General features: G+C 39.3%; 1 protein-coding gene across 1 annotated transcript; it reads right to left on the bottom strand.

Annotated features, from left to right (window-relative positions):
• Window positions 1-28,589: 28,589 nt before the first annotated feature.
• LOC135470075 (meteorin-like protein) lies at window positions 28,590-50,799 on the bottom strand. The gene is made up of 4 exons (XM_064748814.1): window positions 50,444-50,799; window positions 44,465-44,844; window positions 35,555-35,611; window positions 28,590-31,719 (listed from the first exon to the last, which is right to left on the bottom strand). Exons 1-4 carry the CDS (start codon window positions 50,584-50,586, stop codon window positions 31,400-31,402), a joined length of 900 nt encoding a protein of 299 aa, XP_064604884.1. The 5' UTR covers window positions 50,587-50,799; the 3' UTR covers window positions 28,590-31,399.
• Between the last annotated feature and the right edge of the window lie 21,290 nt (window positions 50,800-72,089).

Raw genomic sequence — 72,089 nt, 5'->3', positions numbered from 1 at the left:
AATGTTAAAACTGCCGTCATGGAGTTTTTAGGTTCATACAGAGCTACTCGCTATACTACCACCGGCGAGTCTCCATCCATCATACTCAACGGCCGACACATGCGCAGAGCGCTTGACATACGAGACATTACTACAACGAAAAGTCCACACTGTCCACACTGTCCTACACACATGGTATTGTGCTAACAATGTAGTATGACGTCATTGTACACGGCACTGCATACGTCATTCTATGACGTACCACGTATAGCGGGAAAAATCCTTGTCTAGGGCTGGACGGTAAATGTAACGTTATAGTATATGTTTTGGAAACCAATATATCTTGCTGTGTTAAGTTACTCTTCTATTAGCTGCTATACTAAACTGCTTTCGTAAGCGAATGCTTTGATCATTTATCACTGAAAACAGCCCTGAATATTTTGCTGACATGCACCGGCGTCTTTCTCGTGTCATATAATACATTAAAGTAGAATGTATTTCAACGCTAAAAAGCATATATTTTTGAAGCAATCCTGTGTATTTTCACTTTAATTTAAAGAGAAGTGTCTGGCCCGACAAAAGTGGCGTCCGAACATCTGATAGTAACTAGAGATTTTACAGGCCGTTAATGGTCTCTTTGATTTCTTTGATGGATTAGAATATAACCGTTTTGTGGTCCAGCTTTAATAGCGCTCCACATTCAGATGACGACCTCGTTTAATTTAATGTCCACTAAATGAAGTAGGACTGTTCTCGGAGCACGGTAATATAGTGACCAATCCTTCATCCTGTAGACTGTCCCAGCAATAGATGGCTCCAGAATTAGAACATCCGACCATCTACTTTTATATCCTCGCAGATTTTCCTCGGGGATGTGAGGATGGCTTTCAACTACCCGCTGACTCATATATACTATCATAACGCACCAGATCATGCTTATGTTTAACATAGCCCTTTAATTATGCTTTTCCTGTAGGATAAATCTTATCGTTATGAGCAGGATTGAGTGGTGGCATTTTCTGACCATGATGGAACGTCCCCCAGAGCTAACATCCCCGCCCATCAGCGATATACATCGGCTGGTGTACGTAGAGCTCTACAGATGACTAAGACAACATAACAGACAGCATAAACACACCTCCAAATAGACCCAGGGCTATATATTTCCTTCCCTACAGGTAGTTATGTCCTCAGTTGACGTTTCCAACTGACGTGTTGTATTAACCTTTTGTTCGTCTATAAAATGGCAGACACGGGTTTCCTGAACAACGTCTAGATGCAGTGTTGCATCTGCTTAAACTAGACATATATTACCGAATTACTGTAACCAATTTGTGGTTACAAATTGCCACATCGTAACATTAACACATTAACAAGTGTGCAACTTTAGACGAATGTTTTAAACCGTATAAAATACAACATACATGTCCTGTTCGTATAGCATCATAGTAGGTCAGAGAGCAAAACCTGCGAAAAGACGTGAACAAGTTGAGGGCGTTGATAAGCAAAACGTCTGTCAGACTGTTGTTATTATATATCTGTATACATATATATATCCTCTGTATATGGCATGAGGGGTATGGACAATGTTTGCATCACAGCACAAACGCCAATCAGTCGCATGATTTACCGTCCTCGTTTCTGAAGTGAGAAACCGGCAAAGACATTGGGGATTTATCCACGATAATTGTATCCGGCGTGAAAAAAGATAACATGAACTTTACTACGTTGTGTTTTTCTAATCAAAGACCGACTAATTATTTTTCACAGACAACTGGGCGTTGAGAGGCAATAAGATTGGCACAGGTTACTATAACGCTCATGAGGTTACTCGCTTTACGAGGAGATGATGTCGACAGAGGAGAAGGCGGCGATCAGTAGAGTTATTAAAGCATTATCACGGTAAATTTATCGTCAGTAGTGTATCAAAGTTCATCGCCTTAACCCCTACCAGATGGCCCTCTGATCCCGTGGAATCGGGTTTGTCAAAGGGTGTAACGAGGTCAAGGTGTATATAGAACATCCTAACACATACGATAAATGAGGTGCCGTGTTAGCTATAGGTGCTCCATCATCATCGCTGCTCTCAGACAGCCTTCCATGGGAAGTGAGTCAGCGAGAACACAACAGAACAAAACTAATATATAGTCGGACGCTTATGCTTTCTGAAAATATAGAAATGTGTTTAAACGTAATTATACCCGTTTTTCTACACTCGGACTGATTTTTAATTCATGTCTAAATTGGCTATATTTTATATCTACTTTCCATTGTGTTTTCTAACAAAATTATGTCATCAAGATAAAAGTGCAGGCAGATGGAAAGACAGTTATGGAAGATTGTATACTCAAGCCGAAGACTTTGAGCTTAACCAGTGCGTGCCGGAATGACTTTTTGAACACACGTGGTGTGGCAACCCACAGAAATGTCCAACAACAAAAAATAATGACATATTTGCATATTGTCGAATATAAAGAAATATTAAATAAAAACATTTGAAAATTTGTGACAGGTGGGGTGTACTTGAAGATAAAGAAAATTCTATTTGCGAAAACGTTTGCTAACTTAAGTTTTTTTTATGATATACGGCATCTCATAGCGTTCAAACACGTTTGTATTGCTAAGATGTACAACGACACTTCTTAGATCTAACAGGCAAGAGATCCCGAGAGGCCTCATATGGAGCCATATGGAGATGGTTAACACTGAGAACTCGTCTGATACCAACATGTTTACAAGCGCTTCGCATCCGATTACATTTGTCAATGTGCACAGGGGCCTTTCCGATAACCTTTTACAACATAAAATACTGGCTTTGAGAAAAACATCCACATATAGCGTACGATGCTTGATGTAGTTAAGAAAATCAAGTTTCTTATAATTCTTATCGTGTTCTCTTTGTGAATATTAACATCACTGCGTGGAAAAATTTACCTCAATAATTAAATCTTTAAGAAACGCAGATGTATACAATATGATTACTGAGTCTAAAAGGAATTTTAAAGGAGGGTTTCTTTCGAAGGATTAAGGAAACCTACATCAACTAGTATGTCATAAGAGATAGTATCAAAAGATCTGTATTTATAAAATATAAATATTTATACATTATAACAGCCAGTATTGGAAAACTCACTCTTGAACTTAAACTTACTGTAAGTTATAACACCATTTAACGCAGGTGACCCTTGCGAAATGATGTAACAATTTATTGGAACACTACCGCTTTGTCATGTATTGGCGGTAGGCAGCACAAGTACATGTAGGTTGAAAACAAACTGCCATAAGGCAAATTGCTGAACAAAATTCGAAAGTTTATCTGGTGTTTTCATCCATATGGCTACAAATGTCTCGCTCTGCCAAACATACTAAACACTGCTCAGTTGTTATTCGGAATGGTTCTGGCCGTGAACTTCTTGAAATTCATCAAATGAGTGAGTTATAGAATTCTGTATGAAATATTCCACATGATGAATATGCGGTGGTCATATTGGTTTTGTCTGCGGACACGTCCGCTCCTCGACTGTCCCACGCCAGACAGGCGACATGACCATCTGGTCAGCAGCAGACGAGACAGATTCGGTCGTCTGCTTCCTTCAGTTTCTGTGCGTGAAACTCTCGCTGCCGCTCGTTGTCAGCATATGATATTAATATTGGAAGAAAACATTGAATTTCCCACAGTTTGGTTAAATTACAACCACCATATTTCAACAAACTCAGCGGACAGAAAGTCAAATAGTTTAGTTTTGTGGACATTTTCGGTATCTCCTGTTACTATAACACAAAATATCTCAAAGTTCTCGGAGACGCCTGAGATATTTTCTTGAAAACACTTAGTAGAAGTTAGCGTTACCCTGACATGAAGTGAGGGCCATCTACCTGTGAGGTCTAGTGCCTTCAGGGAAGTTTGATGCTAATGGCCAAGTTTCAAGAGGCGAGGAGTTGGTGGGAATTTTGATATCTCCATAAAATAATGCTGATCAAAACCATATACGTGTTTGTCTTTGGCAAGGCTACTGTGCCGTATTACATCTTTTCATGAGTACAATCTATAATGCAAGACAGCTCTCAGGAACAAGTTTGTTTGCCCCAGGTGCATTCATTTCTCTGGCACGTATCTTTCTATATACGGGGGACAATAACGCCTTAATACAATATTACCTTATCACAACGTCTATGAAATTATGACGGTATATAACATGAGAAAGTATGTATGTTATAACTGTTTCATGGTTGGATGGGATTTTTTCAAATTTTCACATACGCAGTATTTTAAAATCTCTGTAATTAATCATATACAGCACCTGTGTCATTTCTTAGTGCCTCTCTGAGATTTTCAAACGTATTACTGGTTAAAAGGAACGATGTTGACATGAGCAAGGACAGAGCAGTCGACACTTATCAGTGTTAAGTAACAGTGTGTCAAGACAGATGACATTCCGGTGAAGAGGGGACATACCGGAATAACTCCTTGCTCACATCTGTGACACATTCCAGCTATTTGGAGAAGTAATACCAAGGAAGACAACTTGAGGGCAAATTTTGGATGAATTTGATGACAAGTATTGTTCATAGAAATAACGCCAGAAACAACTGCGAATGATTTTATTGTTACAAAACAATATCTCCCTGGTATAATTCGTGAAGTCACCACTAAAATTTGTTCAAAGATTTAGTCCAACGACATTTTATCGTTCCATGACAGATGACTTTCAAGATTTTTATTCGCAGCATATCTAAGTCATTGAAGTTAAAAAAATTAGTTTGTGGTTTTTCACTGCCACAAGACAAAGTGTTCATACTTCGAGAAGTCAACAAATAAAATGCGCTCAAAGAGTTATTCTAACGGCCTATTATCTTCCATTAGCAAGATAACTTACAAGATCTTAATCACGACATAAAAAAAAATCCAAGAACAGTGTTTGGTCTTTTGGTTGCCTGGAATCGCTAAATCCGACAGAGCTTGGCCTCTGTATCACGAGAACAGTTAGCCGGCCACAGGATCACCTCTCTCTCTCAAGTATAGGGCAAACCGAAACCATGCCCAAACCTACACGTCTTCAAAACTTCTTGCATTCTTATTCTGACATTTTCACACCCTTTTTCAGCACTGGGGACATTCCAGGCAAGTTAATTGCAGACTGAGGCCAGCACAAAAAACAGCGTTAACTGAACACTTGTCGCGTGTAATGAGGTTGAAGTAACATGACGACATTGTCATGGTTGATAATGTGTGAGGTGAAAAGAAGTGATGGGTGAGACAAGTTTAGACCACATGCTGCCACTTCACGTGGTTACAGCCCTGTCCTAATAATACACAATAGGCCAGCTGGGGTACCCGAGTCAAAGTGAAAAAATAAGGAAACCCATTATACCTCAACCTTTGTCGGGCTAAGCTCAGCTAAACGCCTTCTCCAAACACCAGATGGTGACAGGAAACTCAAGAAGAAAGTTCCATGTTACATCTCAACAGAGCCTGTGTACAGCTAGATCTATGGTCATGTTCAAGACCAAAATATTCTTGTGTTTTCTTGTGGGCGAATATCTTCTCTGAAACTTAATTTATTCAGATTTTATTAGACGAGTGTTTTGGATTGGATCGTCACTGTCTGTACCTGATAACGTTACCTCTTAGCGGATGAGCAGTAGTTTAGAAAGTTGGATATGACACCTGGCTACATTTGCATATGTGTGTTAACGTCTAAATTTTTCTTGGGTGTTTTCTTGTCACAGAATTTGTCACCCTCAGGCATTGTGTTATAAATTCTCCTGAGCGCTAAATTCACACACCAAACATAGGGACCGAAGTTTGACATCAGACAAGATTCATTTTTACAACGAATACTTCATTGCAATACCAGAAAACCCCGCATGCACTAAGAACCCGCAACGGTCACGCAGTTTGCTGACAAAGGATCACCTTTCTACGTGAGAGCCGAAAACATGCAACACGATTGTTAATTTGGCGGTTAACGGCGATATGGCGGTATCAAAATCACCACGTGCACTCTTACGAACATGTGTGTTTAATCTTTGCGAATACTCATCACGGCCTACGGTCTCTTATTGCCCGTCGCTAGAACTGACCCGCGTCGCGCTGGCATCTTTTTCCTGAGCGAACCACAAGCGTGGTCTGTTCTCCTCCATCCGCGGTGTGCTGCGGTCGTGACATGGCAGTCACTATAACCATCTAGTCATTACAACTTTTTATTAGCTAATCCAGGGCTCGGGATGCGGGATCTAGCTGCATAGTTGCGCCGAGCTAAGGCTTAATTGCGACCACGTGCAAATGATAAGTATAATCGGCAGTAGGTATGTCAATTTAGCGCAGAATCTTTGGAAATTGCTTTCTGTCTAAATTGGCCGTGTACAATTTCACTTGGGCATTTTACGCAGAACATAGCCTATGAATTTGATAATTTATGGCATTAGGTAAATATACATACATAATAATGTGCAATTGTGCAAGACTAAACGATCTGTTGCACGAACATTCGGATATATATTGTATTCTCCAAAGCTTCCACATCATTCCAGGGAAACCCACCACGGCTGTTTGTCACAGTTAAGGTTAGCTATGTGTATATATCACATGTGAAATCAGTTCACTCTTATAACTATACCGGCACTTTCAATTACCCACGTCTGTCGAAAGTTTCATAGATTTGTTCACGCAGTCACCGCCAACCTACGGTTAAATTACTTACTTGGTACAATCAAAAGAGGTTTCATACTAAAACTACAGAAAAGCGTTTTTGGTCATGTCATATTGTATCATTCCAAATAGACATTATGCTCAAAATGCCATATTATCGAGTCATTTTATGAGGGTAAGATTTGAGTGAAGTGAGAGAGTCGTCATACAAGCTTGGTTTGATGGAGGTCTATGACAGGTGATGAAAGCCAGCACAAATGTCAGACAGTATTGTTGGTACAACTCCCCCGCCAACTGGAAAATCTCTGCAAGGAAAACTACTTAAATATTTTTTTTCACCTTACTCATTCCTGAAGAATGAACTGTATTTTAGGACGGAAACAGAACATTCCCCGCCATTACACACGACATCCCTGCATATGGAGAGATTGGAGCACTGGGAATCAAGTAGATATCCCTTACCACAGCACCAGAAATTCTTCGTTAACATGGCGATTTTAACTGTGTATTATAATGAGTCGCTCCAATATAATCCTGGTATATCTGCTTGACATGCGTATCCAATAATGACGTGTCCTCTAATTGATGTTTTTCTTCAGCTTCAACCCCACACATGCACAGATGAAAGAACTAAGCATTACCAACAATCTCACAAAGAACTACAGTTTTGACATGTATTATGTGTGTTGTTATGATCAAATAGAAATGTCACCATATGGCTGGCAGCTGTTGTACAAACACAAAACTAATTTTCTTTCAAACGGCTTTCCATCTCTTTGAATGCCCCTCAGACGTATGTGAAGGACTTTACATGTCCCATACAGAGCTAAGAGTTATGCAACCACGCCTCCTCTATCCTCATCTACGAAAACAATTTACAACAAACAGAAACTTTCATCTTGCCAAAAATGCAGACCTTTACCATTGCTTCGAACTACAACACGCCCTTTCCATCTAGTTAAGGAGAAATTAACTTTCATGATAATCTCAAAGACGCATCGTTCCTGACAGAAAACGTGCTTACACTTTACCTCCTGTGTAGTTAACACATTTCATATTTCATAACATTTAAGAGCATGCAGCAACAAAGGAGTACAGAATAAGTAGAAACAGTAAGCCTGAAATGTTGACCCTTCGTGCGACCTTTAGAAACCTATATGTTTTGCAACCATCCACCACTAGATGGGTATAAATCCGTCATCGACATACACTAAACGTAGTGATCATTCATATCAAGATTTGAGCTATCAGCACTTCACGACTCTACTTCTAAATGAGATATTAGTACTATGACCATGTTAGCTAAAATCACAATGCATAGCTACTATATAGGTTTTCTTTAATGAAAAACATGGAAAATGTACGCCATAAGACGTTGCCTTAAAATCATGTGGCATTCTGATAAACCACGGTGAAATTGACATTTTTATTCAACCTTCCATTCTGGGTTTCCACATTTTCATCTCCGCTCGGTGTACCTTAACAATGGCAATGTGAAGTTAGCAGCACATAGAGAAGTTTCTGTTTCTGTTTAGTTTTTGTAACAAATCTGAAAGAAGCCAAAGAGGCTGGTATGGGTTTGGCGGAACTGTTAACCTCGTATGCCTGAGTGCAAAGAGGAAAAGGATGTAAAACTGCCCCAAGGCAGAGCGTACCATGAGGGTAACCTGTCCAGTATACTCACACAATTCTACTGTCCTGACACAACACCTTTGTTTATTTTACCCAGGGAGTTAGTGTCTTTCAATTTTTTTTAAAGCACTCTACAAAACCTTGAATAAGATTTAGTTCAAGCAAAACTCACTCGTTACAGAATTCTCTATAGAAAGTAAACAGCAGATGTGGAAAAAGGAAGAAAGTACTTCAAAGACAAAAAGGACCCAAGCTGTTCTGCATCAGTCCAAATTCATTATAGCTGAACATGGCGTGTGCTATGTGTCGAAGCTGTAACTTGTATGTAGTGAGTTGAGTCACAGATCTTATCTCTAGAGTGATCTCCCTTAGAGTCAACACAATGGTCGGAGAACAAACTTGCTATTGATAGCGTTGCCTGGGGCTATTGAAAAAGAAGGATAAAATAATATCACACGCGGCGAAACACAGAGAGTATAGAATGACAAAGGTGAACAATCATGATGCAAATCACATACACTGGAATAACCAACAACAAAACACACGCATGACTGTATTTTCTGAAATACAGTCTTACAATTCGTAGCCCAGATGTAAATCCCGAAAAACGCGCTGCAATCTAAGCGGAAAAAAGCACTAACGTTGTATATGGATACGTGTAATGACATTTTCCATCGGTTAGGCCTTCGATGTTTTTACATTTGCACTGCTTTGGCCGATATGTCATATAATTTTGTTTGACCAGCTCTCCCTTGGCCACTTCTGTTTCCCCCGCTGACAGCAGTTAACCCACTTGGTCACCAGCTTTCTGAAACAGTTAGACATTTCTCACAGGGCCCAAATTCCTAAAGTCCAAAATGCAAGACATGCTCATACTCAGATTCAAATCATGTGGGATGTTTAGTGGTAGTCAAAATCTAAATAGTAAAGGAGCATCCACATGTCAAATTCCACTGCACGCTCGGCATATGTAGCATTAGTACAACAATAGAAGAAAACAACGGAACGCAATGGCACAGAATTTTGCAGTTTCATTAGAATAGTGGTCACAAAATATGGTAATAAAATATGTGATGTGATAGTTAAACAAGTACAGTGTGTTTGTCAAAGTCAATAGTTTGCAGTGCTTGCATCAGGTCGAATATTGGAAGAACTTCGTCAGATAGCTGGCAATATAGGAACGCGTGAAGCATGGCATCCCTCAACAGCAAATAGCTTGTAATCAGGTCGCTGTGATAATGTCATCATGAAACAGTAGCATGCCAAGATAAGATATCCCCAGTTGTTGCGGCAAATAAATATGCCTTAAACACCCAATACACTAAAAGAATATCAGAAATAGCTGTTTCGCTATGCACACAAACTCCAGTCCAAGATGTTTCAACAGTTAATTTTTTGGAGCTTTTTATGCGAGTTCATTTCTCATATGCGTAGTAAAAACATACGCCCGAGGACAAGAGAAGGCGCTACAAAGGGTGGTTCCATTAATCTGACGACGTGTTCATCTGTGCGATCTAACTCAGACCTTGAAACAACAGCATACAGACAACAGCTCCAGCCAATGGACCCAAGAATTTGAAAAATTTCTTCCTATTCTATTAAGCAGGGACCTGTATTGTTTATCAGACCGTAATTGACCACCCAATTACCTAAAGTATTTCCCCCTGAGCAGCGTCTGTGAGTGACCATTGGTAAGCCAGGCTGAGACCACCAGCAACGGTCACTGTGTCACTAACAGCCCCTGGTGAAAGCGGGTAGATGGCTTACACCGACTGTTGGAGATATTGTGCAGAGCGGATAGATTCAAACCGAATGTTAACTACTTTCCATGTAAAGATTCAGAAAACATGTGTAGCCGTGTGAATGTAAGAATGCGTATACATTATATACTTATTACTTGGAAATTACCAGCTCAGATATGCTAAGTGGGTATCCGGTTTAAACAGTGTCCGGTATAACTAAGTCGGACTAAAACCGTTTTTGTGACACATAGAAAGGTCAATTGGTAAAAGGTAAGCTATCTTATGAGGCATTACACAGATAAAAACAGACAAAAATGACGTACATATTTCCCTTTTTATGGTGTTCTATCCATGCATAAAATTCTTCCCAATTTATCCAGATATGTGTTGGAAACTTAAAATCACAACTTGAATTGCAGCTGTCCTCAGGCCATTCCTGAAACGACCTTCACCGAGATTTTTAAAAGTGTTTTGAGTTAAGAGTGTTTATATAACCTGTAATCGCAATATGACATTTGTGTCATTTTTCATGAAGTTTACCTCCATGATTGCTGACGCCACACCTGTGTTTCTCATCAGGATTATCGCCGAGAACGTCCCCCGGGTTTACGCTGTACTTCAGTAGCACACTCATATATCATGGTGTACCTACATGAGCTGACAAATGGTGGGGTGAGAGCTCTATGAATACACAAGTCCACATGTACAGATGATGAGTCAGACACCACAGTAACCACTTCTACACTTTGTCTTACATAAAAGCCAAACCTGGGACGAACTACCGTTTGATGTTTGTTAGAACCATTAACGTTGTGGGTCTTGCATTAACAGATGTCATAGATGCATTTATTTAGACCATACTTTGTGGTTAGCCTTAGAGCAAGGCTTTCACCCAATGACTGCATTATTTAGGATAACCTACGAGATAACTGCTTTACAATGTCGTAAATCTTTCATAACGCTACAGTTTGTCCCTTTATCTAAACTTCGTCTAACCATGGGGTTTCCAACAGTGCGCCAGTGTGGCGAATAAAAGACATTTACCTTGTCTTATCGATGTCCATATACATAATAAAAGCGTCCAAAGGCTCCATGAATTTACACTGCTTCTTCGCCTTAACAAATACTGCTGATGTATGTAAACAATAAGATCGTATAAAATGCTGTCATAAGTGCAGAGAATTCCTCTGTTTGCGGTGAAGGTAGTATACTATCTATCCAACAACTTCAACCAACGTCATAGCTTGGCGATTCAGAATAATAGATACAGATTTGAAAATACTACATGAAGCGCTGTTAAAATATCTTAATGATTTTATCGAATATAAAACTCCTTTAGTTAATGTGCTGGTGAAGGAACACAGCAGTTGAGGTTCTCTCGAGTTCTTGTCTTACTAGTACAATGCAACCAGGGTAAGGGAATTTATAAGCATCAGCAGTGCGTTTGAATAAAGGATTCCATTTACTGATCATGAGTTTAACCATACTGTTTGATCTAGGCATTCGTGTACATCATTTTTATTATGTCATCTTTGCATGTGATACCTCATTTTGCTTTGGAATTATTAATATACTAAATATGCTAAAACTAAATCTTTGGCCTCAATGACTGCATTAGATTTTGTTTTAAATAAACAGAAGAGTATTGTCTCTTCAAAAGATTACAGGTTTATAAATACTATAATCATAAATTAAGCAGAACTGTCGAACGCTTAAAATTTATTTGAAAATGAATTATTTGTTTTATTTTTGTGATTTTAAATATAAAATTTAAGAGAAATGTTACATGATATATCTCATTTAACGGCATTCCTGTGCACAGTACCCGACGACATTGATGTAACTGGCCTTGATAGACCACATTTACGTGCCACTATGTGTTAAGCTACATATGAGGGCTTGCTTTTACCGAGATTCATGTGTCTGGCATAGAAATAGAAACTCTTCAGCAATCTTATAGACCACTTGTCTAACACAATGAAAACCACACACTCCACTAATGTGAGAAATTTTGTAACAGAGATAGTTTACGTTCACGAAATGTGCCTTAGTCTACAATTTACCTATGAATGCCGTATTCTTGTATATATAATAGTTAATTTGGGAAATTCAATTTGACAGCGATGTGTTGAAGGAAAAGCAGTTGCTATCTTAATCAGAAACTTTAATTATATCTAATCAAAGTAGGGTGGAGGATATGGTTGAAGGGTGAGTCAGGTCGGTTATGTATACTGTGTGAAGAGGAAACTGGTAGAAAGCCCTGTAATTATTCCCAACACGTGTACTGTCATGCCCCCCAGAGAGGTTCCTGCTATTCCCGCCCGCTCTCACTGCCGCCCCCAGTCGCAGCACCGTGATAAATAGTGCTGACTCAGACAAGAAGATACTCTATAATTACCGTTAACTGTCGCAATGCAACAGCAGTTTCTGTCGAGAAAAACAAATCCGGGAGTACCGTGCACAATTATGTCTTTCTCGTGATTCCATGCAATTCAACTTGCTGTACAATCTGTCATCTCTTTCAACAAGAATGGTGTACTCAGGCTTAGATACATGCAAGGGGATTACTATAAGACTAACACGTCTTTTCAAGATGGCTCTAGTGTATGAAAAAAACGTGCTTCGCAGCGTGCAGTGATTGACTGCGACCTGCAGCAGTATGGACCTCCAACATACAGACTCTTGGAGTACAAGCTGCGTCACCCACCTGAGATGTATGCAAACCATACACGTAGTTTTCATGAAAGCAGAACATATATATTCAAGTACAACACAAGTTACGAGATATCTCCAAAAATCGATTCAAATGTGAAAATTCAAAATAAGTTTAGCAAGGAAATCTTCAGTAGGCGTATAAAATGATGGTGTGATATGATTTCGTTGATTTTTGGTTCCGTTATTCACTAATTGAATAGCCCCACCATAACTGTAGCTCACACAGCATGAAGAGTCTTTGTTTCATCTTCATTAAATCTGTGTTTCACAGATGTAGAGTATCATTCTGTGTATCTTTTAAGATGTCTAAGTGAAAAAGCAGAAAACGTTGTTGTGGTATCATATATACGCGAGCACTGAGGAGAAGCTTCACTGGACAGTCTTTTCTGATAATTTTATATCACATTCAATCTTTCGAAAAGCAGTTCAGTGAAATCTCCACTACCGATAAGCTTCAAATTCCGAGATTTATGAAAAATTATAGTATGGACAGAAAACGAGTTTTATAATTGTGCTACAAACTGTAATTGTTTGGACTGAGTTACGCAATGTCCGATTTCTCAGTACCAGGTGTTTCGCTTTAAAATGGAGAATAAAGTAACTGTTGACTTTTCCTCTTTGTGGTAACAAACAAGAAAGCTTCTTTGCTTTTTCTCAAGACCAGACAGCTAATGATGTTTACCTTTCCATGTTTTAATTTGTGTAACACCACTCGAAAGATCTGTTTTGTGTTTAACGGATTTTGGTGTTGTTGTTGATTTTTAGCTGATTGAGGAAACATTAACACAGCTTCAAATTTTCAAGGAATCAGTAATCATTGTCTTTCCAGCATAGTTGGGGGGGTGGGGGGTATCAGTTAAGACCACCGTATATTATTTAGCATTAATACATTTATATGTATATATGGATTTATAATTATTCTATTGTATATACTGTCACGGAACGGTTACAGAGCTCTCAGTGTATAGAGGGTAAGTGATAGTGAGAGAATCTTATTGACACCTACACCAAAAGTTAGATTGTAACCACGTTTTGATTTGCTTAGAATGCCGCGCTATAAGGCAAACTTTCGATGACAGCTGCTTGTCCTTTCATAGACAAATTTGTTGGCGAATGGAAGACTCGAAGTCGTGGTTGTGGTGACATTGGAAAGTCTTTGTCTATCCCAGACCCGTGATGCATAACGTCAGATTTTAAGAACGGTTCTTCACTTCATGGTAAACAGATTTCCCTGACGGAAGTTGAGCCCATTTGTCCTGTTTTCATAGTTTTCAATTTTGTTATCCCGAATTTGACAGTCAGACTGAGCATTAAAGACTTTTACCAGGGAAAGAAAATCGATTTACCATGAAAACAAATATTTAAAACTGTTCAGCGGGTGATCAGAAGGCTGATTTTATAGACATTTGTTTATGTGTGAACGGGAGCGGCAGCAGAGAGGCTGTGTGATCTCTCCAAAAGGAAGCCACGATGCCTGTGGCGGTATAAAAACAACAATTGCAGCATGACGAGAAAAAGTGGCCGGCTGTGGAGTTTTTTCTCGGGGTTCCCTGCCCCTAAGAGCGTATCGTATTTACTGATCACCCATCAAGACGTCCTCTCCTCAACACGTTCTCTGCTAATACGGTTTGACGAGAACCAAGGTGCGCCATGGCTGAAAAAAAAAAAAAAAAACACCAGGGCTGTAGAAAAAAGACTAGACGCTATAGCATAAAAAGATACAGTCCTCAATGTTGAGACGGAGTTTGCAAACTGAGCAACATAATGGAAAGGGTTGGGTAATAAGGACATCGCCCACAGAGACAAAGGCTACGTGACATTTACACGTATATAAGCCTATATTTGACGGTGATTTAACATACTTTGGGGACTTGTAAAGAATTATTTTCATATTCATGTAATTCCGTGTTTTGGCTTCCATTGACTTTCACTATGAACAGTTGAAATCAAAGCGCAGCTGAGTTACATAGTTTGATTAAGGACTACTTATAAACTACCTAAAATATTCCATGCGTCTTTCCGTCATCGTTCAAAATTTTTGACAGCTGAGCAAGAATCCATCCCAATTTTGTGTACTTTCTTTCTTCTTTGTTAGCATCATTAAACTTTTTTTATGGAAATTGATCTTGCGTAAATTAACCTATAACATCTATAATATGGTTGACAACCCGTGTTGAAATCTAATACAACTTGTTTTCATTGTTTTCATTCAACACAGTTATGTTTTACCCTAACACAAACAAGTGTTAAATAAATTTGAAGTACACATGTTCATGTTACAAAATAATAAAACATAAACTCGTGTTGAACCCAAATGAGGTTGCAAAGTGCATACCATCCTAAGTAGTGTTGGTACGACAAAAACATGTGCAGTATTGTGCATAACATCCAACAGATCTTGTATTTAATACATTCAGCGTAAGACTTGTGTTAATTTAACACAAGACAGAGTTGTTCCATAATAAAACAAGACTTCTATTGGAAAAAAAGTTTTGTTCATAAAACATAAGTGTTTTTTGTGAGTATCCAATACAAAAACTTGACCAACCATCAAGGTATGTAACCAGTTAAATTTCCAGGAGGCCAAACTGAAAATTTATAAAGTCTGATCTCAAACTATGATCTCATTTGCTGTTTGATAAAAAACAAGGCGCGACATATATTCATAATTTGTCTGTTAAGAAAGATGATTTTTTATGAAATTACACCATCCATCCATGTCTGTGTTGTGTCGAACATTCTTTTATCAATTTTAATTCTGAGCCTTCTGATTTGAGAGGAGATAGATGATATGTTTTTGAACCTCACATCCCTAACTTGAAGCATATAGCTTCTCACACTGAATGTCGTTGCCTATATACGTATAGGTGTCAAGAATCTGTGTGTCGATGTGTTACACAATTGTGTCTAATCCCAGATTAAACCGGGGCTAGTGGACCATCATGTTGAATCGAATCGCCGCGTAGAATATAGTTATACAATCAACGTACATCTGAGATACACACATGTAGTTCTGATTAACAAGTTATATACCGTAGCATTTGGATACTTATTAAATTTATCCGGCTTGAATATTCCTCGGGTCTTACCGGCATCACTGCACCTTACCGACATCACTGCACCTTACCCACATGACTGCGCCTTACCCACATCACTGCGCCTTACCCACATCACTGCACCATACCGGCATCACTGCTAGTTCTAACTATTATGATAGTTAGTTCATAATCCTAGACATAGTTTAATATTATCGCTATAACGGAAGTTTAATAACGATATGCAGTATACTATTCTGGAATGATAAATATGTAACGAGCTCGTGGCTAATTTCTCCAGATTTCTTCACCTGCCTTGAAATAGTCAAGACGAAGGATTGAAAAAGAGTTTCTAGCTGGTTGTTAATGATTTGTCCACTGGAGCAGAACAAAAACGCTAAAAAATTGTCACGTTTCCACCAGTGTCCGTGGAGAAGGTGAGGATTTCATGCGGTTTTATGGCCCTCGAAATCAAAGTGAGGCTGTCGCGCGCGGAGTAAAGGCCAGGATACAAGGCAGGAGGTGTCTCAGCACGCGATATTATGCATAATTATTTTACTATGTGAAAACAGGTGATTGGCTAAGAGAGAAAATGCGTAGTGGCGGAAAAGATGTTTGAAAGAATTACAGATAATTCAGCCTGACATATGAAACAGCGCAAAGTCGTCAGACATAATAAAATCAAGATATCAGTTGGAAGATAAATTTTTTAACCTCTAAGTAGGTTCTACGACATATAAAAAGGAAACATATGTTTTTTGACAAGTGTTTTTGATCCAGATAAAAATACAGTTATTTTAAAAATAAAATTGATTAGTTTGATTTATTACATATAGTTCATATATATCATGGGAGGCAGACAAGCTGTCAAACACATTTGCACGGATCTAGGCCTCATATCAGACACTGCCATACCAAACGTCAACAAAGGCCACATTCCAAAACACTGTTCGACACAAACCACAAAAGAACGAAGACAGTACATAAAACAGGACATTAATTAAAAACTGAGACTCATTTCAGAGAAACAGCCGACAGTCTTCAATGGTGCTCGTCAAAGATGTAAGGATTTGCCTATAATCGTGTAAAATTAAATCAATATCTAAATCGTGTACTATATGTTTATTTAGGATTTGTCTTATATCAAATGTATTTATCTCACTTGGTCTTTGATTGCAGCTGTTCATATCAAGCCAGGTCGACTTAATGATGCTTTCGTTTGCTGACTAGACTTCCTAGTTTAGCATATTTGCATACGGTTTAAATATTTGTATTGCCACGTTCACACGAAGAGTTGCGATCGAAGTATGACTACTAAGATACATACTTCTATTACTTAAAAAAAAAACCTTAATATTATGAGTTATGATGTGTACATTGAATATTAACATTAGTTTTATAATCTAATTTATAAAACTGTCCAGTGTTTCTCACGTTACTGATCGAATATCCTTCAAATTCTTTTGGAATTTTTTAACTTTGGTTTGGAAATTAGGGTAGCATTTATTAGCCCTGTGAAGCCCAACTGACGACTAACGCATAGTGTTCCATAATGCCGGGCGCCGTCGTATAAGTGAAACAAGACCAACCAAATAAATAAAAGAAATAAATAACGCATCGTGTATATACATACACCATCCTATCTCAATGTGTGTGTATATATATATATATATATATATATATATATATATATATATATATATATATATATACATTTGTTGTTTTAGTCGAAACAAAAACAAAAATTTGATGACTAACCGGAAATTGAAACTTGTATCATTATCTACAGTTCCATCTTTATTTGGAGTATGATCTCATACGGTTTGCACGGAAAATTTTTTTATTGCATTGCATGCCGTATGTGCCAAACTCGCTAAGTGCCTGTAAACTGAAAGTCAATCTTTTTGTCGAGTCTGAACTAGTTATGAACTCAAACAGCTGTAGCTAGAAACTCGACAAGGATATAAACCAATCAACATGCAATGGATATGAACACTGCATGTACAGAGTGACGATTAGCGATCTACGCATCAAGTGTGTGTGACAGCTTACATTATGCAACTACAGCGCGTACATGCATGTTGGATGATCTCGGCTTTATGAATTTTTACCAGATGGCCTACAGCTATAGTTACAATCTACGCGAACATGTTATTTGTGCATATGGAAGACAGTGTACCACCGCGTGCTGTGCACGTGTATAGACTATAAAAATCCCATTTATTTGTTAAAGATTTAATGAATCCAATCTTTATGATATCTGTAAAATTATATGCTAAAATACATTGTACTTGTAAAATACAAACATTTACTTACTGCAGTTTGTTTATAAATACATGTAGTTAAACGCTGTGTAAAAAATATCTTATTAACCTACCATTAAGGTCATGTCAAAATCTAAAAACCAGATATACAGGAAATCTGTGAGTTCAAGGCAGTGTATCACGTGGTGTGACACGCGTATGCGCGAGCAGGATTCACGGTTTGTTAGTCTGAGTTGCGCCTGGAATGATGAGGAATTTTGGCTATCATAGGACTCTTCCGAAAGCCAAAAGCTTACACTGGTCACTTCCGCCGTTCCGAGATCACCTGTCAAGATTCTATCAGATTTCCCGAATCTGAAGCAATTTGAGGCCTTTCGTGTGCAACAAACGAGTTAAACATAGCGTCAGCTTTCTTACAGGTTCATTGGTGAGATTATTTTATCCTTTGTTAGGAAACAGTTTGTAGCCTTTTCACTCACAGACCTGAAAGTCAATAATTTTGAACAAGTTCTCGCTGTGATCTTGTCGTCACATTTGTGATATAACATCTTCCATCCCAGATGACCACATCGCTGATTTTTCAGAGTTAGGTAATCTTACTCCCATCATTCATTCTGGCTCAGTAATGGCTAATTATCTCGCTGCGAAATAGAGTCTCCTGAATATTGGACTACCGACATCAAAGCCGCATTTGTCGTTTGTTTTCTTCACAATTCTACAAAAGAGTTTGCATGCTTCTACATTTGTGGTGACCGTTTGTTTGGCAGATTTAATTTGCATAGTGGATGTTTATTTATTCAGTTTGGTATATTCTTTGTGTGATCTAACAAATTCTAGTGACTGGAAATGAATAGTCAAATCATAGTCAGTTTATGGTGACGTGGTTTAATGACACAGAAAATGGATCCGCTTCAGACTTCGATGTGAGGAGAGCGTTTTCTTTGATATCTATATACCCATTTGAGAAAGATCTAGGAATTCACCATTTGTTATCATATATGGTATACCTGAAGTTTAATGTGCGAATAAACACAAATTTTGTGATCGGCCAATTTTTGTGATCTACACAGTACCAGCTTTTAGCGTCAGTTTGACACCTCCATGAATCTAGACATTAACAACCCACCTGCGACAAGCCACTTATCCATACCATGTGTATTTGACTATGAGGAACTGCGTAATACACATTTCTATTGGTGGAACAGGCCAGAGACAATATTTGTTAACAACATTACCCGACCTAACCAATACCTTCATCCCGATGTCCCAGATGAGCAGATGTCGCAGATGAGCACCTGTAGTTGGACTGAACAACAGAATGAAGTTATGTAAATTTGGGTTCAAAACCCAATACTGCTGTCTTTGCATATTGTTCTTTCAATATGTTTGCCATACTATGTATTCACCTCACAAGTCATATTGTATTCCCTTTATATAGAAACATTATACCACCCGTATGACAATAACACAATAGAGGTTGAGACAATGAAATCGTAGACTGGCTAATCCGTCGGAAAACACCTCCAAAATAAATCATTTGTTTACAGCCTTGTTACAAGCATTGCTGTGGACAGAGGGCGTTGCCGGGTTGGCGCTGACATTCAATGTTCTTTTCCATTAGCATTAGTGGATCGCACTGAATTGCTGTGGCTCGCCGGTAGTATCAGTCGGGAAGGAATTTGACCCATCCGTCTTAATTAGCACTACATTAGCCACTTTGGTGTATAAGTGTCTACAGTCAGGCCTGGTCTTCATCAACCCTCAGCGCTTGTCGCTTATCGAAAACTTGGTCAGCTAATACCATAACGACATAACGCGACAAACTTCCATATACACAACTGGCGTTGAAAAGCATATGCTTCATATAATATAGATATACATCACTAATATAATCAGCGCTTTAGAGTGCATTGAGCTCGACTGCGTTTGAAATCTTGCCACCAGGATGTCATGACAAAGGAACATAATCCTTCACCTTAAGACGCCTTATGTTCTCCATTAAGGTGCACTGTTGGCTTTCTCGGCTAGACAGACTATGTGACTCGCAAATTGCCGTTTACAGCAATGCTCCAATCTCCTAAATTACAATAGCTTAAATAACAGCTTGAGAATTTCGGGCACAATTGCGCTATACACTTTGAGATTATCGGTTCAAAATGCAGCAAGATATATGGACAAGAAGAAGGTTAATAAAATGCTTGGTGGCATAATGCAACCAATCGTCTGTAAAATACGTGACACTTAAAATTAACGGGAATAATCTAAGACCAACATTTGAGAGCGACATAGGTAAAAGTAGCAGCCATATTCAGTTATGCATTTATAACTTTTATAAAACACCAGGAAAACAACTTTTTATTAATGTAATGAACAAACTCTGAATTGTCAGGAAATGGCACATGTTCTTGAAGAACATGATAGCAAGGAAATAGATGTGATGACATGATAAAACTGAGAGTGGCAAAGACGACAAGACTGTGCATCGGAAGTGTCGTGTAAATTTGAGATATCCACTATACATAGATAGGAGGGCCTGATGCTGCCAGCCACCAAGCCATTGCCGCGCGGTGCAGACCACTTGTCCCTTTTCCGGGTCACTTATCTTCGTCTTCAGCCACTTAACTTGTGCAGTGCTACTTAAACAACAAAACGCAGAAGAAGGTGTAACGTCGTATAACTTGATAATATTCTAATTTAAAAAGGACTTAAACCACAGTTCTTGTTTACACTTGCCTTTCTCAATATAGTAATCCCGGATTCGTTTCGTGTAAAAATTGCAGGGATGGGCGAATGGGGAGGCAATCATGATTAAAGGGTAGATGGCAAGTACAATTCACAGGACCTGTGAAATGCCAAAACTATTAGCTTTGCAGAGTCCCAGGAGAAAAACCCCGCGACTTCCGACCGAGTACAGGATTCGAACTCTCGACCCCACCGGGCAAGGGTTAGCAGTCTGTAGTGACAGCTGTTATGGCACGTGAATCTCAGCGTCGTCACCATTCACCTGCTTTGACTTTGCCGAGAGATAAACACGCTTATCTCCTTGCTCGAACGCATTGTGTCGCATCTGCAGGCGGGATGGATGAAAAGTTCACTATGGTGTCGGTGATGTATGTGCGCTAATTGCCATTCGTGGGTAATTAATTAGTTGTTCTGGAAACTACCGGATGTCATCAACCTTGTAACGTCAAGGAACATTTCTTCTCTGACCCATAGTTGAATAACATCACGATCAAGAAGAACCAGCGAGCCGGTAAAGCGGAACCGCGGTGTTCTATCTTTGGCCAGCTAGCGGTGTTATCTTCCTGCTGTTGGCTAAAGCTAAGCTGAGTCAGTAAGGGTCAACCAACGTATCTCATCTGACATAACCTTGGGTAAGCATTATAAAAACGCCCACACTTTTTTTAATGTTCCTGAGAACAGATCCACCCGGATCCTGAAGTTTTCTAACACTAGAATCCACCCGCACATTTGAAATTATTTACTTAGTTAAAATTTTGAAAAATTTTAGTTAAAATATTGTCGCCAGGGAATTTTAGATTCAACTTTTAACTTTCCTTTTAAATTACCCTGTATCCCACAATAATGCCCGGCTTTTTGTCTTATATAAAATTCCATTGTTCTACTCACTGTGGTGTATACAATGAACAATTCTACTGGTATTTAGAAAACATTGTTATTGGGAGACGCAATTTGTCAGCAATCTGCTGGATATTTTTTGCAGCTGAAAGAAATCTTAACATCATGATAATCGTTTGTCAGCTTCTTTCTCATTGGAAGATTTAAACAATAACTTTAAAAAACTTTTTTCCAAAAAGCCCCTTATGTGTTGAACAGGCTCCAAACGTTCTGTTTAAATCTTTAGTTCTCAGGAACATACCCATTAACTGAAATTCACTCTCACTGTATTACCTTTTTTTGCAAGACAGTTCTTTTCAGATTTAACTTTTGTGTGGGAAAATTGTCGTTGATGATATGATACTGTTGTTCAAGCCTGTTTTTGTTAAAGTCTGTGAAATACATAGAGTTCTGTGCGCCAAGTTTATCATTTGAGCAAAAGTAATGAAATATACCAGAAGCGCCATGTGCCAGCAATGATGCAACGACGCGTGAAAGTGTGCATGTTGATATATGCCACACACGGCTATATGATTTGCTGGGGAACCTTCCCAAAAACATTGCTATACTCCGCCCGGGAACCAAACACTATGACTATTGATGAAGAAAAAAATGCCAGAAAAAATCATTTGAGTGTAAAGACCCCTTCATGCTCAGCTAACCCGAGATGAGTTAAAATTTCTTTCCCTGCTATGACTTACAAGTATATAAGCACTGCTTCAGTCTGGCATTTCGACATTGAAAGAAAACATCTGCAATTTGTCTTCTGCTTGACATAGGCTCGCCCCCAAAGCGCCTGACAAACCTCCACACATCTGTTATCATACTGTACATGTGATAATGTATTTACGAAAAGCGGCGGGAAAATGATGAACATCATTTAATTTGTAACTCAAAACTTTCGTCATTCTAATCTGGCTGTAACCAGTATATCTGTTCTCTCTGGGCACATTGATGGTCACGTTTTGTCTAATGGGGTGCGGCTCGAAATGCTATCACATAGTTTATTCCCAAAGCGGAATTGGCCGATACGTGATGGAAATGGTCTTCGGCAGGAATGACCCCCAACTGACGCTAATTAAACACGTGTATCAACTAATACTGTACACCTCCATTGTTACGACATTTTTATAATTAAATGTGAGAGAGGGAATTTATGCAACATCGCGTGAATAAAAAGACTCCGAGTTGAAACTTATACCAGTGATTCACAGGAACACACGTATCTGTTTTATGTCTATAGGATGATGTTATTTACATCCTATGCAAGAAAAACGCATTTCCGTTATTTGTTTGTCTGTGCATGGGTCATTCTCAGCTAATGAGCTATGTTTGTGTGCACTGAAAATTATACATCGTAAAGATAAGTTAAGCCTGACCGTAGAAACAAAAGAAACAAAAGAAAGTTAAGAAAGTTAAGAGTAACTTGTTAAGGATACTTTAGATCCGCTTAGATGAGAAATTATTTTTATTTCATATTTTGATTGGTTATTTCCTTATCTTTCTTCTCTCATTTAAAGATGAAAAACAAATTCGAATTAAAAATATCTTAAAACCTGAAGGCCAGTGCTTAAGACAGAATGGACTGTTTTTTACATGTATTTATTCATCTTATACATGCCAAGCCAAAATTAAAACCCGAAAATATAAACTAACAGTTCTTTTTACCATCCGAGTAAAGTATATGTAGTTGCTTACCCGTGTTTAATTTTTTTTTATTTTCTCAGTAACATATGCATATAATGAAAGTGCAAGCCATGTGAAGTAAATAAGTAAAGCATAACATTAACGCTAGGTGAGGACCACTTGTCTTCCGCCAGTATGATGTGCATATATGTACGCCACATGTGGGAAAGTTCAACGGTCGCACTCTGATTTCCTCCATGCACCTAGAAAACTGACCGCCGTCGTTACTAAAAAAAATTCTTGAATGTGACGTTAAACAACAATCAAATAAATAAAAATATTGCATATCCTGTTTTGGTGTTAAACTAGTTATGGTATTATGATAAATAAATCATTATGTTATGTAAAACGGTGAATTACAGTCGAACTTTACCAACCATTCATATAAAAACATAGTCAGTTCTATTAGGTTTCTTGTAAGTCATATACACTGTGTAGTAATACAGATTTAGATTTTCAATCACATGCAGGCTCCTCTTGAAGATTTTATGGTCAAATTAACACCAAACAGCTTCGAATACTACACTGGATCAATAGAGAAGACAGCTATATAAATCTGTTAGTTTCGCCAATTGGTGCATATGTTATGACCTTTTCCATATAGAGACATTAATATCATTATACTGAGATTGACACATTTACACTTCTGGTATGGTCTGTAAGTTTAAGAACATGTTCTCGTTTTCGTTTGCATGAAACTTACATCAAGTAAGTGAGCGACAGCAGCAGAATGTCAGTTAATAAAGCAAACGGGAAAACGCAAATGCTGGCAATGTGCTGCGGAATTTCGTAACATCTGGTCAGCGAGATATCCGTCTGTGGGCTTTCTTAACGATAAGCGTGATTATATATATATATATATATATATATATAGAAATTGTTATATTTCTCTCTGCCAAGGGTTCGGTGGGGGGGGGGGGGGATGAACACTGCAACAAACTGGTTTTTCTAGTGTCTTAGCGATACTACTTATATACTTCTTATATATCTGAAACAGACAGTTAAGTTGTCCCCACAAGGCACGGTGTCAAACATTTTACGAGGCAGAATGTGACAAGTGAATGTGTCTCCCCAAGAGGTGACAATGATGTTTATTATCATGCATGTCACCATGCAGGTATCCCGTGTGTACGATGTCTCGGGAGACACCCCCTTCTGACCCATCCCCAAGCCGCTGTAGGTATCGTGCCCCGGAGGTGAAACGTAGCCAGGTCGTGGGTCATTTACTCTTGATTGTCTCCAACATGTACCCCAGGCTATAACAGACACTCTGGCGGAATATTAATTGTTTTGTACCTGAATATGCTGAAGAAGCCATGGCATGTGTCAAAAAGACACATTATGTGATGATGAAAAATAATCGTAAAGAATGTCAGGCGACTTTTTGATTAAGTGGCGTCAGAAGAGAAAAACAGGCAACTCATGCACTGCATAGAAACGTTCTGAGCAAACCATGACTGGCTGCGCAAGAAACGCGACTTATTGCGAATCTTTTCTGCATTGTTGAATCTTGTTGATTAAAATAGATATAGGGTCAAGACGTTTACTTTTCTATTTCTTTAAAATCTCTTTATGTAAAACGTAGTAAATGAAAAAAATATTGTTCGTTGGATATCGGTCGAAAGTGAATCTGTGCAGACATTAAAAACAAAGAATTAACAAAGGATTTGATTTAGTGGTTTTATTGTGGCATTTTTATGTCACGTCTTATGGGTAATGGTAGATTGCTTTATTCAACTGTAGATTGGCTGTTTGATTACTCGATGTTTAACGGCGCTTACTGGAAACCATACTGACAAAAGAAATCCAGCAGCCTTTGGCAAGTAACTGACGTACAAATTTTGCGAACAGATTCAGTTTCTTCTGTAGAGTAAGCTCAAAGTGTATGTCATATTGGTCAAGGGTATAAGATTATGCAAACAGCCCCACTAGCTCTGTCCACTGCTACTTATGCCCAAAGAGCAGTAGAGTCAAGGAATCCTCAAGGCCTTGATGGAGCCAACACCTCGTGGGCCAGACAACCATCTCAGCTCCGTGGCCACGCCTACCCCTTTGAGCGGTTTTATTTAATGCAAATCGTAAGAGTAATTGTTACAGTTGTGATCAGTTTTAACACAATATCTGTGAATTATTTCACCCTACTTTCCCCTGATTTTCGCCAATATAGCCCACTTCAAAGGTGCCGCCTGTCAGGGGATCATTGAAACCATGCATGATTGTGCATTACGCTGCACAAACTTGAATATGCAAATTACATTTCTTGATGCAATGATACATACTTTATACATTACATAATACTGATTGCACCCTAACGCAGGCCTTATACATTGCATAATACAGAAAACCTTTCTTTAGGTAGCCTGAAATTATACACGTCTCCCAAGCCTGAAACCCTGTTAGCTTATATTGATGGTACAGGCATACATTTACCACGCAATCTAGTTAGACGGGGCATTAAAACTATGACAGACTAATAGTGTGAAATTTCCCAAACAGATATATCATCACTTTACAACAATAATACATACCCCTTAAACTTCAATAAAATCATCAACACTTGTTTTCAACCAAACAACTTGTCAGACCCTCGTCTCAGTTGTTTGCGATTTTTTCACATAGGAAAATATTAATCTGTGTAAGTATTTGCCACAGCGACTTGACATGAGACTGTGTTTTAGCATTGATCCAGAACTGTGACAACTATACTGTAGCTAACGGCGTGAGAATTCTTATCTATACTGTGTCGTTTTTCAAGGTAAGTAGAACAAGAAAATGTGTAAATGTATTATTATTACCTACATATATGTGTGTGCGTGCAGGGTATGTGGATGTGTGTGAGTGGAAGTTTACACATGTAGTCTAGACAAACCCAACGCTAATGTACGTACATAGTGTAGCACAGGCAGAATCATGATATCGTTTGATTTGATTGTTTGCTTATTCACGAGTTCTTTTCTCAAGACCATGGCGGCTAATTATACGGTAGGGGAAACCAGAGTGCCCAGAGTAAGCCATCGACCTTCGGCAAGTAATTGGTGATCTTATTAGTGGTACAGGCATGCTAGAGATTACCAGAGAACTTCATATAAGTCGACACAAGAGACCATGTTTGGTCACTTATTCCAGTGCCGCTGCTGTCGTATAAGTGAAATATTCCTGAGAACAGCGTACAACACGAATTAAACAAATAACTATTCAGTGCCACCAAGGAATGGAAACAAGAGAACCTAGAAAAGTCCATGTCCAAGTATATGTGCCCTTGTGACTAAATAAATTATACTAATGAAAATAATTAGTTTGGATAAAAAGTGTATTATAAAGAAGAACATTAGTTACATTAATTCCTTTAAAAGCTCAGAACAGAAAAACTGTCATGTTTTTGTCCTGAAGTTAAATTTCTGTTCCCCCGGGCTCTGTTCGGTTTCCTCCCACCATAATGCTGGCCGCCGTCGTATAAGTGAAATATTCTTGAGTACGGCGTAAAACACCAATCACATAAATAAATAAATAATATTATTGTTTGACGCCATACTGATAAATTATTCAAATACAGGTGGTCACAACATATGCTCTAAAGTTTCAAATTTGTATCGCACGATCCTACATTTGAGTGCTCCGGTGCAGGCATGGCTGCGGCAAAGTTGATGGCTAAATCTCAAATTAGGCGGGGTCGAAGGGTGTGCCAAAAAATGGCAGCTTAAAATAAAATTCACCAACCCTCTACTTTGTTCTATCATCGTGGATTTATCTTTAGTTTTATAACATGATGAAATAAAATAATTTTGTCTTTATGGTCTACCAGTCATAAGAAGTTTGTTTGTATCAGTTAAAAAACACTTGGGAGATTCTACCCCCAATCACGTATGGAAAATATTACCAATGATTTCCAAACAGCACAAGCCTTTATACAGCTTTGAACTGTAGATGCACTGGTCACAAACCATCATCAAAAGTACAAGGTGCATGATATATACGTTAAGTAATTCGTTTGTATAATTCGCAGATTATCTTACTTTTTTCGGGAAAGAAGACTCATGTTTTTCTTGTATTTAAAATATGTTTGGACTTCACGTTTCCCTGCAAAAGAGTAATATATTTCCAACTGAGTCTCTATAACAAAGGCTTGCGCAGATTAGTTTTATCCTATGTAAAAAAAAAAAACCCGTATGATTGATTGCAGTAAAAGAAAAACTGTTTTATTTATATTTAAAAGACGAGTACTTATAGTTGTAAAGTGATCATATACCTGTCTGTAAGGTTTCACACCATGTTGTAGCATGTCCTCGTTTTCAATGCTCTAACTAGATTCCTCGTTATATAAATGGCGATTCTTCCATTTTCCACAACTACATTTTTATATCACAAACATATAACGCCATAAATTCATTGGCACCGAAATACTTGTACGTTTGTTCTGTTCACATTACATTATTTTAATCTCCCTAATTTGCATCGATGAACTCCTTCCATGCCTGGGCATAGATTTATACATAGAATACTAATGGGGGAAATAAACAACCGAGAAGTTCCTGGCTGGAGGCGGTGTTGTCAATCCATCGTCTACTTGACAAGAACGGTTCCCCCTAAACGTATACGTTTCTCTCTGGCCCTAAAATTTGTTAAGCGAAGGTATTAATACTGAAGAGACCTTTAATTTGATCTGTCCACAATAAGCGCCTGCTCGGCCACAAATCGAGATTTAATCTGATTAAGATAAGCCGTGCTTCCACCACGCACGTTTTCTGATGGTGTCCCGAGGTCAAAATCCACCCCGGACGTGACTCGCTCTCGGAACGTTCCCTAGATTTACGCCGGATTTATAACCGACGGACGTTGAAAACACTCCCAAAGATGTTTAAGCTTGTCTTGTAAAACCTTCAGGGGTGCATTAATACGAGACAATTTCCAAGATAGCCCCACTAGTCTAACTTGACCAGAGAAATACATGTCCTATGTTCCGGAACAGTGAATCGTGTTATTCAATTGAGGCTCTCAAGAACGACCGTCTGGCGATTGGACAACAGTGTTACAACACAGTTTGTACGAATTTATAAACTTTGATGCCTTGCACCAGTAAAACTATATATTTAAGTCATGGCAATGTTTGAAACATGAAGCTTCATAGAACGACAGCAAAAACAATAAAGGCCTACTAAATTATGGAATATAGAAACAAATATATATACATGTATGTATGGATATTTTAATGTTGCTTAATGCCATCAGAATGTTTCAGCCATATGATAGAGGCCAGTTTTGTGGGTAGAGGAAACCGGCATTCTCAGCATAAACCACTGACCTTTGGCAAGTTACTGGTGAATTTTCCTAGTCGTGACATACAGATATCACCAAATGGTCCTCAATGAACATTAGACTGCAGATAGAGATAGGACCATCATTCAACGTCCCACAAGAAGAACCTACAAACTGCCACCTTGTGTGTCTTTAATGATTGAAAAGTAAGTGCCTTTAACCAATTGACCATGGCCAGCTTTATGTCATCAGTTTATATAATGACAACAATTTCATCTAAACTTGAAAATATTTCTTTTTCTTTATTTCTCTTTGATGAATGATTGTCATCTTTCAAATATATTTGTATATAATATATATATACTCTCTTTGGACAATATACAAATTACACTATACAATCAGACAAAGATACACTAAGTATTGTTCTATGTTGCACAAATTGGTCCGCTTCAACCATGATGATTTTACATGAAAAGCCGTCTCAAAGACGTACTTTTGTAAAATGCAATCTCTGTACATGTATTTACAACTTGCATGAAAGTAGGGAGGTGAAGGAAACACACACCCCAGAAGTGGGAAACACAAGTAGCACTATTCAGAGGAACATACAAAGAACATATAAACAAGTTATTGAACAAAGAACTAAAGCACAGCTAAAAAAGACGGCAGTGACAAAATAAAATGCTTTTTTCTAACAGAAGATATCAATATGACGAGATCAATCATTTGAATATGTATCCCAAAGACAAAGGGAAATTTGATGCTGTCATTTTGTTATAGTAAGCTTAACAATGATACAATGAGCTGAAGTGCAGTTAAATTCTGTGATTTTGATTCTAATAGGCTTGGCTTAGCCTGATGATTATGAATGATTTACTGACAGGGCGTAGGTACAATTTAAATGTGCCCAATTTGGAATGCAAATTACAAGTACCATGACAAAAATTATTTGGTCTTCAGCTGTCTGGGCTTAAACATGGATTCCATAGCTGAAATATGTTGTACAGTCATCACATATTTACATGATCCTGCACCACCAGAAACAGAAAACAGAAACAGAATAGTGTATCTCCAGATTGCAGGAATATACGTGGGAACTGTGTATTCAAGTATGTCTATTCAATGTATTCAAGAGATTGATCTGTAAGTATAACAACATGTTATAAACTGTAAGTTAATAGAGCTCAGGACAAGGTAATGTCCTCGTCAAATGGGTTAATGTAAGTATACCAGGGTAAGTATGGTGTCATATATGTATGCCAGTATCTCTCATAAAATACTGCTGTACATTTAGCTGCCTGTATCATGCTTAGAGACATCTTAGTATGTGAGGGACTTCAGGCTTGGCTGATTCAGCAGATAATCTATCTACAACAACTCAGGGCATCCCACAACACAAAAAAATTCCATCAGATGACAAAACTAACTGCCGAAAAAAAAACTTTGTTGTGATGAACAATGATGATAACCAGTGCTCAATGACTAATTGTTACTGCATCAATCTGTTGCCACTGGCTCTAATTCCTAGCATCCTTACTCAATGAAGTACTATGTACACAAAGGGAGATCAACTCAAAACGAGAAACAAAATACACAGTCATAGTTTACAAATGTCAATATTAACACCAATAACCAGATGGTTAGCGCTTTCACTGTACATATACAACCATTCACGGATATCCTGTAACCTGATACAAACATTACATCAGTTTACAATAACAAAAAAACAGCAGCAATATAGTTGACATATTTGCACACAGCACACATCATTGCTTTATCAATATACACAGAATGATTATTTAATTATCACAAAGTATGCTGGATTTTTTGTCACTTCTCACATTCTTCAGGTTCAGCTATCACATGATACCATCAAACTGTAGACCAGTTATCAGACACCAACCATCTTAATGAGAAAACAATTCTCCTAATGTAAATTATCAGGAACATCAACGTTTTTCACACACGGGCTGTGATTTGTCCTTAGATAGTGTTAACTTCCATCAGTCATTTACAAAAAAACAATGGTAACTGTGGCACTCACACCACATGTAACAATATGGCCACATTCCCTTCCCAGCAGCCTGAGAATGCCCGCCTGCCATAGCTGTCCAGCAACACCCCCAGATATATTATTTCACCAGCCCAAGGAAAACATTCTTGGAATAGGGAGTTGATGTTTCATGAAATTTCTAGAAATTCCAATAACACAACTAGGTGTTATTTTTCTGCTTGTAACTAAGCTTTGTTAAAGTATCACAGATAGGAAAGCAGCAGGTCGATGCTTCTCCTCACCAGTCACAAGACTCTCCTTCTCCACATGAAAGCTTGGCTTGAGGCCTGCCCTGTGTATAAACTATAAACTTGTCACTGTCAACCTTTACTAGCTACACCACACCACAAAGAGGGCTTGGTGCTACAAGTTGCCTGCTACATAAACAGCAAAACAGTGTAAAACAGATGGGTACTGCAAACATGCCAGTCTGTTGGCCGTGGCTGTCAGCCTCACATCCTGACAGTTGCCCCCTGCCATTGTTTACAGCCCATGCTATTGTTTGGGGCTGATAACCCAGCTGACAGATGTAGATGTGGAATAGATGTTATGCCTCTCACCCCTCCAAGCATCTGACATCAGGGAGAGTAACTGGTGTTATTTGCCTAGTGTTATGATCTGTAACATGTGTTACATTGTCCCTCCTAGCCCTGTCCTGGAGCAGTTTAGTGATGAGGGGACAGCATTGCCATCATCTAGGTTTCAATCTCACATTCAGGGAACACCATATGGCAATGCTGTTGTTTTAGCTTCCTGGCCCAGAGAGCCTTTTAGTCAAATGAACACTCTAAAGTGTCATCCTCCTCTGCTGCTTGCCTTACTCTTTCCCAGTCCTCTAGGAATGGGGCACACTTCAGCCTCATCCTGCCCAGCTTTACAGACCCCATCAACAAGAACACCCCTGGGCCTTGCTGCACCCCACATTTCTTGGGAGCAATGATGGTCCCATGGAGGGTATGGCCATTACTGTGGTGCTTGACTGTGAAAAGGTCCTTCTTGGATTGCTGCACCACGCGATGTGCTGCCACCTCTATGTTGGTCTCCTCATGATGCTCTCTGTGCTCCACATGCAGAATTTTCCCCTCCACCACTGAAATCATATACGACAAGAGGTTAACAAATGTACACCACATAACTCTTCACTAGCGCATAACTATGTAACTATACCCCTATCCGATAATGATTCAATAGTCTCACTCTGTCTTTTGTTTCCAGGACACCAAGCATTTACAACTTTCATGACATGTACGCAAAACGAATTTGCCCTGCTGATTCACATGTCTTTGGGGTGTCAACGTCCATGCATGTCTTCAATCATGTGTGATCCAAGTATAATGCATGTCTGCCTCCTAGTCAGGCTGTACATCACTTCCAACATATCTAGATTCCATAGCTGTAAAGCACTTAGCTAAATTAAAAGGCTAGAGGTGCTAGAGGTTAAGGGTGGACAAGCTGAGTCATTGTACATGACAGCCATGTCTCCCCAGTAAGACTGGTTTCAGAGGCTATCAAACAATGATGACAATTAACAATCTTTACATGGATTTCCTTTTTGAAGAAAAAAAACTGTTTGAAAACACTGGCTGACATGAGAAAAAATAAATGGTTCAGAGTTGACATATATAGATTTATAGCTTAGATGTTCTTGATTAAGAATATGTTTAACTTTTTTGTTTGTTATTTGTATTTTTTTGAACAGCTTCAATTCTGCCAGTTTTTCCCAGAGCACTGTTTTTCATTACATGGGTGGTAAATAAATCAATTGTTTATTGCAAAATCCTTGATGTGAAATTTGCCCATTAGGAGTGAAAGGGCAGTTGGGGAGGCACAGACAAATAAAGGGCAAATTGTTTGCCATCTGGAGGGCTCTGGGCAAGACCCACGGAGAGATTACATTTAACAAGAGCCTTATAGGCAAGAAGACATTCCCACAGCTCAACCCTTACAGCAGACTTGACTACCCCAAAGCAAATCCGAAATTTAATATATGCATTTATAATAAAACTAATCCATGACCATCTGATCTTCTAATTACTTTCTCTGTCTGCTTTGCGTATTATTACTCCTGGATTATTTACAAATGTTTACACGTCCTAGAAATGTTGATAACTACAGTTTAAAGGCAGCTATTAGACCTGGTGAGTTTTCCAGGCAGTGCAGTGGGGAGAATCAGCCAAATACACTTAAATGCCCTCCTGGATCTTTGCTAAAAAAGCATAGCTTTCCCCAAGAATTGTTACTGAGAAAAAGCTTTGGGGGTGCAAAGGGCACTTTCTCCATTAGACAAAGTTTAGTTCCCAGTTTGGTATCAAAGCTGCATCTGTAAGTCCCTAGTGTCATTTCTATGTTTTGGTCCAGTGAACTTGTGAGCTGTGATAAATTGACACCCCACTTTTTAAATACACACAGCTTTGGGAGTTGTGGGAACTGGTAGCTAGGCTGTGTGTATCATCCAATGGTAGTGATGATAAGTGAGACCCAGATGAAAGAGTCCACCCTTAACCATAGTATGTAACTAGTGCATCTGCAGACATCTACTAATATAGCCCAAATACTGACTCAAAGCACAGTCATACAGGAAAGACGTCCCAGCAATATCAAAGGTTTATTTGTCAATGCATCACTAAAACGACATTAAACCAATTGGAAAGAATGTCAGTAAAAATTAACAGCGACTTTAACCAGTGTTCAAGATGGCTTCCCTTTGGCTTATTTACTTACTTTAAATTCTTTAAAGCGCTCACATCATTCACATAGGAAATGCTTTCAAAAAAGTCAGAAAAAAAAACACAGTTTGAATGTTTCTGGGCTGGACACAAAAAAAGAGAAAAGAACTACTGTTGATATATTTATTATTAAACTAAAGACTTGCAAAAATAAATGTATAATAATTCATAGCTGTTTGTAAAATTTAAGTTTACAATTACACAAAAAATTGTTTGTTAAAACAGGGAAGCACTTAATTCCAGCTAACTCTAAGGCGACAAAAAGCATTTAAATAACACCTTCCTTTGTTCCTTCGAAAGAATTTTTTATTCCCCACTAAAATATTAGCTTGAGAAACATAGCCAATGATGGTTCTCGGTGGTGTGAAGCTAAGATTAATATGAACTGTTTACGGGTAAACAAGGGGCAATTCTTGTTCACTTGCTGTTGAACTAGCCATCCATGACCCCACTAGTAACTGTATACTTTTATGCCTGAAGACAGATTCAATTAAATTTTGCTCCATGTGTTGAGTTGATACATCAGAGAGACAGGAGGGCTATAATGAGTCTGGGTTGCTTAGGGTTACAGTGTGGGAAATAGTTCCCGCTCCTTCTCCACTTTGTACTCGCTCTACATCCATGCTAGGGAGGTAACAGGACCTCTAATCCCTATCTGCCTAACACTTGTGCTCAGCTATTATACAAACACCTAATATGCCACTCAACAACTTTACTAGCTCTATAAACAGACAGGAAACACATGGAAACAAACTGCAAAACTCCTTCATATATGAAAGATGAAATTCTATGATTTACTCATATAGTGCAGATCAGTGAACTGGCCAAATTAAAGTAAATTCAATTCTTCCTATTTTGCTGCAACATCTTGCTATTTTAAGATTTTTTTTTTTTTTTTTTTGATTGGTGTTTTACGCCGTACTCAAGAATATTTCACTTATACGACGGCGGCCAGCATTATGGTGGGTGGAAACTGGGCAGAGCCCGGGGGAAACCCATGACCATCCGCAGGTTGCTGGAAGACCTTCCCACTTACGGCCGGAGAGGAAGCCAGCATAAGCTGGACTTGAACTCACAGTGACCACATTGGTGAGAGGCTCCTGGGTCATTACGCTGCGCTAGCGCGCTAACCGACTGAGCAACGGAGGCCCCACTATTTTAAGACTGTTTCAGTTCAATAACCATGGATTAATCTTAGCATAGCCTTAGGTTTAGGCTGCCTTGCTAATCTTAAGGCTTATACCTCATGAGCTCCAAATTTATCAGTTAGAGATCTCTGTTCACAAGACAACACAGCCTTATTCAGTCACCGTGCAGTTTTACCCAAGACTATGGTATTGTCTACCCAAGTACAACCATAATTTGAGTCATGCTGCTTTCTGAAGGGAGGAGATCTATTGATATGCTGTATGAAAGACTTCAATGACTACCAAAAGGGTCAGGGTTCTATACAGGTTTTATGTCTTTCACACATGTCTGGTAAACTGACATTCAGTCACTATGGAAATGTAGACTCCTTGTCCAGGGATTGTGGACATGTTTTGTGAGTTAGCGGTCAAGTCCTTCAAATCTCACAGGTCCTGTTAGACTAACTGGTTATGCTTTTTGTAGCCTTTGACCTTCCAGGATACTTTAATCTGTCATCAAGCTTGCCATTCAGACTGACCCTATATCCACTTGACAAGGCCTGAACAGATCTACTGCCTCTCAAGTGGTCAGAGGACAAAAGGGTTCCAGCTTTTGTCCACCCTAACCACAAATTGATGGCTAGCTGAGCTGAGCAGAGCAGTTTTCAGTGAGTTCTGGCAGACAATTGCTGGTGTTTTTTGTGATTCCAGAGCTATTCTTCCTGTCCCGCTATCTGAAGTTTCCAGCGCTTAATAGGCTCTTGGGGATTAATTTGGCTCTTTTTGTGGTCAACCCAGCTAACTACTTCACATTTCCCCTCAGTTACACAGCCCTTAAATTAAGGACAGAAGCAGGACAGAAAACCAAATGAAGTCTTCGCCTACTTCCAACAAGGTCCTCATCAGCTGCATTTAAGCACTGGTGGTGCCAAAAAATAAATATGGTGTAGATCTACTGTACATCAAGAATCAACAAAGGTGCATTAAAATGCTCCTTGCTACTTGCGTCCTTAATATTTCTAGCAAGTTTTTAATTCAGGAAAAGAAAACATTATAAAGCCTTTGCACTCACCATAATCACTGGAACAATATGCTCTAAGTAACTCTTCTTCATCACAGGGTCTGCAATCTGGAACAGAGAAGAAAACAGGTGTTTAGATAGTGTGGAAGGAAAGGCCAGAGGAGCAGAAGTTGATGGACTAATGACCTGAAGTAAACAGAAACAGAACTGAAGTTTGACTGACCCCAGAGCAGTTTGAGGGTATTTAGGGTGTTAACAGCATAAAGGAAAACAATACACCAGCTACTGTAACACTTGATGCTAACAATACAGTCATATTATAAACATGTTTACTGCTGGCAGCCAAGGTTAACACATAACTGCTACAATCAACAAAACTCGAGAAGGTTTTTAGAAGCATACTTCTAAAAAGTGACAGAGCCTTTTCTCTCAGATTACTACTTTTGGACATATATGTTATAAATAACAATAAAAGAAGAAAAATTAGTACAACTACAACTACATCAATTTTGTAGGCCTGTGATTTTCAGATGATGGGTTTGGATGTTCCCATGGACTGCCTAGGTCATTCCCTGCAGTGATCTATGGTGTGTGAAGCATGTGATTGACACAGCAACTGTGGAGAGTAAGTCCTTGAGTAGCCTGGTCTGCTTACTACATTTAAGGGGAACTCAAAACCTTTTGGCTGCCTTTCTCCATAGGAGAAACTCTCCAAGCCTTTTATCCCCTGTGATTTTCACCCCATTTCTGCCCCAGTGTCTGAAGCTGTCATTATCTAGAGGGGAATGAACATGAGCTTGTAAGGATCAAGCTGGGCAAGAAAAGGGCCACCCCTAGGGGTTTAATGTGCACCACAAGCTAAAACACATCATTACTGACCTAGGCCATGCCATTTGACAAACCGTTGGCATTTTAGTCTATGTGCTACTGGTTTTGTTCCTTTCTTTGGCTATTTCTTTCCGTCATTTTCTCATGCAGCATGAAGTTTCTCATCACCAGTTCCAGTCAATCAGGGCTCAACTAAAAACACCTTATCCAGTCCTTACCATCATTATTACATCAGTCATCAGTACCATGTGTGCCTGCACCCTGAACACCTGACAGATATACATATCCAGCAAAATGTTCTCACAGGAAAACTGCCCAATTCCAGACCCTGATTAGCTGATGGATTAGAGACTTTTCCTAAACCACACAAACAGTGCCCAGGTGCAGAAGACTGTCCAGCAGAGTCTAACTGACCATCATATCAGGTGTCAACAGGTCAATCAAAGCGTCCTGAGAGGCTTCACCCCATGTTCACATCAAGCCAGCTCAATTAACACTGTTTACCAGAGTTCTGTTTATTTATCCCTCAGCTCATCTGGGCTCATCCCAAAAGTATGATGAGCAGATGTCAGAGCAGAAGAACCCGGACTTATTCCCCCACACACTGACAAAAATTACCCTCCCCAATCTGAGCTGAGAATTGCCTACACTATTATCTGGTAAAACTGTCAAGATTGAGATGATGACGAGCCAAGGAGCTTACATGCTAACACCAGAGCAGAGATTCAAGTTGTGCGCCAAGCATGTACAGCATTAAATATATCATGAAGTGTTATTCACACCAGTTAGCAACAAGAATAATGCCTTGCCAGTTTTCCCATTTATTTAACTTTTGTTCCGAGGGTGTCACTAATTATTTTGATGCAAGAAAGTTTACAGTTTTGGAAAATGTTTTTGAATGTCAGTCAGTACAATGGTTTGAATAATAACTTGCCCATCTGCCTTCTGTAATCTGTCATTGAGCACAACCCATTCCCAGCAGCCATAAATGTCGCCAACACAACCCCATTTCACATGCATGCCTCCCATGCTACATGTGCACTCTGTCCTTTAGGATATAATAATTATTCTTCAATAACAAATTCTTCCCAGAAACTTGACCCAGATTTGACAAGAGATCTCTAACTGTTTACCAAGTTGTCATCACTTGAAGGTGGAAGTTTCTACTTCAAGCTTCTCAGCTGTATGCAAATGTCACTAAAACTTTAGTTGGCCAAAAATATACTTGGCCTATAAAGTCAGTGCTTATGGCTGACACTATCTCCACATCAAAAATTTATTTACTGCTACAGTCTTAAGGTTTATACTAAACTGGTTTATGTGAAAAGCTAACTGTGTGCCTACGTGCCAGAGTATGTGACACCTCAAACTGTAGCAAATCTCCCTCAAGAGTAGCTGGACAGCACAGTGATCACTGCCACGGGAAGCTTGTCACCACACGCGTGCCATAATGTCACCTACATCCACACTGCCCTGTTTTTACACAACAAACTATTAATGGACTGTCAATTCAGCCCAGTAATCATCGAAGTTTGCCTTCACAAACACCTGCTCTCTTCACTATTATGAACTTACTTATACATTATCACGAACATTTTTTTCCATCTACTGACCAGCTGATCCAGTTTCTATTATAGAAAACCTCTGACATTTGCTAAAAGGAAAATGATTTGCTTCTTTTGTCACCAGCACACTTAGCCTTGAGCTGATTAATTAGGTAAATCAAGGCTTTCAGAAACCAGAAAATGCTGACACATGTATATGTATGGATCTATGTATGTATGTATAACCTATGTATATCTACACAAATGTACATTAGCTTACTACATACGCTATAGTTATTAACACAGTCTGCTCTCGGGCAGCTTTCTGCTTAATACACCCTCAGTCTGTACACATCAACAAGTGGTCATACAGGTTTTCAAGGCATGTCTGGGCAAGTTCAGCTAATATTAAACTTTCTGCTAAACTCTTCTATTAAAAATTTCTTTTCTAAAACCTATACAAATCATAGCTAAGTGAAACAGAGTTGACATAAGTGTGTAGACTGTGGGTAGAGTAGTTCTACAAACAAGTGAGGTAGCCAGCAAGTCCGGAGTTTGTACATGTACAGACATGTTTACTGTGAGCATCACCGTATAGGCCAGCTATTGTTCAGTGCACAGATAGCAGGATGAGCCCCTGACCTCTCTGTTCATAGCCCAACACAAACTACTATACACTTTTAATCAGAATCCGAGCTGATTTTATCTGGGTGCCTTTATGCCCAGGCCAGACCAGCCCATGTAGCCAGTCCCCAGCAAGACTGAACAAAACCCAGTGGGGTGACAAGCTCTTACACACTGGTAGAATAGAAAGTATGTGACGCTTCTTAGCTTCAAGATTTATACATGTAGCTCTTCAACTGACAGGATTATTCAAACTAGTTCACAAGTTCAGTGTAAATGAATTCAATGGCATTTCACTGCTTATTCATAAGAGATTACAGTAACTGATAAAAGTTCGGATTTTGATGAAAGTGTCTAAAGATTATATGCTCTAATGATTATATATGCATAACTGATTTCTGCTAATTAAAACACATGGGCAGTTAAGTCGTTCTCAGAGTGGGTTAGCAAATTACAGTAAATTTACAAGCAAATGACCCCTTCCTTCTGTCTGCACTGATCAACCTGTGGAGGCTTTAGTCCCTGGGCATTTCTATGGCCAAGCTGGCTCTGCTGTGACTAGTCAGACATGGTCAAAGGTCAAACAATGGAAGGGGAGGACGGTTACCCCATTAGGATAAGCCAGAGAAAGGCTTTGCCATTAGCATGAAAATACACCCTAAAAAAGGGGCTACAACTTCACACTAGTACAAGAAATATCTTTACAGAGATGTGTGAAATGTGGTGCATGGAGAAATTCCATGGTACAACACCTCACAGGCACTGGTTTATCAGCTTCGTAGTGGGCTACCAGAAATTAAAAACAAACACAGTAGCAAATCTTTTTATCGAAATGAAATTCAACCCTACCAGACTCCTAAATTTCACACTAACAAGGCTGTGGCTTGAGAGGCTGCATAAATTTTCAACCAGAGTTGCTGAATTTGGGTTGCTCAATTTGCTAAGAAAAACAAAATTTGTCCGACCTTTTGTTGCCCTAGGCAGAAGTGAGGTTGAATAGAAACTTGAGATGACAGAGATTGTGCCGAGGTGAAGAACTGTTAATAGAGAAGGGAGCTGTGATGGAAGGGTGATCTCTGGTTCTACCCCAGCCAACAGGGCACAGTTATCTCACACCAAAATACTGCAACCCCTCTAGATTTGTTTATCCATTGGTATTTATCTTCAACAGAGAAAACAGCTGCTCATCTTAGGCCTGTTTTCCTTCTAACTGCTCAATAACAACCACTGACCATCAGTGCAGGTCCCTAAGACATCCCAGCTTGGCCTTTCCACCAGTGCCCAATGGGGCGTCCCTGGTAACTGCACCATTCATAAACATTCAACAGACAACAATAATAATACAGTCAATATTTTCAACAGGTTGATTTCAAGCTCTCAGAATAGCCCCTTGAGAAATTCAGAGACATGCATGGGATGGGACACATGCTAAAACAGAAGTCCTTTCTGGTAGGATAAGCCTATTACTGATCTTTTAGTCAGGGAGAAAGTATTAGACACACTTCAAAAATTATAAGTTGCAATGTCATTATTATAAATGCATTTGTGCAATGAAACTAGACTTTGTTAAATGAATTCTGCAAATTGATAAATTCATTAAATCTGAAGTTTAAACCCTTGTAAACACTGCAATCCCCATAGGGCTAACACTGCGCTCCCATTCCCACAGGTCTCTCACAGTACTACACATACAATGAGTACCACACTCTCTGCACTCTACATCACAATCTGTGGTTTCCCATAATTCATAAGCCCCACCTCCAGAGCCTCCTTCCACTGCACATGTAGTAACACAGAGGTAATTACACCCAGCTATGTGCCCTTTTGCCTCTACCCATTTTCCCACCCTGTACACTTCTTGTTTGGGAGACTTGCCCTAACTAACACAACACACACAAATCACACAGGGGAACATACAAAAACATAACTGTTCACAGTTTCATAAATGAACAAACAAGTTTTGCCACACATTCGCCTTTAATAAAAATGTATATATGGGATATTTAAATAGTTGACGGTACAGAGTTAATAAAGGCCAGGTAATAATAGAGTATAATAAACAAGGACAAGGAATATGAAGAAATCTTGCTTAGAGAGTTTCATGAAAAATGTGTATTTCTTAAACTTTACAATGCATTATGAATTATTAAGCCTTCTTGGTATATATCCCAACAAATGTTAAAAACTGTTGTAAGCAAAATTGTTTTTAATTTCACTTACAATATGCCACTGTAAAGAGTGTTTGCATTGTTGGTCTGAAAATTAACTATGGCATTGCTTTAGGAAAGTCATAATAGCTTAGTTTAGACTTAGCTATACAGTGAGTGAATCTCATTTGAATGTATACAACATCTATTTCTATTCACAGTGATCAGTTATGTGACTGTTGTCTGTCTGGTGGTCAGTTTAGGTTCTCTTGGAGAAAGAAGTACCTACGGACCACAGCCATTTACCTTTATGGCCCCAGGCAACCCTTCTGCATGCCATTAAGCACACACATCTCCCTAGGGTTTGACATGATCTCCTCCCAGTCTCTGTAACACACCTGGTCAACTTGGTGTTACAAAACAGCCACTATTCTAAAGCAACAAGGACAGCTTTACCTGGACATGTTGTAGAGTGGCATCACCACCTAGGATAATCACAGTCCTACGGTTTGGAAAGACTTGTTCTAGTTACAGTGGCATTAAATCCTCTCACTTAACCCCTTGTTCCACTAACCCTTCCCCTTGTCTAGTATAAAACAGGCTGGTATCTGAAGATCTGGCCACAGCACTCTGATGCATTAGATACACTAAACCAACAGAAAAAAATTGCCCCCTTTAACCACACACAATATGCTAGGCTTAAATAGAAGCTTGTTAAGACTGAAATATCAGCTATCAAAATAATAAAGTTAATGCAGGAATATAGTTACTGCAGCAAAAACATATAATTTGTGGTAATTGCTTAAAGACTTATTCACTGTGGTATCAAATACCAAATCAGTGTCAATTTAGAGTAAATGTATGCAGATGGCTTTATGGTGGTTATTATTGACATAGGCTCAAGTGTTAGCCATATGAAAACATGGGGAGATCTGCGCTGGGCAAACACTCTGACATTTCCTACCCTACAGACCTTCACCACACAGGTCAAACATCAGATTCATCAAATGTTTTGTTTTTTCTCTGTTCTCGTACATTAATATGCTGTCTTATTTCACAGGATTGCCGTCAGTATGCCACACATACTCTTACACTACCTCTGTGGCAGGCCCACGGCAGCAAATTGGCAGAAATAATTAAAAACATCAATTTCAGACCCACAAAAATTATGACATGCCACAAAAGGGTGCACTTTCAAAAAGTGACATCTATGTGTACATGTATGCTAGTCATTAAGAATTTCCCTCCTCAAGTAATCATATGTTCATATTTTAATTGCTCTAAGATTTTATAGAGATAGGTTTGGTGGTGGGGTGCCCTGCCACAGACCACCCTTACCATGGACCGGTGTGGAAGGTGTCATACCAGTACCATAATATTTCTAATAACTTTGACATAATTGCTGAAAGTTACCGCATGATAAAGCATTTACTATGATCCTTAGAAAACTGACATTTAAATCACGGTATGAGGTGCCAGTTACCCATAATACAAGACTGGAGTGAACATTTGCACACTTTTGGGAACTGAAGTGCATAACACATAACTAAGTTCATACACCATCCTAACCTTGAGAGATATATGGGTAGGGCATACAACTTTATGGAGTTCTTGTTAACTTGCAGTGAATATAACAGATCACCGACCTGAAGATAGATGAGGGTACATGCATCAGATCCTTGCTAGTTCCACGCTAATGTCAGCTCACGTCAATAGATGGAATTTCAGTTTTTGTGAGCAGGTCATCTCCCGCTGACTCCAGCACAAAAGCCTTTACAAACAGCAAGTGGAATTAACAAAAAATTCCACGCTGCCGCCATGAGAACCTCACATCTACCATATATAGGTAGAAACACTGAACAACGCCAGACTAGAAACAGATTCATTTCACCTGACAGCACAACTCTGAGTTTAAGTCTTTAAAGTGCCAGCTTCTCAATTTGTGTAAGATTTACTGGTAGCATATCGGAAAATTCACAACTCTGAGAGACTGCATAGCACATCAGCACAGCCAAGATTTTCATTGCTTTAGAGATTCACATTCTGTAATTTTAATTCCTATCCTAAGTTCTTACAGTGCGGTGCAGATAACGCTTAACAATATGCTGGATCTTTTCTGAAAGTTTACAAACTACAATGTACACAAAAAGCTTCAGTTCCTAGCCTAAAGAATCCTTAACAATACATCTGTACAACTTAGTGGACAACCCCATCCATGCAGTGTTTAGAAAAGGCAATTTCAAACCATTAGGCATTATTAGGAGCCCTTTAGGGGACAGCCTAAAATCCTAAGCTCTTACTTACACAGGATGTCTGTAATACAATTAAAGGTCCCTAACTGATACAATGCTATAAAACCAGGATACATTATGAGCCTATGGCAACATTAAAGCAGGATGGAGCATTAAGAAAACATCAGTTAGAGACTGAGGGGTTTAGTAACTAAAGGATAAGTGTGTACACCTGTGGCTATAGGCAATGAGTTGGAACTACAAGACGAGGTAAATACAGATACACTGCCACAGATCCTGTCCAGATGATGACTTATAGTATAATAGACAGGATACAATGTCCTCACACAAAGACATGAAAACCGTCATTTGCTTTGATACTAAAGAGTAAGCTTGGTAAAAGGCACTCATCTTGTTACATAACTGTTTCTTACCCATACCTGTGGACTGGAAGTACTGAGGCCAAACATGAATCTTGTGCCTATATCAACTGTAAACTAACAACTTTACTTTGTACATGTGGAGTTTATCACAGCTAATTATTGCTACCTGCTTTTCTAAATTCTTGTGAAAGTTTGCCAAGGGGCTATACTTTTCATATACCTCTTTAACAAAATTTTAAAAAAGAATGTGCTAAAACTAATGCCATCTTCCTACAATACTTTATACTTTTTTTATCACACAGAAAAATTCCACGCATATCTAAGATTATAAATTGGTACTTCAGATGGTATTTATTTGACATATTCTTTGTGTTCACATCATCACTTGAATAATTAACCAAATTATCCATCATGTTAACTATCAATAATAGTTGGTCAAACACAAAACATGCATGAGAAAGATATCTCTTCATGCTGATGTCTGGAAATCCCAGCATAGGGAGGGGCACAATTTGAAGACAAAGTTTTTAGGTTCCAGTGGAGGAAGATCATCACACCACTTTGCAAGCTTAACTGTGTATATAGCAACCACAAACTGTGAACAGGTAGGGGGTCATTGCACAGCCTTGCCAAATGCCAACAAAAGTATGCAAACAGAGGCTTAAGTCAGAGGTAATGGTTCACTCAAGCAGGGTAATTATCACCAAATCTTAAGTCTATGCTACTCCTCAATGTCCAGATTATGACAGAGCCCCTTCTTACCTGTTCATTACTTACACTGGGAGGGAAAGCTCATTGTTCTCTAGAGGCTAAGCTGTGACAAGCTCTGGTGGATTATTACACAATGGCATACAACCTTCCCACCTATAGCAGTGTCACTGGTCCCTTTGATAATCAGTGAACAATAGTACGGACAGTCACCTCACATTTCCAAGGTATTCTTAAAACCCTAACCCACCATTACAAGTGCTAAAGTTTGTGGTACCTGGTGTCACATCGAAGGGAGGGGAGTGGCTATATAACACTCCTGTAACATTATCACAAATAAAACTCCTGTAACAATCACATTAACCAGTTCTGGATACAACAACATGCCCACTAGCTCACCACCCCCCCCCCCCCCACCCCCTGCGAGACAGCAGTGAGTGCACCCAAAAAGTCAAAACAATAACACAGCATGTATCAACAGTAAAGTCCGACTTACCTTCTAATGGATCAAAATACAGTTTTGACTGTAGTCTCTCTATATCATAGTCTATAACCACCCTGGGTACACCTTTGAAGACCACTGACGACTCTGGGACTAGTTCTATATACAGCATTATAGGTGCAGATGAAGCAGTCAAACATATTTCTTTGGAAACACCTTCTACTGTCTGTATGTGTTTTAATCCAATTCGTGTTTCCTGAGATACTTTAACACGGGTATATTCACTGGTGATTAGCACACATCCTTTGAAATCTACAGGATAACCTGGGTTTATCTCCACTCGGACAGCCCCATATGGGTTAGACCACTCCACATGGCCTTCTTTGCACTTGGCTTTAACATTGGTTATTCCTCTAGGTTCAGATGTGTCCTCACTGAAAACACACAAAACAGTTATGATTTTAGTATCTTCACAAAACAGTCACAGTAGAGAGACATAAGTGAAAGAAATTTTCTCAAAAGAAAATAAATAAATAAAACAGTTCTTACTGATACATGAACATCTTCAGAAAACTATGATTATTGCAATATAATACAGCTGACAATGTTCCTCTTAGTGAGGATGTCAGGAGTGGTGAGAGTGGGGGACAATGTATAGCTTCTTTCAAATGGCATGCAAAGATAAGCAGTTTAAACAATACAGCAAAGTGTAAGACCACAGATTTTCTAACTAAAACGATTTAAAACATCGGTAGTAATAAATACAAATAAATATTCTTCGAAAAATCACAATTTATGTACTGAAGCACCTTAGTAGCTGTAGCTTAAACTTATTTCTGAAGTGTTTCAAACTTTATCCGAGAAAGCAGACCTGCATGCCTTTGCGTGTATGTGAGTGGGCTTTTAAAGTAAAATTTGAAACAGGGTATGCTAGTTTGATGATATCTGGTTTCTCCATGAGGAAGCTTAAGCCTAACTAGTGTACAATAAGTTTTCACAAGTTTAAAAATATCTTGCTGGCATGTCACAAGAACCTGACTCATAAATATAAATCCAGGAGTCCAAGTAAACCTAATCCGGGCCAAATAGATTGATGACAATAGGCCTGTAGCTTAAACTGCTGGCTTGCATGTCTGAGAGTCATTTGAAGTTATTGGATTATTACCCACCCATTCCTAACCATACCCTTGAGAGAAGCATTCCAACTTGGTAAAGCTAGAGCTTAGCTGTGGCGTTGTATTGTCACAATTAGAAGATCAAATGTAACCTAACACATCCACTCAGATCCAGATCATTCAGATGACACACCTCGCTAGACGCTATGTCAGATGCTCAATAAGCACGCCCTTCAGACCAGTTTTTTTTCTCTCAGATTTCTTTTCAGAGTTGTGATATCATTTTTCTGGTCTAGAGTGAGTTGGTTGGGACAAAAGCACTCCTGGGGAGAGGTATGCAAGCACGAGGGGTGGCGACGTGCAGGGCATGTTAGGTGTATGCTCCACATTCCTGGGTTTGTTTGCAGAGTCCCCTGGAGCCCACTACCCTGCCCCAAACACACTGATATTAAATGGCATTTAATGGGCACCATTACCTGGGACAATGTCCTGGACAAACTTGTGAAGTCAAACATGGATTAATTTTAGGTTAATCAAAGACGAGACTGTATATGTAGACTGTGAAAGCAGACTTAAAATTGGTTAGCTTGTTCTCTAGCTTGGATATACAATACAGATTTAAATCTTTGGCAATCATGTGTTGCATTCATAATACAGTGCATAGATATATATATATATATATATATATATATATATATATATATATATATATATATATATGCATCTTAAAATGGCTTCCACACGGGACCAGCAATAGAGACATGTTCATCTGAATCAATCTAAAAGGTTATCTCTGCTGGTTATTTGATCTACTTCTATATTTTCGTTTGTGTCACATTCCTGAGAAGGGGAGACTGAGAAGATGCTACCTTCGCCTGGATAAATAAACCCATGATTAGGGTGGGGAATAACTTGTTAGACTTCTGATAGTCTGGGTTAAGGGGCCAGACATGGCAAAAGGCCATCCTCTGGTTTGTTTTGTCTGGGCCAGAAAAAGTTATTCTGGCTTCTCTTCTGCCAGTTAGACAATGCTTCCTCACTTCCTGTGTGCCCATCTAGTCCCTGCCATTGATTTCTAACCCCAGCATGGGTGCCCGCATTCCAAACACAAACCACCAAGACCCTGCTGATTTGATTTACACTGTTGATTGCATCATGTCAACTCTCTTGCACTTTGAAAAAATCCACCACGTAGCCATTGTGTAAAAAAATAAGAATCGAAAGACATGAGGTTTACAGATTGGGCGAGATTTGTGCAATAACAACAAGGCTGGGTTTGAAGAGGAGCAGTTACATATCCTGTTCAAACACAGCCCGCTCATGCAACAGATTAAGAAATACGCCAAAACCAACACGAGGCTGGTGGAGAGACGTTACGACAACAGTCCCTGAATGCTCTCAAACAAAACACAGGCCAGCTTGCATAAACTCTACTCTTATTATGTCTCAGAGATTACAATACAGCCTTTACAATTTTTACCCCAATACTGTAGATATATGTAAAGCCCAGTCTGGCCCAGTTCATGACACACACCTCATGCTTTGAATCTTTTTATGCCTTACCTATAAACCTGACCAAGGCAGTCCAAGGCACTAACACGAATAAAGCAATACCTTTAAAACTTACTGAAAAGGCCTCACAAAGGAAACATTACCGTCAACTCCCAACTACACTTTCTGGCTTTCAATTCAGAAATTATAGTCAATAGTTTCAAATGTTTGAACTATAAGCACAACTGGAGACAGATGACACCTAGTACTAATCAAATAAAATGGAAAAGCAAAACATAAAAATGCGGCCATTTAGGTTTTCATGTATCACACTGAAGTAAAACGTCTATTTTACTAAATATATTAACATCAAAGGCATTGCATGTTTAGCAGACAACTTCAAATGTCTCAACACCTGTTGTGGAGACGTTTCATTTGGCAACAAATCAACATTTTAAAAACATTTTGTGTGGGGAGAATTAGCTTTCTCTTTTCCCGGACATTACAATGAAATCGACAGCTTCAGGCCACCTGCACACTTGAGCAGTGCAGTACAGAATTGTTATCAATGCATGTTCAATGATCACTAAAGAGTTGTCCATTAGAAAATCACTGGAGGATTAAACCTGGGATCAATAATCTGATCTGTCTGCTATACTCCTCTCCAATGAAATCCTGCCTTTGATCTGCCAATTCCAGACTTAAGCTATGCCATCTAAAGAAATCTCTCACAGAAAAAGCCTGCAAGAAATATTAAACAGTTAAAAATACCCAAGTGTACATGTGATGAAAAAAGCATAGAGAAAAATAACATATATCAGTACTTAGGTGATATGCTACAGTTTTTATCAAACATTTCCTTTTCTTTCATAGCAGAAAAAGAAACATGTATTGTCCTTTGATAAGTTAGACACGTCAGTCATACAACTAGTTTACTTTTTTGATAGCAAGATATATAATGTCATGCGATGTGTTTTCTTATTTAGGCTACCAGATAAAAAAAGCTTCAATTTTAACGACACCAACAGCCAATCCCTTAACCTCCAGTCACATTATTTATTCCAAACTGTCTGTGGAAAATTTTCTCCACACAATCAAGTTTCACAAGGTTACATAATTAATATTTGTTGCACACAGTTAGTTGGCTCTTCCACTCCTGCATACATGTGCAACACAAGTGTTGTGAACATCTATAGCATAAAAGAACCTCTGTATTGTACGTACATGTTTTTTCTAATCATTTTCAAGGAAAACAAGTTTGCAACCTGTTGAACCTGTTACTTAATCGCCTAATGGCTGTGATATAGAGCCTATTTGGTTGTCAGTGCCAGGACAGGCTCACTACAGATGACACACATAGCATACTCATTGTTTTCAGCAGTACATATAGTAATAGTGATCTATTGCACTTCAAATTACCACAGCACTTTGCAAATGCATCATACATAAAGACTTAGTATGTTCTTTATTATTACAGACAAAATATGTTTTTCTTATAAAAATGTACTGTTAATAAGATTGTTAAGTTTGCACTAAATATTTGCAAAAGTTTTTGTGCTATATACTAGATATAATAAAGCCTCTTATCAGAGATTCCAGCTTTTGCACCGCCAACTGAACTTTGAACCAGAGCTGTGAGGAAATCTGACCATAGAGAGCCAGGACCCTGGCTCTGTACAGATGCCTATGTCCACCTGACCCAGGAACTGCTTAATTTGGATCTCCAGTCCACTGGCAGATCAAAAGGGAGGCGAAATTAACAGTTAAGCCTCTCCTGTGAGTGGTGGAGTGTCGACCTTAGCTTTCAATGCACCTGACCAACCTGGCGGAATAAGGCGCTAAATCTTCACATCAAAGGTGTCAGACCAAGCCTAAGTGTTTACCTGAAGTCCCTCTAATCCTAGTTCTATCCTCCACACCTTTAAAACTGACCCCTCAAAATACAATTATAGCCTGATTTCTGGCCCTTGTAGGTACTTTTTAACGACAGTTTATTACTCCAGTGTTTTACAGCCAGTTATGTTATAGCATAAAGCAAATATTAAGATAACAACTGTACATTTTTTAAACACACAAATCTCCCAACTTGCAGCGGGTGGGAAAGTTCACAATAATTTCACCATAAAAAACAAACTTTTGTCCCTGAGAAGTGTATTCTTTTGTATAGAATTATCAAATCAAGATCTTTACCTAGTGAAAAATTATCTTTACTAGGCGTAGACTATTTACAGGTCTTCCTCTACATATGTTAGTTTAATGAAGGGCACATTTGTGACTGGGTCATAACAAAGCATGACAAACTAGCTGGCTGACCATGAATTGCACTGTTAATTCTGGTTGACTTCCTCCCTAAACACTAAGTACGACATAACATCAGCACTGAAGACACCACAAATGATACTAAAAACTGACGTACTGTAACAAAATTAAGCACAAACAGAGTCATTAAATTCCTTCTTTACACTAAGCCATTCTGAACATTAACGATAATTAAACATGTACATTTCTGTGGGAAATCTATCTGGCTTGACAGTCTAAACAACTGAAAACAAATTTATGAATTGCACATATGTACTACAATGCACAATAACTACTGTTGCCAATTCAGACAAAATAATGCAACATGTGGTTAAGAAAATAACACAAAGAGCTTAAATGCTCTTCATTTGTGAGATCATTCTTTAACAGAAACTTACAATGTTGTAAACTGCCTAAATGGATTTAACCTCAACACATGTGTAAGAAAACTGCATTTAGCCTTAAAAAAAAGTACTAATGTGTTCATTTCTATCAGTTGCTGAGGATATAAAAAGTGGATCGATCGAAACACAAAAAGTGTGGTTTCATTGTTCTTCTTTTCTTTGCATATCTGCCATCCAGCAGAAAGCTCTCTCACTCCAATGATACTCTGCTTATTTGTAGCCTCAGTTTGTTTCTGCCCAGTTCACCGAGGCTTATTTTGGAGCAGAAAGTGACTAATATACGCAATAATTTGCCACATATCGTGGCACGCTTCGGGAGCTCTGAAATCGCAGCAGACACAAGTCAGTGCAGTAGGGCTGGTATCAGTATGTACTCAACTTGACATGCTTACCGATAACATTGTTCACACAGGATGTCACCAAGAGAAATAAATGGTTTTAATTATTTTCATAAGCACTGCACACGCAAAAACTATGGTGACATGAAAAAAGAGCAAATTCCGCTGAAAGACAAATAATAGCAGACATCAGTGTGTAATTATAGACAACCAGTGACATAACATCCGTTGTTGGGAGAACACGCACACGTGTTTACTGATAGCGTGTTAAGGATGTTGACCGGTCAGAGAGAAGCTATCCACTGTGTGGAGAAAAATTCTACACAATGATTGCTTAGATTATGTCCGCCGTTGAAGCTGGGGATACACAGATAAGTGAGTACGTACCTCAGTATACATTCGCACTGGTCACAGTAACGCTGGATGACAGCGGGCCGGCCCCACACCCCGAGTCCGAGGGAGACGAGGAGCACTGCCCAGAGCACCACCTCCCTCACCAATCGGAACCCCCCCACACACATTGTCAACATTTCCACAACTGTCGGTGAAATTCACGTTCCTTCCTTAAAAGTTAACACAGATACAAAATGTAGACGATCTGATCTCTTTTTGGAATTCGACATATTCTTACATCTTGCCCGGTAACACTCCCATGGTAAACGCCAACAGAGATCGGACAGTGAGGGAGAGCTGTAGCGTGTTGCTCAGTTCGCCGTGCCGTACACATCCACTATGAGCGTTACACACAGCTAGCCCGACTCAGCGACAAGTGGCTGATAGCTCAGCCAGTAAGCGCATTTATCTGCCCTCATCGGTCCCCCAGCACTGGTGACACGCGAGGTGGTCCCGACCAGACCAGTCCATAGTCAAAACAGGGTGATTAGCTCTGCGTGGAAAGGCACCATTCACTAGCTGTGCACATAAAACCATAAAAATCAACGCTGTACAAACAGTTTTGTATATTAAAACAACTTTTCAAACCGAACAAACTGAAAATGGCATTTGTAAACAAACACATAATTTTTAGTGAACTGTTTCTGACACTTGACACACCTCTGTGAGAATGGCTGAATCGACCACATGATTGCTCACAACACTCAGTGTTCTAACACCCAACTGAAAAGTTACGTATTGTAATAGGCACAAAACTGCTGTGGAGTATTGAATTTTTTTGGTAGAAAGCTGACGTTTAAGACTGAGCAAGAACCTGTATAAAGGCCTATACATTCTAATTGTTATAAACTAAGTATAAACTAATGGGGCATAACTCTTGAATTGGCCCGCTTTCACGTCCATCATTTGACTACTATCACATAGCATGTATAATCATCGATCACGTAGATCTCCAGCCTATATATATTGGGAAAGTGTGTCTGTACACTTCTTATGCATGGATTCTGTTTCTGTTTTCCTGCAACCCATCAAATCATCAAACAATGCTGCTATAAAGCTTCATAAATATGTAGATACCGATCTGTCGATAGACTTAAAAACAAATTCATGCTGGTGGCGAATTCATTGTTCTTTGCCATACGAAAGATTAACAGAAACGCGTTTACATTCACGCTTCAGGTAAAAGCTACAGTCTAATATACTGGCTTTGCCTTTTAAGAGATGGATGGGTTTTAAACGCATCCTCAGATGTGTTGTCTATATTCGAAATGATATTTTGCTTGTATTTCATTGTCGTTTAAGAATATTTTACAGGTACAAGGACGATCAGTTTGGTGGGTGAAGGAAACCGGTGTAGACTAGTAAACCTTTGACACATTTTCACCCCGCATGTAGGGTATATGCTCAGTATGTAGGCCTGTATGATACTGGTTGTAGGAAAGGGATCTACATGGAGTGCATATGATGACTACCTATATTGCACGGCCGTCATATATATATACGGCAGTTGTCGACCGATGATTGTCACCAAGACTACGAGAGAAGTAGGGTGGAAGAAACAGTTGAAAAACAAAAAAATAGCCCAAGCTTGAATGGGTCGGAATTGCTTATACGCATTCAAACCAGGTTTTAGAAGAAAAAATTGTTTATTGTTAATGCAAACAAATCTTCAGTTAATGACCATGTAAGTCAGAACCATGCGTGGTGAGGATGGCATTCACAAGTAAGCTATTCGTCACCGTATTTGCAGTCAAATAGCATGTAATTTTCTTGATCACTATCATACGTAATGCTATAATAGCTGACAAATGAAATCGTACGTCGTAGAAATTTATGAACGAGCATGAATATAAGTTGTTTTTTTTTTCAGATCGCCGAACATACCATGCAGATATGGAATAGTTACCTGATCGGATGATAAGGTATAATCGACTGACACATGCATAACGTTGAGCTTCTATACTGATCTGCAGCACGGAACTGGACACAACCACGTTCAGCATGCAGTGTAATGTCACTGACCAGCTCTAAGACATCTTAATATAAGTTTATTGCAAACACTGGATGATGCAAAGATCACTGCGGCATTCACGCAGATCATCGAATCTCAGTGTTTTGGTTGTTGATGCATATTCCACACAGTAAATCACCACATTACTTTCCATTGGTTTATTGCCGATGTTCGTCTCAGAATTAAATACAACTAAGGAATTTTTAGTATTGTGTTTCGTCTGTTCTGCAATGCAAAAAAAAAAAATTTTATGAGAGCGAACTATACATGCATCGGAACGCCAAAATAAAATCGTCAACAGTTTGACTCCACGAACAGTTGAGCTAGTGCACTATCCACTTTTCATGCATTATCACGCGAGATTTTAAACATTGGAGCATCACTGTAAACTTGAATTTGCGATTCACGTGATCGGTCTGCCCGAGAAAAGCCAATAGTGCACCTTAATGGAACGGTTCACCATGCAAAAAATCCCCACATATTCTTAATTTCCATACACTCTATCATTGGTAAAGCAGTTGGTAATGCTCAGTTTTTTCTGTGCAAACGCTGTCAACATATACGTCTAGGATTGCGGCGTTCAACATGCACCCATCAAGTAAATAGTATTGCATTAATATGTCCAATTTTTCAGCACTAAACAGTGCAGACGTGATATTTCGTTATTTACTGTCTAGAAATACAATACCGAGTGGGATTGGTATATGCTAATAGCTAGGATTGACTGGAAATCTAGTCTAGTCGACTACTTGAAGTTGACAAGTGTTTGACACCCGTAAGTTTTATTCACGTCGTAATCAGGTCCCTGGAGATTATGTCCTGACACGGGATATATGGGCTGTAAACTGAACGGGTGTTAATGTGGCCCGATAGGCACATGTAAGCCTATATTTGTGCCTCTGCATGGTAATCAAACCGGATTTCAACTCCACTTAACAGTGACATGTCTGACAATTGATACATAAAACCCGAATTCAAATCCCTTTTAAAACTTCCGTGTCGCCATGCATCGTTTTGCGCATACTCACTGTCGGACGTATAACATACATGTGGCTTAGTTTAATTCCCTTTTTTCGACACATGGAAAAAGCCTGTATATGAGCACAAATTTCCCTTTTTGAACAATTCACCTCATTGTATTATATTTCGTGAGAGTTGGTAAGTTTACACTGGCTTGTGCATATATACTGAGTATACAAATATATTAGATATCTATTTTGGTGGTTTGTTTTACATCTTTTTAATGTTTCATAAAAGCTGTTATGTTGAGTTACAAAAACACGAATTATTTAGATTGTTTTTTTATGCAATTTCATAAACAGGGACAGAACCGAAGGTTTCTTCTGACATGTGACGTGGGGTACATATTCTTTGCACTATCTTTTTCAAAGTGATTTAAAAGTTAAGTTATTGTCACTTCCCGCCGTTGGATGTTCGTCAACTCACAGGTGTGGGCAAATATGGCTGTTGAGGAGTGTATGCTGGTGTGCTGTGTTTGACATTGATTGGAGGGGTGTGAAGATATTCACTCTGGGGTCTGCCGAACAGATCGCTGGCTTATCTCCCCGTGATGTTCATCTCTAGGCTCTGCTACCCGGCACGTGTGGTGGGGGAGGAATGTTTGCAGTTGTCATAGCACGAAAGACAATCGGCCAAGTACAAATGTTTAGTTTTCTCTCGGCCTTGTATACGGCTGTATAGATTCATGGGGCTACCAAAATAATTCTTTGTTTCCGAACCTGCTGGTGATCTGAGATAGAGACGGTGGTGTTACGTATACAGAGAGAGCTAGGGGTATCATCCCCGACACCCCCGCCTGTGACACAACTGGTGGTGATTTGGCCACCCCTATGATGTCAGCACTCATAACAATGGTGGATAATTCTCCCCAGGTGTGGCTGAGAAATGTTGAATGAGCACAGAAGAAAGGAACTCACAGTCATGGTTTCTATATTAAACTTTTTGCCTTTTAACTTGATCTATGTTTTCTACATTCCCTTCACGGTGGATTTAGTTGTATACAGGCACCGATGAAGTAAACGCGACTCTGTGATCATTTTCTCTTTATTCCAGTCCTGCACACATTTTGTCCGCGGGTGTTCGCTTGTTATCTATATGATCATTTCATTCTGACCAGCTGGACACTTACATCCAAAGAAAGACCGAACTATCCCGTGACTTCGTGAAAGCATTTTATGTTAGGCATACAAACACATTCTTCTATATATACATTGCTTGTGTACATGGCTGAGTGAATAAGGCGCGCGAATGCTGAGCACGAGGCACAAAAGGTGGCGGTTCAATCCCAGACAGAATTAGATTCCCCGCTCTCATTGTTCGTAATTAGTCTCTTCACGACAGATCATTCCAGTTATCTGTTGAAAGACAGCTGGTTTTCTGATACGAGCGAAAAAGTGATATAATCCGTGTTAGTCAACGAAGCAAAATGCCTTGACAAAAAGAATAGAGATTCCATCGGTCGAGGTGGTCATGTGTCTTCATTAATATTCACATAACTTTTACAGAGATATGGTGTTGACTACCGAGTCTCGTATTTCCAACGAAATGAAAACTATTTCAGCCATATCTGGCGTCACCGATAGCCCACCTGTGAACCATAAATATTCTCCATTCTTAAAACCAAATCTCCATCAACGAATATTATGAAATGTGGCCATTATTTACCTTCCCGCTTCGTTTAGTCACAACAACTTTTCAACAACAACATGTTACCGCTTACGATGACACCCTCGTTTTGGTTCATCATTATGGCTTACGTTAATCTGTCGTCAATATCAGATTTCAGGAGAGGTGGTAGACGGAAGGTCACAGGACTCTGCACGAGGAGAGAATATGTCGACCACGTTAGCGCAGTAGTACATCCGCCGAGGACTCCTTGCCATGATATGGCGCCTAAATCTATGAAAGATGGGGAAAAGTTCGTCAGTGACTTGCCATAAAGGTGGACCCAGTTTCTTCTGAGCACTCCCATTCCCTCGTCTCATAAAAACTGGCAATCATTGTCTAATTGAGTACCGGTGTTGTGTTGTATTGTGTTGAACAATCATATAAATGAAAAAAATTTGCCTATTACTGTGCTAAAAAAGTTCTGTACTTAGTACGAGTATAGATATATAAAACTATAAAAACTGAATATAATGAGAGTTGACTAAACACATGCAAAAAAAAGGATATCGCGCGACATGATCATCGCCGAACACTACCGATATGCTGTTTAACCCACCCTAGAATTTAAATATATTGCTGCATCTGATGATCTGTAAGAAATATTGAAAAAAAAAATAAATAATTGAAGGTATCACAGATAGTTTTCTGAGTGTTTGTACTTTATCTTTCACTTTAAAAAAAATCGTATCGTATAGAACAAATGCCAGAGATGTTAAATTACACCAAAACTTGTAATGAAAAGAAAAATGATTGAATGGATAAGATGAAATCTGCCTGTAAAATATTACCGCTAGGGTGCAAACTGGAAGAATTCCATGTAGCTGAAGACGAGAGAGAGTGGGCCTACTTGGCTGAATAAAACCCAGCGACACCTTTATTTTCATATGTATAGTATCCCGTTGGATTTACTTAAGCACAATAAATATATGTCCGCAAAAGTCCTGGGAAAGCTAAGCACAGCACGTAACTACATTGTATGTAAGTATATAATGTGGCAGTTGAAAAGAGTTGTGGCGACATTGGCTTCCCTGCCGTACGCCTGTGTTCCTGAGAAACAAGCAAACCCTTGTCGCTCGCGCTTCTCTTTAGATAACAGTGTAAATTTACTTCATCTGATAATCGAGCTAAATCACCTACCAATTATAGCCATGGGCAGTTATGCCTGAAAAGCCACCAAACAGCAACAGGTATATTGTGTTGTCAGTGAAGCGAATCGGTCGACAGGTGAATGCCTTGTTCTATGATAATATTACGTCACGCAGAATGTTATCAGGGGTTTTATATCACTTTTCTACACAGATGCTGATGTTCGAAGATAAAATTGATTGTCGAATACTGAAGAGACCCAAGCTATTTTCGACTTGTGTCAGACGTATGAATAAGGTCACTTTTTCATCGGAGCAAGGAATCCCTTTAACATTCCGCGCACAACGATAGATATACACACTTACATATACATTTGCTTGCTTGAGCGAAGCTGGTGTACTTAATCACTGAGACTTGACACAACTGAACTTATTGCATTGCCTTTTTTCTTCATCATTTACAATTATAATTTGTATAAAACGCGTTATTTTCTCATATAATCATTGGCATTTAATATTAGCAATTATTTCGATCATAAACAGGAATATATTTCAGGTTCGTGCATTTTGAATTCTTTTATCGGCAACGCAGATACTTCTAATGCAAATGTTAAGAATATCTATAGATTGAAGACCTTTATACAGTACATGTGTATAACTCGGGTCACGTCGATTATAGACTATATACAGAACATGCACCGCTAGCATGGTATAACACACTTAGTTATCATGTCATCAGGCGGGTGGTTGCTGACCAGGTGGTTCGTGTATGGAAAAAGTTGTATTACGGCTACTGTACTGCGCAACTGTATAAATGTTAATTACAGCATCGCACTTTTATGTACCGCCAATGATATAACGTCAGTTATAAAACACATAATTCTCTCTCATGTATCATGAATTTTTTTTAGCTGTTCCAAAAAGAGGTCAAAATGAAACAAGCGGCCCACGCGGAATACCAAACCGTTTGTCTTCCGAACATGGGGCAAGATACAAACATTTTATGTCAAAGGTCAACGGCAAACGCCTTCCCTCCGAAGTGGACAAGGCTTGTGTCATGAATCGTACAACAAAGAGGGTTGTGCAGGGCGGTCATCGCTTGTGGTCAGTTAGGATGGCCATACGTGGAGAATGCTATTTCGTTATGGAAGTTAAACAACTCGTGCGAATCGCCGACCTCAGCAGCTCCCTCGGACAGTGATCGCCTGTTTTAAGAGGCGTGATGCTAGAAGTGGTGAGGCTACCACCGCGTCTTCTCACCGTAACCAGTTCAGGGAACAACCCGTGGCACCTGACTCTAAAGGACTCTCCGCAAACCTTCAGTCATCACGTTGAGCAAAGTAGCTGATCCAATTTAAGCCTTTCCATTCACTCCTCTGGGTATTACTCTATTTGTTGCATCCAAACAGCCAGTTCCCCTGAAATTTCTCCCGTCCAGAATAAATCGACAAGCCTAACCTCTGAGCAAATGGTATCAAATCCTCCACAAAACACCTCCAACCGTCCAGGACGGACGCAACAGAGAAGCCGAGCATCCTCTCTGGCTTTAGGCCAGTGCCTATTCAAACATGGATATGGAAAATGAAATCTTTCTGAAACCTTTAGATATTTTCGTCATATTGGGCTCTTTGTGGAGAAAATGAGCCAGGAAGTATGAGTTAACATTTGCGTTCAGACATAGCTGGACGTCACGTTCCGCGGAATCATTAACACACTTCCTGATACGTTACATAACCGCTGCGGTGAAGTTGAAAAGGGTAATATAGCTGTTAAACCACTGAATCAAGTTGTCCTAACTTAACATTCAAAATCACTGCGTGACCCCCTTTGCCAACGAAGTAGTTTGTTCAGTTTTCACTGGGTTTAATGCTTCACGTCAAGGTTTTTGTTTGGAATATCTGGCAAATATCTGTATATAACTAAGGCAGTCAAGCACATCAATCCGATAAGTAAACACATGGATGTATATAAACAAATGATACATATACGAATTTAAGAAGTGAAGTGTAAACTGGTCTGTAACGCATGGCTGAATATAGCTTCAAGGCTTTCTTATACCGGTATATACTTGTACATGTGTATATAGACATGGAGAAGGAATATCTGGTTAAGTATTACCTGTGTATGCCGAACACAGCCTTCCAGATAATCCGACACCTTGGCCAAGACCAGGTGTCACAAAGGCCGAGTCGTGTGCCAGATACATCTAAAAAAAATTTGCTTTTATTTTTCTTTCATGTCATGTAAACATATGGGAATCCGGCATGGAATTCTCTGAAGATTAGGTTATCGATGTAATTCACTTGTCCCAGGGAAGCGCCGCCGACACCATCGATTTGCGCGCGGAGTGAGACAGTTGACAGGGCAACCTAACCCAATGACGCGGTTTGATCGAGGATTCGACAGAAAGGATCTGATGTTTGACATGTTCTCTGTTGTAAGATATAAAATAACTTTTGCGTTCTCCGACAGAAAGCCTTTGGCCGAAAAAACAAGTCGACATATAATGTAGATATGCAACTTGTCAACACACAGCGACGAATACGTGCTACACATTGTTCGAAAATTCCGAACGTCCTCTTGTGCTCTCCGTGCACCTTTCGTGAATTATACATGTGTTAAAAGCATATATAAATATTTGAGACACTTTCCTGACGGGCTATAGCTGTAAATCAAAACAAATGAGGCGTGTCTGAAGCATTTCCGTTGCTTAAAAGTATCATTATGAATTTTAATATAATGACAAACAATATCATGCAAACATGCAAGACATCAGTGTTCATCAGAGGCTCTGTGAGCCAGAATTCGAATTCGTTTCCATGCACAAACTATATGACCTAAGGATTTTTTTTTGGAAGTATCAGTACGTACGATGGTCACATGCAATATAAATAACTATAAGACTTTTGCTGCGTACGAAAGCCTCTCAGAACACGTACTTTTTCTCAACAAAAGCATAACATTCATACATACATCGCTCTGTCAAAATACATGTATGCAAAATCCCTACACTCTGTGATAGATTACTTAAACCAGTTTCTCGTCAGCAATCCGTCCTTCACTTATAATTGCCACCGTGCAATTTCTTGGACTTCTTGCATGCGTCTTTCCGTCATAGTTGGGAATTACTGATTATATCTGTTGGCATTAACCATTCGTTCTAATTTATTACTACATATGCTTTCTGGCTCGTTTTATATGCTGTTTTGGAAATTTTGCTGCGATAACTAACCAGGGACATTCAGTGGTTGAAGGCTGTTATGCGAATATCTGTTTAGACGCCTAGATTCAACACAGGCCCGTGAAGGCGACGGATTATCCACTGATGTTGTTCCACCTAAGTCCCGGTACCATAGAGCTAAGTGTCAAGCTTCTCAGTTCGGTCAGTGATTTAGCACACATATCCTGGCGAACGTAGACTGTGACTGGAATTCACTTCCTGTGATCAATGTGTCTTAGTTGGGTAGAGCTGTCACAAACCGGTTTTTATCTTCACAATGGTCTTGTAATTCTCTGTTTAAACTAAAAATCCCTACTTTTGTAAAAGCAACATTTATTATGGCTTTGAGTATACCAACCTCTGACAAAGGTTTTCAAATGCGATTTTCAAGGCCTTTGATAGAGGTTTTTAAGACATACTAGAAACGTTAAGAAAAATGATTTGCATTGTAGAATGACAATTTTAATCCGTTTCTCTCAGCTAAAAATCTTAATTAACTCAAATAAGTTATAAGATTCAGTTTCTTTCGGCTGGAAAAGTTAAAATTCGATTTACTGAAGGGAAACGAAAAGACCCTTTCGATGCATGGGATAGATGTCTTATCTACAAGTGACAGTAGATTGTAGAATTCTTAATACTCTCGACGGACATAAGACCCGAACAGCTGCAGCTAACCTATCGATATCCATATGTGAGATTGTTATTGTAGTATACATATACTTCGAAGAATGTTGGGGACAATAAATCCAAATCCCATTTCAGACTCACTGTTGTGGATTTCCGAGTTAGATACTCATACTTTGCTTTAAAACCCTGCTGTTAATCTGGTCGTTAGAATGTCTTTCGGCAATTCCGTTATACAGCCATGTATATACGTGCAAATGTTTGATCCATAAATACTGGTCGATAGTTCGCCATAAGTCCTAAATAGGAAATTATCAACGTTAAAACACAGGTTTCAGCAGGGGTCTCTGTGTTTGCACCACGCAAGCAAACAGTTTGATTTTACAAGATTTGACATTTTGTGTCTAGTTGACGGCATTTCTTCGTTACACGACCGGATATTTACAGCTGATCCAACTCTAATTAAATTTGCATTGTCGCCTCGTAACACAATAACGATTCGCAATTTCCGCAGCCGCTTCACGGAGGAGGTCAATGTTGGTTCTAGCTATACGGGCGCCACACAATGCTACTGGTCAGCCCAGGTGGCATTTAATTTTCCCAGAACAAGTTTATCACGACAACAACCGTGAGAAAAAAAACCCTCCTCTATGACATCGACCAATATGCTTACCCAAAGTGGACGTGTCAGTTTCAGCCTCGGTTAACTCCGGCAGACACGAACCAATCATTTCCGGTTGAATCTAACTTTGGATATAAATATAGAGACAATCGTGTCCATGAGGGTGAAAGTAAAAATCTTGCAGAGCGGGCCGTCAATTTCGCACACGTGTGCTTGTCACGCTTATTAGATGCTGTTCTGTCTCCGTGATAAATAGAGCTCCACGACCTGACAATTATAGGCCCACATTAAAGCGTGCGTCTCGCCCGTTTTCAACATAGCAGCCTTGCAAATTAAAGCTGAAGTCCTTACAATAGTGACAGTTAGCCGTTATGATTTAAAGGACAAGACAACACCTGGCTAAAACATATTTCAATCGAAAGTAGGATACTCAAGCCTTCTAAAAAGTATCACACTTTATGATTTTAATGACATTTCACTGAATAACATGAAGAACAAAATGACAATACTGCACAAATGGCTGGTGTGAGTCGAGGCAGCCATGTTGAGAATTCAAACACGTTGCTATCAGGTTGAGCGGCCTAGCTGTGACGTAACCTTTACCCATTCACTCCAAGAAGTGACATTTGATAGCACAGAACTACTGCAGAAGACATCATTTGAGATCATTTACAACAATTTAGTTACGTGTAGTCGAAGGGCTATTTCACAAAGAGTTGTGGGGCAGGTCTGTATCACTTACGGACCACCACGGATGTAAAATCAGTTAATTTACAAGCAGTGTAATATTCAACGATGGTATCACCATGGATATCTCTGTCCAAACCGCCTTCATCGCCCCAAATACATTTTTTGTCGTTCATTTTAGTGTTTAGTCAGCAGTTTCTAAATAACAAATATCAAAGTCAGTGCAAAATTCATTATGGATGCCGAGTGTTTATGGCAACGAGAGGACGGCATCTCACCGAACAACACTTAAAATTAATTAAAAATCTTATGGTGTAATTTTTTTTCTCTGAATTTATTACAACAGTAGAATTTAAATTTTGCCCCTTTTACATTTTCGCGCACAAGGGATGTATTTTTTCTGTTTTCTTTTATAAAATCTAGTAAAATTATTGACACGCCGTGTTTAGGCACAGGTTCATGTCCAGTTTCCGAGAAAACTATGTTTATCACTAGGGCCTTCATCGCCGGAGTCCACAACTTTTATCCGTCATAGGCTACTGCTTAGACTATTATTCGGAAAATACCTTCGACGTTCGAGAGCTAGAATAAACGTTACGTCCCTGCGCCCTCGATAATGGAGACGTGCTGAAGCTGTGTCAAGATGAAGTTTCACTAAACTTTCACAGGTTTGAAAAAAAAATCCAGAAAGTGATTGAATGCCGGTTTAAGATACTTTGAGTGGTAGTCTTTCAGTGGACATAAAAATTAGTCAGGTGTTGTCTTTCACATTAAATTCTCACGGAACTAGTGTGATAAGCCATCACCTTTCAGTTGTGTGAGATTTTATCCCTATGTATTTTAAGAGCTTATGTCAGTGTTAAATATTTATGGCTAGTGATATTGTTTATTGTGGTTCTCTCAAGGTCTGACAGAATAAGATCTACGATATGTACACACATCCGAACACACATATATATTGTCTTTCCCTGGGCGACCGTTAGGTGAGCAGGTAAAAATAATCAGTGGTTGTTTGCGGTCACAGGGTATGCGCAGAGGCAGCCACGCTGACCAGGTGTCCAACCACACGGCGTTCATGTGACTTACCTCTGAGCTAACAGCCTAACTGCCCCCCGCTGCCCACAGGTCGACCAACCTCAGGTTTCAAGATAACTAAAATCACTTATGTCTATACAAAGCACACCTCACTGTGGACTGCTAATACATATGTGTGGAGTCGTTGTTTACAGTCCAGACCACAAGACTCATGTGTCATATCGATATATCAAATAGAGCCATGTTTTTCTCTCGACCTGTTCGCAAAACAGCAAACACATTCGTCTCCATGTGGCTCACGAAATGTGCTTACAGTTAGGTTAATTCTGCTCTATAGGGCCCACACGATTCGCATTTCTTACCAACACATTATTCAGTGCAACTAAAACTGTGTGCAACAATAACTCAAAATACTTACATACACTTACATACTCACTTACATACATTTGTTTTTAGAAATATATGTAGCATTGTTATTTTGAAATGTATTCCGTGGTTTTACAACATACTCCCCACAATTTTCGTATCACCTGGAAAGTAGTCATTCTGTTATGTCTTAATGTCTTATGGAGCGTTTCCTCGGGGAAATAAAAAAAATGCTGTATAAGCTTGTGTCATAAAGCGCTTAAAAATATGTATTATTCGCCGTAATATAAACGTTATTTGATCAGCCAGGACTGATCAGTGTGTGACCAAAACAAGTCTCATAGGTGTGAACGTGCGTGTTGGAAGCTGTGATATTGACATCTTTATTACGACCAAAAACACCAACAACAATATTTTTGGATGGCCACGTTAAAAGAGATGTCGTTTAGAGTTTTTGAAATGTGTTAAGATAAGAGTGTGTGTTAGTTCGATCATATGTCCGGCCCGAGTGTGTCCGTTATCACAAGAATCAGGCCCGGCCCCGGGTTCTGCGCCTTCTCAGCAGTCAGGCGACTTTGTTATGGCAGTTGTTCCGCATCACTCAAACCCTTGTAAATTACCCAAGTCACCGGTAATACAATACCGACTATACGCTCACATTTTGCGTCCATGGCCAAATGGTTGTAGGGAGAGAACGCTGGCAGGGGTCACCCCCAATCGATTTCACGTCCACACTCACAGTGGTCACTTGACTCCGTGCTCATAAAAACAATTTGAGTGTAAAGGAAAATTGTGAAGGGTGGTGCGTGATGAGGCCTGCTTTATGGCTGTATGATTGACGACGAGCTTGCAACACTGCACGGACCCCCACACTTGACCCGGTACACTCCCACAAAACTTACCCTCAAACAAATCTAACCCAACCAAAAAGTGTAACATGAACTTGTTTTTATAAGCATCACCGGACACTTTGGATGTCAAGATAGTTTCTCTGTGATGTCCAAATTCTGATCGGCATCAACAGGCGACGAGCCTCGGCTAACTAACTGTCCGAGATGATCAGACCGTGAAAGCTAACACCGTCTTAATTTAAACTCTTACTGGCAACTTCTTAGGCGGACGAACTGAACTTAATTACACCTCAGGCATGTGATTAGGTTGTCTTCTTGTCATAAACATACGCTTCCCTAATTTTCTTAATACCTCCCAGAGGTACATTTCTTGTTTACAGAGGATTTTCAAAAACAAACACAGTAATCTGCTACTTTTAGAAAGATAAGGTGTGCCTTTCTTCTCACGTATTAGAGTAGACACCAGTTATGTCTTCAGAAAAACGACTCCTTCAGCTGTGTGCAAAACCAGCTCAGATATGTCGTACAAGAATAACAGAATCTCTATAACTGAATGTTCTCCCAGTGGTTGCAGTTATCATAATGTATATTGGTATATTTTCCCCGTCTATATGACCGTTACTTCTCTTGATAATCAGTACAGTGCATCGGTCAACTTGAGTTAGTAATATATGCATCATTATTCAGATAAAATTTAACTGGCATCGACTCTCTCGGATATATTCAGCTAAGACGTAGATGTATGTCTTGGAATAATATCTTTCACCCTACTCTTTGATTTCATTAGTTTTTCACTGTACTCCCTTCGGCCAGAGTAGTTGCGCGGGTGGAAGATACTTGGCAGGGCTTGGGCGATCAGGATACAAGTGAGTCGCCATGTAAGTACTGGGTAGATTTTATGACAGAGCTAGATTCGAGCGGGTATTGCCAAAGGTACAGGCTCAGTTATTTCTGAACTGGGAGTGTTAAAGCATCTGTAGTAACTTTGGTAACTGTCCAGTGGATTTTGGCGCCAATGGTGTCAACTGAAAGGGCAAGAACTAGTGCGTAGGCATGCGTACACTTCGCCAAAGTTTGACGAACTCCATGATCAACATGACCACTTTTATTTAATCTACCGCCTGATAAAGTTCCCTTCACTTGTCTTCACACTAAGGTTAAAATATACCAGTAATTGGCTGTGATCAGAAGTAACGTCCGTCAACTGACCTGTATGTTACGGGTAGGACGGGCCTGGTTTATGTCAGACTCATCAGCTTTACGTACGACTGACGGGGATAGGGTACACTGCTAAGCTTTAGACAAGAGCTTCTCAGTTTGCTGTGCACATAACATAGAAACATTCACCTCTCAGCGTTATTACAAATGACGCCGTGGACACAATACTCAGATACATATATGCTACTCAAGGTGACCCCCAATTGACGCCGTGGAAACAGTGCACAGATACATATATGCTACTCAAGGTGACTCCAAATGACGCCGTGGACACAGTGCACAGATACATATATGCTACTCAAGGTGACTCCAAATGACGCCGTGGACACAGTGCACAGATGCATATATGCTACTCAAGATGACTCCAATTGACGCCGTGGACACAGTGCACAGATACATATATGCTACTCAAGGTGACTCCAAATGACGCCGTGGAGACAGTGCAGAGATACATATATGCTACTCAAGGTGACTACAAATGACGCCGTGGAGACAGTGCAGAGATACATATATGCTACTCAAGGTGACCCCCAAATGACGTCGTGGACACAATGCACAGATACATATATGCTACTTATGGTGACTTCAAATGACGCCGGGGACGCAATAGGCTACACAGATTCATAACAAAAAAATCTTGGATAACGCTGTAATATAATGAGTGACATATTCGTAATCTGGATTTTTGCCGTGTTTCGGGACAGCTACGCGACCTTAAAGGAGGACTGAGTCTTTTGTGAATGTACTAGATATACAAGTATTCACGGAGTGTCTCGCTGAGAACTTCGGATTACTTTAATACATAGTTTAAACCAAATCGACCGACCGCTGTTGATGTAATTTTGTTTGACATCCACTTCATTGATTGGTTTGGTTCAAATTTCAGCTTATCCTGAACTGTAGTTTAAGGATTGCTTATATTTAGTGTAGTGGAAACATACCATTTTTCGAACATGAATGTACGTCACTGTATGCAAAAGAAACAGTAAACAGTAGGTTTACATTATATATTTTCCGCGTCCTGATCACCCTGTCTTGTCGAAGCTGTGAAAAGTTGAAGGATATAATCTCATCAAAGATCGGGTTAAAAACGAAATAAAATTGCCCTCCTTGTTTATAACGCTACATTTATTAAGAAGGATTTTCTTAGGTTCAATCCAGTTGACCCAGCAAGATGAGATAGCAGCCAGACTTGTTTCAAATGAAGCAAGAGTAAAACCAGTTGTTTTATTGGTGCAAAGCTAGGTTCACCTACATGCTTTGTTAGATACTGACTTTTTCACCGAAGAAACTTCATCATTTTGACAAGGTCTGACGGATCAGCCATTTAACAGTCCGGTAATCAGCGATAGGCAGGCCTGTCGGATTGAGTCTGAGAAGAACAGTTGGAGAATGGGTCAGTGGCCAGCTCATTCCCTCCACTGTTATCGGCCTGGCACCAGAGCAGGCAGACATGCCGACTGCCTTGTTATCGTTTCTCAAGCAAGATTCTCGTCAGAAAATATGCCCAAGCCAAAACGGTAAAGCTAGTTTAAGTGCTGTCTTTGTCAGCGGGAATGTAAGGTTAAACAACGAGACTTATAAAACTGTCACTGTTCTTTTACCGAGGTCAATCGTGTTGTACCCTTCAGTCTATGGACTTGCGTCTTTAGTATCACTCAAAGCCCTGGTAATTTATATCAGGCGAAAAGCGCCTTAAATTGCCTGTTGCCGAAAGATGAGACAACAAGTTTTGCGCCGTTCTAATAGCTAATATCACACATCTTAAAAGCATGGATTCTGTCATGTGGGCCAACACTGAAAAAAGGACAACAGAGATGTGCTTGAATAAGTTACAGTTCTTTTCTTTGAAATTTTTGTATGTAAAAACTGTAAAAATCTTTTGCAAAATGATAATTTCTTTCATTAAAGAAAAATGTGTTATCGTGGATCATATTTTCGTAATAAATTTTTGTCTACAGTCGTAGATTGCAAAGTGTGAATATTCCATATTTAAGGCAAGAGGATTTATTAATATAGCGTTTCAAACTTTTAGTTTGTTTTATGTAAACATGTGCATGATGAATATTTGTATACAAACTAATGTTTTTTTATCTCTTTGTGATAGTTCAGGTGCAGATGACTGTACAATAACAATATGATACCATTACAGGTGTGACAGTGGCACTACTGTTCCCGGATCCCGACAAAGTGTACTGCGTTTTCATTTATACATAAGCTATAAATTGTGGTTTTACAACTGTATGGATTGTATCCTACACTGCAGTAACCAATAGTTTACAACAGAGTGAGATATTTTTGCAAACATTGTCAGAGTTTCTGCCACATTTGTCAGCATTCCGTGGGCAGCCCTCGGCCATCTGGTCAGTCTAAACCAGCCTGGAACCTCCCAACTTTGACACTTTACGTACATTCAGCCTTTTTGGCTTGGGAGTGATTGCCTCCAGATTGCTGTCCCTATGCGTCTAAACAAGCCCTCAGCTGCCCAGCAGGGGTTTTTAACGTGTTGTATAAACCAAGAAGTAAAAGCATGGACACTGCCTTTTCAAAATAGTGAATTGTTGTTCAAAATTAGCGTGTCAACGAAAACGACTAGCACGTGTTGGAAGAGTAGTGTCGCCTTAACACAGGTGGAACCGAAAACAGTTCACCATGTGTTAGTCCACAGCGAGATTAACTGGCCCGATAGCATTCTAACTTCTCAGACTCGTGAAATGAAATTCTGGCTGACTTAACTTTATATGCGACACTATGGTCCCTAGATATGTGTTTGCAGACATTTGCTGCTTTGTTTCCATATATTCTTATTCATCGATAGGAAATGTGTATCGCCGGGTATACTGCTTTTCTATTAGTCATGGCCAGGCCTTCAGAACATAAGCAAACTATGGCGCTTTATCGCGGTATTTCCTACCACAAGTGTTCACACTAATTCGATATGATAGCATACCCGTTACATTCTCACAAGATTCCAATATGGAAACTATCTAAATCCTTGTTACAATGGTTACCTCATATGGTAGATGGTTTTGGATGTCCTGTCCCGTTGCCAACGTTTCTGCGTTAACACATGGGGGTGATCCAACCATTGTTACTGGGACAGCACACGTTCTGTACACCTGTTTTCATTTTCTCCCGAACCACCTTAATTTACCTAAACAAATCTCGGATCTCTGACCAGTTGTCGTTCCACAGATTCATCGGATTTTCAACCAGTGTTTGTTCAGAACCAAGTTAACCGGAAATACAAATAGAACTAACACTTGTATAGACCCATCCAGGGATGACGTCACCAAGTTGACAGTCCTAATACGGAAACATCAGCTGCCATTATGAACACTGTTTTTCAAGGAGTTTTTGCCATCAATGGTAAATTTAAAAGTTTTGTCAATTTTAGGTCTAACATTCGGCTTCCGAAGTTCATAGTAACAAAACAGATTATATTCGTAATTTTCAGGATTGTATGTATGTTGATTCCTCATTACCAAAATAAATGTTAAGTCTAAAATATCACGTTGATTAAAATATCGTTGTAAGTATAGCTTCTGGGGCTTTGTGCATAGGTGTTTTTTGCTGTGCAAGACGTAGAGAGCATAGTTGAAGCAGAGTAAGCGGATTGACATGATAGAGTGGCTTGATGCCGATCAATGGCGTCCAGGGGCCAGGTGTGTGAATGTATGCCTGACTCCTTGCTTACTCACACAACAAACAGCAGAGCTGAGGAATGGCCCGTAAGTAGTTACAGGGCAGAGGCACGGTTGTAACAGCCTTTGTTTTTCCATGACGCCCAATCACAAAATAAAAACCTGCCCTTCCATCAGTCAGTGGTAATACAAAACAGCTACGAGGGCGATGTTTCTCTAATAAGACGGGGCAAAAACAGTAGAGCTTGATGTTTAGTCTGGGATATAGAGACGCCGTTTACTGACTGCGCCTTATATTCTCATATGTCTTTGGAACTTACCAAAAATAGGCGTCTTAACATCCATTGGTATGGCCAACGCCAAACATAATGGACATTGTCGGCGCAAGACCAATTTCCAAAACAACGTTCAACACAAACTACTAAAGAATTAAGAGTATATGAAGAAGGAAATTCCTGTAAAGAGAAGTCAACAGTTTTTAATAATCATGATGCCGAAAAGAAGCAAGTAATATGCAAGGCGCGTAAATTTAATAATTATTCAAATCTATAAGTTTATATGTTGTTCTTAATGAAAACTTTTCATATGTTAAAATCGTCTCAAACATAGAGAAAAAACTGAAAGGCAAACAGTTTACTTTTCATCTGCATGCTGCAACACAAGCAGTGTCTTATGATTATTATTTGTTTCAGCGTACAAATTCAGAGGACAGCGGGAATAAAACGCCGAGTGGCGAATAAAACCCCGAGACAGTATTTTCGACATTTTGCTCTGATGGCTTGGAAGAAAAAATATTTTCTTATCCGTAGCAGGGGCATTATTTGCTTGTGTATGGGAAGCTATTGCAGTTAATCACTACTTCCATCATATGTGCATCGAGAAGATACTCCAAGTTATCTTCTTAACTGTCAACGATAAACCGTATATTCTACAGGTTTGTTCCTGCCACTTAACCACTCATAAGTATTCCGTGTAACACGCCCAGTCAGACTGTCTGGTACATTACATCAGGTAGACTCAAAAGTTACGCTCCCGGTGTTTATGTTGAACTCTTAACTCGACGGAATGGAACCGATGTGTAGCGCTTAATTACATTGTCATTCAAACACTTCAGCACATTGGCCTGGGTCCTTACTTACAGGCTGTGATAATGACATTAACAGGCCAGTTAAAGACATTTGTCTAGACGCCGACAGGGTGAAGTCTCTAGCGCAGCTGTCCGACTCACTGAAGAAATCTGTAATTTGGCCACTGCAGGTTGGATGACTCCACTGAGCGAATACAACTGGAATGTCTACAGTGACGAAAATCGTCAATTACATTCAGGGTTGTTGATAAACATGGTACTTAACACATGAAACGGCTAAATGGTTTGGCAAACAAAAGGTGGTGTTAAACTTTGTTCAGATAAATCGCTCTTCTACAAACGAGTGCTTTTCAACCATATATAGACCAAAGCAAACTACATGTAGTATCACCAACGGTATCATATCGTAAAAATTCATCTGTATGGTGTTTACTAAGAATATGCTTCTTACTAATAATGGAACCGATAGGTAAACGCTTTTAGCACAAACTATAAAACTTTTAAATCGTTTAGTATGTGGTCTGTATTAAATATTGGCGCCGGCAAGCCCGAAGTGGAAGTCAAGTGGCATGGGGTAAAAACTTCACCGAATACTGTACATTATTTTAAAACATGAAAATGACTTGAAAAAAATAAAAGCTTAGGGCTGATGCCAATTTCGCCTCTACGCCTAAACCTCACACTGACCAAATGGCTCTTCTCGAAAAAAAAAAAACACTTAACGCAATAAAGGCAACAGTAAATTCTGAGCAAAAAATAAACTGTTATCGTCGGAGCTGCGTTCAAGAACATAAATGTCAACAGAATTTATTACTGGGGTCAGTGTGTTGAAAAATTCGCTTGAGTCATTAGTCATGAGTCGAGATCGCATAGCAACTGTCAAAGACTAAGGGCAGTTAGGGTCCCGTGATTGGTGCTCTTCATCCCTCAGTATCTCACCCTATCTATTAAAACGTCTCTCTAGCGGGACTAAGGGCAGCTAGGAAGCTTCGTCTTAGCAGCACATGGCGGACACTAATACGTTCTAACTGGTCTGGCACTGGCACATAATAATGTATTACGTATTCACAACATGATGACAATGTTGATGCAGATTGTATCATACTGGTACTTGTTGAAGAGAGAGAGAACTACATCACTAGTATGCTGGAAACAGTTGTTATTCCCGCATGTTTTCCTTTGCATTTTTACACCATATAAAGCCGCCGGACAGAGACGATCGATCTTTGACCAAATGTTGTGTCTTTCATCATGTTTAATTTAATGGTGTAGCTGGCACGACTTTTCTGTCTACTCTGGCTGAAATCGAAGCCGCTCATGTAAATGTTTTATCTCTTCAGGAGCAATACATCACGAGTATGGCTTCGGCTCGGTTAATTTTTACAGTGACCATCTGTAAGACATTACAGTGTCAACCCAGAATAAAAAAGGGGGAGCAATCTTATTATATGTACATGTTGATGAAACTGATGGTGTCGATGTTGGTACTAATGGAAACGTGTAATAAATGAGGGCCGTGGGGCAGTTCTTGGCGAGCACCGGTAGTATATCCAGGTTAACGTCTTGATTCAGAGAGCAGCTAGTGTATATATGATATACCCCCGGGAATGCTCTATCTGGTGAGGGGTTCCCCCAACAAGACCCGCCCAGTCCCCAGGGAGGCCAAGGCGTTCAGAACGCGCCACAACAAATGGATCCAATCTGTTTGTCATTTTAATGCAGTATGCTTCGGGAAATGGCAAAACATGAAAATCCAATCTCTATCATTTTTCTTTCAAATAAATAAAACAACAAATTTCCCTGGCATCTACAAGCTTGCTTTGTTCTTTACAAGAATCCCTCCAGAAGCCATTCCATGTGTCTGAAACAATGGCGACCTTAACCATTTCCAGAGGAGCTTCCATTCCCACCGGAGACCGTGACGGCTCTCAGGGAATAGAAAGGAACATTATGTTAGTTTCCTGAGAATTTTTTTTTTTACCGACACGAAAGAAATGAAGGGATATCGATATTTACAGACCGTAAGATCCGTTCCACGATCTAAGGTTTCTCGTGGAGAAATCTAAGTGTTATTGACCGTGGCGCGTGTCGGCCACACAAAAGTGCACTCCTTAGACCCATCGGCTCTGCTATAAACAAACGACGTTTCCACACACACGATCCTAGCCCTTATCACTGCCTCAAATTGATCTGTTCTTAATACACAGCAGTGGGATGTCAATATCTGTCACCTCGGAAGCTAGTGTCCACGTTGTCTTTTGTACTTCATTCAAATCCATGTCCGTGATCTCTTAAAAAGGTTTTTGGTGCACCTTAGTTTCTTGTGGGAAAGCTACAAACTCGATATTCCCGGTATTGGAACTAGAAATGCAAACCCGAATGCAACTGAAAACGCATGTTATGGTACAGATGAGTTTCTACAGATCAGTAATTTCGCTTTCAACAATTAACAGCACTTCTAGGATAATATATTTGCAGATGCCATCTATAAATGACGTCGTG

The sequence above is a fragment of the Liolophura sinensis genome, chromosome 1 (genome assembly GCF_032854445.1).
Source record: "Liolophura sinensis isolate JHLJ2023 chromosome 1, CUHK_Ljap_v2, whole genome shotgun sequence".
Classification (NCBI taxonomy): Eukaryota; Metazoa; Mollusca; class Polyplacophora; order Chitonida; family Chitonidae; genus Liolophura; species Liolophura sinensis.
This window is presented reverse-complemented; position numbering and strand designations above follow the sequence as displayed.

Coding starts and splice junctions, on each gene's coding strand:
- LOC135470075 (XM_064748814.1), bottom strand. CDS start 50,586: ATGTTGACAATGTGTGTGGGGGGGTTCCGATTGGTGAGGGAGGTGGTG. Junction 35,612..44,464: donor GTATTTTGATCCATTAGAAG/GTAAGTCGGACT, acceptor TCTCTGTTCCAG/ATTGCAGACCCTGTGATGAA. Junction 31,720..35,554: donor ATATTGTTCCAGTGATTATG/GTGAGTGCAAAG, acceptor ATATGATTTCAG/TGGTGGAGGGGAAAATTCTG.